General features: G+C 42.2%; 1 protein-coding gene across 1 annotated transcript; it reads right to left on the bottom strand.

Annotated features, from left to right (window-relative positions):
• Positions 1 to 35,231: 35,231 nt before the first annotated feature.
• EGLN3 (egl-9 family hypoxia inducible factor 3) lies at positions 35,232 to 62,982 on the bottom strand. Its single transcript, XM_068546277.1, has 5 exons — positions 62,345 to 62,982; positions 41,488 to 41,607; positions 39,759 to 39,895; positions 37,899 to 37,972; positions 35,232 to 37,032 (listed from the first exon to the last, which is right to left on the bottom strand). The coding sequence occupies exons 1-5, from the start codon at positions 62,699 to 62,701 to the stop codon at positions 37,001 to 37,003; spliced, it is 720 nt and encodes a 239-aa protein (XP_068402378.1). The 5' UTR covers positions 62,702 to 62,982; the 3' UTR covers positions 35,232 to 37,000.
• Positions 62,983 to 72,089: the final 9,107 nt, after the last annotated feature.

Raw genomic sequence — 72,089 nt, 5'->3', positions numbered from 1 at the left:
AGTATGGGGGGACTCTTCCATGACACAAGACTTAACATCCTGATAAGGCCCCAGGGCTTTTCCTAATTCCCTGTTAGGATAGCTCTTAGAAGCCTGACCCACTTAAATGAAGAAAAGATACAAAATCTACTGTGGCAGAGTATGGAGGGAGGATTAAAAGGCTCAGAGGAATGACCAAGCTGGAATGGATTTATTATAATCCATATATCAGAAAACCCACTATATTCCTTGGGAGAGCCCAGAGGTCATTCTGGTTATCACAACAATATGAAGTATGCTGGGGAAGGAGTGTCACTGGCATCATTAAGAAGCTTCATAATTGCTGTCCTCTGTAAACTGTCCTCTATAGGTAGAAGGTGCTGCTTCAATACTGGACTCCTTACAAGCTATGGGGATCATAGAACCCAAAAATAACAGAGGCCTGATAGCAGCACTTACTTGCCAGAAGCTAGGTGGTCATGATTACCACCATGGGCAGCAAAGTCAGAATGGTAGCCAGTGGTAGCTGACCTTCAGGGTGCTATAGGACATGGTGTCCACAGAAGCAAGGTATATAAATAGCCAAGAGATTATTGCTTAATAATATTCAGCAATACCAAGAATGTATTAGCAGAAGGTTGAGATCAGCTGTCCCAGTAGAAAGTCATGATCCTTTGCCCAATTTCCAAACCCAAGTCAGTTCTCAGATCCAGAATCCAATGATTGAAAGAGAGGAGACAGAAAAATTGGGGACAATTTGAGCATCCAAATAATGATAGTAAGGGATTATAACACTAAATAAAGTAAAAACCCATAGGGGCTACAATGATATAAATAAATAAGGGAGAAGGGAAAGCTCTTTTCTTGCAGTAGAAAGCCAATAGAAGGAATAATGAAATCAGAAACCACCATCAACAAGCACCTTGACTCAGGCAAGAATAACCAATGATAGCTAAAATAGTGCATGAAAATTTGGTAAGAAAATAGGAGATAATATTCACATACTCTCAAGTATCACCCCCACGAGATACTTATTAATCGCAGAATGTAAAACAGTAATAATGGTAACCTGGCAGGTACCATTTTAGCCAAATCATCAAACTTAACGTCGCCAGGATGTTCAGTAGTAGTTCTGCCAAAAATGTGTAATTTGAATCTGATCGTGAGGCAAACAAACCCACATTGAAGGACACGCTACAGTGTAATTGGGCTGTACTCTTCAAAAATGTCAATTTCATGAAAATACAAAGACAGACTTGGGAACTGTTGTAGATCAGTGGAGACCAAAGAAATACGACAGCTGAGAGCAATGCTTGACCCTGGATATTCTTTTAATATAAAGGATGTCATTGAGACAATTGGTAAAATCTGAGTAAGGTCTATAGTTTAGGTAATAGTATTATATCAATGTTAATTTGGGGGTTTTGATTATTATACTATGGCTATTTAAGAGAATTCCTTGTTTTTAGAAAATACGTACTGAAGTGTTTAGAAATAAAGGGGAATTATTCTGCAAATTAGTCTTAAACAGTTCGGAAAAAAAGTATGTATATGTATGTATATACATACATACTACACACGCACATCGAGCCACCAATCCATCCATCTACAGAGAAAAGGATATAGCAAATGTAGTAAAATGTTAACATATGGGGGATCTGGGTAAAAGATATCCAGGAATTCTTTGTACTGTTCTTGCAACTTTTAAGTTTTAAATAATGTAAAGATTAAATATAGAGAGAGGAAAGGAAGCTTCAATACCACAAGTGTATATAGCAATGATTCCCAGAGTAGTCCCTGCCTGTAGTCATTTACCCAAATAACCATATATTGGGGGGAAGTCCAAGGTGACACTGATAACCAGAAAACCATAGCACGACTCTGACCTCCTGTTAGAACAGAGGTACTTGATACCAGGTAATACTTGGATTTCTGAACCAATCCTACCCATCTCACAGTGGGTCTACTGGGTCCACGCAGCTTTCTAGTGGTCAATTTCTCCAGTTCCTGAATGCATAAATGGAACGGACATACTTAATCACTTATTAAACTCTTGCATTGGACATTGGTTCCTTAAACAGTAGAGTAAAAGAACTGTAGTAGGAAAGGTCACATGAGAGCCCATGAAACTACCCCTACCTTTAGTGTAAATAATAAAAACCAAATTGCTTCCCAAGGGAATGAGAGAGATTAGGCCCACTCTTGGACTTAAATAATGCAGTGGCAATGGTCTGTGTCCCCATTTATATTCTCATTTAATTTGCCTCCATGGCCCCTTACAAAAACGTGATGAATCATGGTGGATAACAATGGACTAGTAAAAACTTAATCAAGTAGTAGCCTCAGTTGTAGTTATTGTGCCAGATGTGGTTATCCTTACTAGAGAAGATTAACACAGGCTATAGAATGTGGTCTTTAGCTCTTGATCTGGCAAATGCATTCTCTCCCATGCCTATCAGGAGGGAAGAGCAGAAGCAGGTTGCATTGCCATGTGATGGACAAAAAGGTACATTCAAGATCTTGTCCCAGATTATTACTTCTCTGTCACACCATAGTCCCAAAAGCAACTAAGAGCATCCAGACATTCTGCAGAACATCACATTCATCTACTATACTGATGATATCATGTTACCAGGCATTCGTGATGTCTTTATACAGGCTCCACAGGGTGGGAAATAAATCCTACAAAGATTCAGAGTCCTTCTACCACAGTTTTTGGGTTCAATGCTCTGGAGCATTCCAGAATATTACGTCCAAAGTAAGGGCAATTTATTATACCTTGTACCTCCTACCACTAAAAGAAAAAAACACAGTGCTTGATGGGCCCCTTTGGACTTTGTGGGTAGTATCACAAAGTCCAGGGGAGTGGGACAAGTATTCTTGGGAATACTGCTCTGACTCATTTATCAAATGATTTTGAAGGCTTTCGTTTCTGAATTGGGCCTAGAGTAAGAAAGGGATCAGTGGCAGGTTTAAACCATAGTATAAGCAACCTGACACTTGGGCCATACTATTAAGGCAGATTCAATAGTACTAGAGGTAGGAAAAGGTGTCTTGTGAAATTTTAGGCAAGCTATGAGAGTCACAGCACAGATCATTAGGGTTCTGCATGTATAGGGCGTACAGGGAATTAATTATACACCATTTGAGAAATAGCTCCTGGCATGTTAGAGATAGAGCATCTTATCATGGGATAGTAAGTAACCGTGTACTATAAATGCCCATCATGACCCACATAGGCCGAGAAGCAATCCACCTATGAATAAAGTGGCACATCTGGGATCAGCCTCAAGCAGGTGCAGAGGTCGCAAATAAGCTGCAAGAACAGGTAGCCCAGATTCCCAGCACACCCATCCCTACTGCACTGAAGCCTTTCGCTTGGCTCACACCTGTGACCTTATGGGGCCATTCCCTATGATCAGCTGACAAACAAAAGAGAAGGAAAACCTGAGTTGATTCTTGGGCTCAGACCCCTCAGGGATGAGAATTTGGGTCATCCCATCAAACAAGTCACCTAGACAAGCAGAAATGATAGCTGAGGGCGAGAAGAATCTAGGATCAATGGTAAAGGTTGGAGATGAATATTAGTTGTGACTTCAGGACCAGCTTGCCACTAACTCTCCTCTTGTATGTTTTCCTAGCAACTGATCAACCAGAATCCTGGAGAATCTATGCTTCAGTTAAAAGTGAATCAGAACAGGGTAGATTGTATTGATAGTTGATGCTGTTGGTGTCCCATCCAAATCTTTTTCTTTTTGTTTACTGGGTTGTACATATTCTCTCAACTGCTATGAGTGTTGGCTAATAATAGCTCCCAGGCACCCTGCTATGGAAACTTGCTCTCAGCCAAGAGAAACCACCTTGCCCAGAAGTCTACAAAGCCAACCTCCATACTCATCAACATTGTCAAAGAAAAAGAGAGTATAGGATACAAAAGACAGTGTGATTTATACTCCAGACCATCTCTCTCACCATCCCCATGGCTGGGCTACACTTTACCGGAAACTACATTCCTTGCTTTGCCTCTTTCCCTACCTTGTCTCACTCCCCTGCTCTTCTACAGGTTTTTCTTCTGAAAACGACTCCTTAAATAAAATACATGCACCTGAATTCTTTTCTCAGGATCTGCTTCTAGGGTAGCCAACCTAAGACATCTGTGATACTGATATGACTCAAATTTGAAAACCTGTGGACAGAGGGAATTTTTTTTTCAAATTTTCTTTGTATCTCTATTTTTTTTTAATTTTTGAATTGTATTTTATTTATTTTTTATACAGCAGCTTCTTATTAGTTATCCATTTTATACATCTTAGTGTATATATGTCAATGCCAATCTCCCAATTCATCCCACCACCACCACCCCCCGCCACTTTCCCCCCTTGGTGTCCATATGTTTGTTCGGACAGAGGGAATTTTTGCTACCAATTTTTGCTCAGATTTTACCTTAGTTAAGAAGTTAGCTGTTCAACAGCATTAGTTCATGATTTCTCCCAGGGCTAGTGTATATTTTTAATGAGCTTAAAAACAAAAGAAGCCAAAGATGAGGTTGAATTCAACTAACATGCCAGGATCGTCATGAAAGTCACATTCTCGTGTGTATCTGTGAGGTGACAGTGAGGAAAGGATTGGAGAATAGTGTGGGGGAGATCGCATGCTCCCTCCACCCCATCCTCTCCATCACACCCCATCACTTCTGTCCTGAAGCTCCAATGAGTGTGTCCATCTCCTTATATTCAAGAGTTTCTAACAATATGACAAAAGCAGCACTTTAGATCAATATGGCAATGAACCAAAATGGACTGTAGCTGACCAAGATGAGAAGGAGACCTGTGGAGAGCCTGTGACAGACATAAGAGTTAGATATGAGATGGTGAACGCCTACATTTTTATGGTGTCAACATGAATGGAAAGGAAGGAATAGAAATGATATTTATTTTACCCTGAAGGTTCTCAGGCTCCACCGTCCTGTGGATTCAATTAACACTGAAGCAACATTAATACCCCAAGTTCCCTGGATCACCACTGCCACCTGCTGGTGTAAATCTCATCTTCCCCATTCATTCCTGGACCACCCAAAGGGACCTCTTACGTGCTCGCATCCTTCTGCCTCAGCCTCCTCCTGGATGTAGGCTTCCTACACACCGCAGGAGGATCCTGCCTCAACACCGTTGAACTGGGGCTCCCTGAGTGCTGACTGCTGTTCCCAAGGCTTCAAAACTCTTGAAGTGACAGGGTGCTCCTTGACTGCCAGCTGAAAGTACGCCAGAGCCACACTGTGCTTGAGCAGCGCTGAGGAGACGAACACTCTCCACCCATTTGTTCTTTGTGAAGACTTATGGCACACAGAGCCCCAGTGAAGAGTTTCTTTAGGGTAGTTGATAATGTTGATTATATGCCACCATCTCATTCACTGACTATTTCACATGCATATATGTTGACTAATCAACTAGACTGGACAGCCCTCCAGGGAATCTACTTTCTCTGTATATTCAGTAGTGTCTAGAGTGGTACAATGCATATTGGTCATGCTCAAAAAATCCTGGTTGAGTGATTAACCAATAAAGATGCGGCAAGATTCCCAAGTCATTGCTTAAAGAGAGGAAACTCCTTCATTCTCTACGTGATAAGAGTGAGTGTAAGTGAAAGTAGAATCTATTAATTTGATCATACTATCTTCTGTTGTTATTGGGGGCAATAGCCTGCTGGCACCCAAGACCTTTGACAGAGTTAAACTAGAAATAGAAACTATCTGAGACAGATGGTCGATGCCACAGAATGACCTTTGGACCTGTAAGATTGAGGTAGGAGATAGATGGGCCCCTGGGCCAGACAGCTGGTGTTTGTCACGTGGAGTAAAAGTGAAACTTTGTTCTCCCCCAGACACTCCAAGGACAAAGTTAGTGGCGGAAGATGAGCTCTGCTAAAGTAAAGAGATAAGGTGCCCGCTCCTGAGGTCAAGGAAAACTTCCCTGTCTGCACATGCGCAAGAAGGCTCCTTGGGGGTCAGAGTGGGAGGGGGCACCACCCCATAATGTGTGTGGACATGTACCCACAGGCCTCTACTGTGGGATCCACCTTAGCAAAAAGTTGCGCACGCATCTTGGGGAGCATTCTAGGACCAGTCAGGTGTGAAAAAAGAAACAAGATAATTGGCCAAATGTAAACAAAGACCCAGAAGGACTGTCCTATGCAAGTGATTTAAATCACCTCTTTACTGAGATCCTCATTCAGGATGCCTGCATTCCTCTCCGGGTGCGCACCTCTGCCTAGCTTCTAACTTACCGCACTCCGCATTAGACAGAACGCCAGTACCCTTTCTCTCTGGGTGTGTATTTCTGCCTTGCTTCTGTCTTTTTATTATTATTATTATTTATTTATTTATTTATTCATTCATTCATTCATTCATTCATTCAGGCTGCTTTGGGTCTCCGTTGCTGCGTGTGGACTTTCTCTAGTTGAGGCGAGCAGGGTCTACTCTTCGTTGCAGTGCACGGGCTTCTCATTGCGGTGGCTTCTCTTGTTGCGGAGCATGCGCTCTAGGCTCACAGGCTTCAGTAGTTGTGGAGCCTGGGCTTAGTTGCTCCGCGGCATGCGGGGTCTTCCCGGATCAGGGATCGAACCCGTGTCCCCTGCATTGGCAGGCACATTCTTAACCACTGTGCCACCAGGGAAGTCCCTTGCTTCTGTCTTAAATAAATAAACTGTTTCTCTGTGTGCTCTCCCATACATTGTGCTGTGTCTCTAACAATAACTTTTGTACCTGTTTTTATAGCTTTTGCCTCCTTGAAACATTCTTGCTTTCAAATGCAGGAGAGAGTCAGGGCCACTTTCCTTCTAGCCTCTAGCCCATGGTGGTCTAGCGGCTAGGACTCCTGGTTTCATCCAGGCTGCCCAGGTTTGATTCCTAGGCAGGGAACTAAGGTCTCTCTTTAGGGCTGCTCACTGCTGTCCCTCCGAGGTCAAGAGTATACACTGTGGTTAGATATTTGCAACCTAACATGAAAATGAAACTAAGTCCTCCCAAAACTGAGTTCCTCTGCCGAGTTTATGATTAACCTCTCTATCCAAAACATTATTCCCCAGAATGTTATTCCTCTTCTTGTCCAACACCTCTTCTCCTCAAGATGGAGGAGTATCAAAGAAAAGGGGGAATTGTAACCAAGCGGGACACTATGGGGCCTTCCCAGGACAGAGCCCTCCCCCATATCCTCTGCTTTAGCTCCTCTCTGGAGTACCAGATAACAGTATCTGATGCGCATTTCCTGAATTGCTTTACAGATGATAAAACTCTCACCAAAAGGGAGACTAACTACTTGATGACCCTGGGTATTAATACGTAGCCCCCAAGCCCCTCCCTCACCTGGCCTTCAAAAATGCTTTCCTGAAACCCATTGGGGAGTTGGGGCTTTTTGACCACTAGCTGTCCCAGACTCCTTGTGTGGTGCCTTACAGTAAATGCCGTGCTTTCATTCACCACAATCCAGTGTCAGTAGATTGGCTTTACTGTGTGCTCGAGCAGACCCAAGTTTGGTTCGGCAACAAAAATAATCCATCAAAAGAGAGTAGGCCAGGACTTCCCTGGTGGCGCAGTGGTTAAGAATCCGCCCACCAATGCAGGGGACACAGGTTCGAGCCCTGGTCCGGGAAGATCCCACATGCCGCAGAGCAACTAAGCCCGGGCGCCACAACTACTGAGCCCGCGCACCTAGAGCCCGTGCTCCACAACAAGAGAAGCCACCGCAATGAAGAGTAGCCCCCGCTCGCTGCAACTAGAGAGAGCCCGCGTGCAGCAAGGAACACCCAACACAGCCATAAATTAATTAATTAATTAATTAATAGAGTAGGCCATGGGAAATACAAAAGGGAAAGTTGCAGAGATGAATGTTGGCAGCACCTACTCCCAGCCCTCAGACACCAGGGAAAGGTACCCCAAATCATGTTTTAAAACAAAAGAAACTTTCTGTGTACACACAAGCCCTAAGAGGGAAGTTAATGGAAATACACTCTTTTTTTCCAGTGGCTGGTCCAGCAGCTCAGATGGTGACAGCACATTGTTGAACGGTAACAACACTTCAGATTCATCACGTTGATAACTGTGATTTATAAAAGGAAATTTCTATTTGTCTTCCTCCTGTTCCCGGCACAGAGTTCCTAAAACCTTTGGAATTTCCAGTGAGGAGAGCAATCAAGGTAGCTGTTGTTATGGTAATGAGGTGACTCTCGGAAAGCACCTAAGGACGAGGGCTGGTAGCCAATAGAAGCAACCAGGGGATTAGAGGGTTGAACTTTTAGTCCTACTGTCCTCACCGCCCATCCCCCAACTTCCTGGGAAGAGAGGGGCTAGAGATTGAGCTCAATCATCAATAGCCGATGATTTAATCACTTGTGCCTATGTAATGAAACCTCCATAAAAACCCAAAAGGAGAGGGTTCAGAGAGTTTCTCTGGTGGGCTCACACATGGAGATGCTGGGAGAGAACAGGGAAACTCAGTGCCCCTTTCCCCACACATTGCCCTGTGCACCTCTTCCATCTGGCTATTTCTGAGTTATATCTTTTCATAATAAACCAGTAATCTAATAAGTAAACTGTTTCTCTTCCATGAACTACTGAAGCCAATTAATCAAATCCAAGGAGAGGGTTGTTGGAACTTCCCATCTATAGCTGATGGGTCAGAAGCCCAAGTGACAGCCCAGACTTGCAACTGGTGACTGAATTGGAGGATGAGGGGAGAGAGTCTTGTAAGACCGAGCCCTTAACCTGTGGGATCTGATGCTACTTCCGAGTAGACAGTGTCAGAATTAAGCTATAAGACACCCAGCTGGTATCAGAGAATTGCTTGGCCATGTGTTTAAAAAACACACACACATTGGAATTGGTGGCAGAATCACAGCTGATGATGAAATTGAGCAGGACCCTGTGGGGCTCCTGGGTCCAAAGCCTTTCCGTGTCCCCCGTTTCTTGTTTGCAGGAAATAGGCTTCATTCAGCCTCTGTGACCTTCCCTGAATTCCAAAGGACAGGTTCAAACAGTTGCTAATCAGGGAAGCAAGGGGATGCAGAGACAAGGGAGGGGCAGCCAAGAAACAATAGTGCATCTTGGGGCAGGGTCCTGGGTCCTCCTCAAGGAATATACATAACAATATCTTTGAGCTCTTCTGCAGAACTAAGGCCCACACCCAGGTGGAGGGTGGCCACTTCCGGCTGAGCACAAGATTCCTGGAACACCGCCTTGTTACCTCACCACCAACCAATCAGAAGAAAGTCATACACCCTGCAGCCCTCACCCCAAATTTTGCCTATAAAAACTTTTTTCAGAAAACCAATGGGGGAGTTCAAGGTTTTTAAGCTCTCCTTTCTCCTTGCTTGGCCCTGCAATAAACCTTTCTCTGCTCCAAACTCCGACGATGTTTTAGTTTATTTGGCCTCACTCTTCAACAGGCACACAAACTTTGTTCCATAACAATGATCAGAAATGGAATCAGAATCAGAATCATAAGCACTCACTTATGCAACTGCTGTTAAGTGACTACTGGATAAAAGGTATTCAGCCAGGTTCTTTGTTTCCCCCAAAGATATATACAAAACCAAGCAAAATAAAACATGCTCACTAATAGCTACAAAGGCAGTTTGTGATGAATTCCTTGAAATTCATAACATAATGGGAAATTAAGGCAAAGGATAAAATTGAAGTAGCACTGAATTTTGTCTCGAACAGATGATGTTTTGGTAGGTAAAAGGACAGGAGAGTCAAGGTTTTTCCTCCTAAACCAGCTATATCTGTTTTTCAGATATACTGTAGCTGCTAGGTCAAGAGTCTGTAAAAGCAAACCCATCAGCCCTACAGGACTGACCATTCAAAAAGACAAATCCAGCTGATGGTGGACCAAAGATACCATTGTGATACAAAAAAGTTATACAAAAGAAAGCAGACCAAAAAACTGTGGGAATAAAAATTCAGAGCTGCGCAAGACAAAGTCTGGCAGCAAATCCACTCCTTCCACCGGTGCAGCACCAAACCCTGCATTGAGCCACCTTGGAAGTCCTTTGATAGAAGGGGAAGGCGTTCAAGGCAGGAGGTTCGCACAGGCAGTTAAATGCAGAGGTTGTGCTCCCTTGATTGTGCAGCCTTAGAAAAGTGGGCCATTCCATCACTACTAACAATGTAGGCAGAGCAGCAAAGACAAGAACGCTTTGCTTTTGAAGTTAAATCCCCACAGGAAAGCTGCTTTGCTCTATGTGGGTAGAAACAAAGAGTTGCAAGAAAATGGTCACATCCTCTAGCACTTTTATCTCCTTGCTGCCTAGACATTTTCATGTGGAGAGGGAAAATTCTCATGGAAGCCTGAGAATAAGCAGGCACCGTGTCTTAAGAGCTTGAATAACACTACCTCTGTGAGGTTTAGTAACATGACCTCTGCAGAGCTGCCCCCAACCAAGAAGTTCTGGTGAGTGTTCTTACCTCTTCATGTCTTTTCATGTAGAATCGTATATCCGGTTGGTTCTTGGGGCTTTCTCCTCAGGCTGCCAGGAGGAAGAGGAAAGTTGTATTATTTGAAGCCAAAGGAATATTGTGGTTTAAAAATAAGCATGAATAAGCTTAATAGCACCAGTTTCCATAGCCTTCTCACTCCAGCATCTCGACAGGACCGTCCCTGTTTCTGCTGGTGCCAATCCAGTCACAGGGAGCACAGCTGGCTCCCACCATCATGGGCTCCTCCAGCTCCCAGAAAGAGCTTCCTAATCTTAAGCCAAAATTTGACTCTCAGGGATTCTGAGAAAGCAGCAAGAAGAGAAAGGAGAGGAAAAGGGACAGTTGAATAGAAAAATATTTCACGGAGCAGAAATGAGAAGAATTCACTAACTACCTAACATCAGAGCAGTACTTAAAAAAAAAGGGGAGGGGGTCACAGGGAAGCCTAAATCCAAAATACATGTGTCTGGAGATACTGTGGAGAATTTCTGATTTTCAGATCTAGTAGACTTGAAACCAAGCAGGACCCTGTGGGGCTCCTGGACATGGAAGCCTTTCCATGTCCCCCGTTCCTTGTTCTAGGGAACAGCCTCCAGCCTCCATGACCTTCCCTGAGTCCCAAAGGGGAGATTCAAACAGTGGCTAATCAGGGAAGGGAGGGGATGCAGAGACAAGGGAGGAGCAGACAAGAAACAATAGCGCAGCATCGTGGCAGGGTCCTGGTTCTGCCTCAAGGGATGCACATAACAATGTCTTTGAGCTCTTTACAGAACTAAAACCCCCAACAAATGGAGTTAGCATTCTTCATTGCAGAGAAGACCACCAGAGGCCAGATTAAAGGAACCAGAGAAGCTCATTAAGAGATTACCTGAGACCAGAGTAAAGGAGTGAAGGCCCTGCTCACACCCTAATCTATCAGCAACCCTGCCCTTGAACTATTGCTATAAAAACTCCACCAAATCCTCCCAGGTGGAGACACACAGTTATCGAGGGCAGGAGCCTGCTGTGTCCCCTTTTGCCTGGCAAAGCAATAAAGCTATTCTTTTCTGCTTCACCCAAAACTCTGTCTCTGAGATGAGATTCGGCTCGGCACCTGTGCGTAGAGGCTGGGTTTTCAGCATCAGACTAAAAAGTATAGAAAATTAACATTAACAAATATGGTTTAATAGACATCTATAAGTACACAAATAACATTGTATTCTTTAGAAAATAGAAATTTTCAAATGCTTCTGGGACAAAATTTGTTTAGGCATTAGATTACTAAAATACTTTTAAGATTTACAATATCCAATAAAAACTGAAAATAAGTGAAAAAAACATAGTGTATATATATACACAAATAGTGTGTGTATATATATATTATATGTACACACACACACTCTAAAAACTTGAAAATTTTTACAAATTTTCTAAAAACAAACAACCTAAAGTTAGAGGTTATTCAGCAATAATGAAAAACTTACTAAGCATAAGCATTTAATTGTAACTTGTGTGTCAAACACTAACCACTTTACACTTAATCTTCATAATAACACTAAGAGGTAGATGCCCTGATCTCCATTTTCCAGGTGAGGAAACTGAGGCATATAGATGTCAAAAAGCTTGCCTAAGGGCTTCCCTGGTGGCGCAGTGGTTGAGAGTCTGCCTGCCAATGCAGAGGATACGGGTTCGAGCCCTGGTCTGGGAGGATCCCACGTGCCGCGGAGCAACTGGGCCCGTGAGCCACAATTGCTGAGCCTGCGCGTCTGGAGCCTGTGCTCCGCAGCAGGAGAGGCTGCGATGATGAGAGGCCCGCGCACCGCGATGAAGAGTGGCCCCCACTTGCCGCAAATGGGGAAAGACCTCACACAGAAACGAAGACCCAACACAGCCATAAAAATAAATAAATAAATAAACCCAAAGTTAAAAAAAAAAAAAAAAAAAAGCTTGCCTAAGATTATATAGATAGTTAGTGGCAGAAGCAGAATTTGAACCCAGGCAGCCTGGTTCTAAAGCATACATCCTTAACAACTATACTGTGTAATTTCACATAAAAACCCATGGGAACGGCCAAAGCCATAAAGAGGAAAATTCATACCTTAATAGCTTTTTTTTTGAATTTTTGATTTTTATTTTTTATACAGCAGGTTCTTATTAGCTATCTATTTTATACGTATTAGTGTATACATGTCAATCGCAATCTCCCAATTCATCCCACCACCACCACTTCCCCCACCACTTTCCCCCCTTGGTGTCCATACGTTTGTTCTCTACATCTGTGTTTCTATTTCTGCCCTGCAAACCTGGTTCATCTGCCCTGGTTCATCTGTACCATTTTTCTAGGTTCCACATATATGCATTAATATACGATATTTGTTTTTCTGTTTCTGACTTAACTTCACTCTGTATGACAGTCTCTAGATCCATCCATGTCTCTACAAATGACCCAGTTTCGTTCCTTTTTGTGGCTGAGTAATATTCCATTGTATATATGTACCACACCTTCTTTATCCATTTGTCTGTCGATGGGCATGTAGGTTGCTTCCATGACCTGGCTATTGTAAATAGTGCTGCAATGAACATTGTCATACCCTTAATTGCTTTTTATATTAAAAAAAATAGGTTATTTAACACAAGATTGCAACATGGTGGCAGACTTTAGTAAATGATCCTGTTGTCTCCTCCTGCGCTAAAAACTAGGGCACAGAGTGGGAGAAGGAAAAAAAAAATGGAAATGGTATTACGTTGGCCAAGGATTTACCAGTGTCTATGTGGATGATGTTTAGGTAAGACATGCAGACCCGTGTATATACATTGACACAAGCTAAGAATTGGTGTGAATCATGGCTCTGACTAGCAATGCCACAAGTATTACAGCATCTGTGCATATTGAGTCAAAATTGAGTTCTAAGTGATTACGTCTCTAATGACTTTGATTACAGTAACTTGCTAAATTGCTATAAATGGGGGCCTCTAGGATAAAGTGTTTAAGAGCCCAGGCTGTGGCATCAGATCTCAGCTTCAGGCTATGGCTTGGCCACCTGATAGCTTTATGACCTTGGTGGGAAAACAATAGCCACCACGGACTCTACCATTTCCTGGGGTTGCTGTAAGAACTAATTCTAAAACACCTGATATGGTGCCTGGCGCAGAATGGCTGGAAAACAAGAAACGTTTATTCACAGACCAAAAACTGACAAACACCCACCTTCCAAAAGTTAAAGTAGGCAGAAATACTTTGTCAGAAGAAATCATAAGACTTCAGATTCTCTGTAATAATGGGCTAGGATATTTGGACAAGCCCTCTTGAAAACAAAACACACACACACACACACACACACAAAACCACTAAGGGAATTACCTGGCGGTCCAGTGGTTAGGACTTGGTGCTTTCACTGCCCAGGGCCCCGGGTTCGATCCCTGGCTGGGGAACTAGGATCCCACAAGCCAAACCCCCCTCCCCCCAAACAACAAACAAACAAAATCAACAAACAAACACTAAAATCTCTGGGTACAGTGTTAAAAAATAAAAGAAAAGCAGACATATTTCTTAAAAGTAAGAGGAGCTAACACCACAGTTAGAAATAACCAGAACAAAAGGAACTCCAGAGATAAATGAGTGCAGAAGCCACTTTTGTCCTGAGGGGATCTGCTGCTCCCACTAGACTTGAACTTGCATGTGAATGACTTTTGGCTGCAAATGGGACACAAATCAAAGCTCAGACTCATACTAGGTGGGATGTCTAGTGGGAGACTCTCCCCTCAGTAAGCCTGGGGCCCAAAGGTGAGGATGAACCAAAGGAATGGAGGTTTTCTGTGAGATCTTGTATCCTAAATGGACCCAGACATAAAGTCTTAAACTAAGATTAGGGTGGTCCTGGATTAGAATTGCTTTCTGGTGCCAAGCAGAAGCAAACTCAAATGCTCTCTGGAGGACCTGTAGCTGTGTTCTAGTTCTCCACTTCTTCCTAGAGATAGTTCCAAGTACAATAGCCCAGAATCAATGATGAAGATGCACGCTAAAGATGTTGCCATGAAGGAGAAAAGCAGCATCAGGCATGTGTGCATGTGCACACACGGACACAAACAGATCTACAAAGGATTCAGACTGATGATAAAAGCATTCTGCTCATTATGCTTAGTGAAATATATAAGATATGCTCCATCTGCAGGGAACAGGAGACTTTTACCAAATGATCTTGCAAGTGACAAAGAGAACCAAATAGAGTTTCTAGAATTTAAAAATGTGATAACTAAAGTTAACTCAGTGGATAAGTTAATAGCAAATCAAGCACGTTCATGAATAGGGATAAAAATCAAAAGAAGTTATCCAGAATGTAGCCTGAAGAGACAAACAGAAAATGCAGAAAAGCTGGTAGGAAATAGGAAGTACAGATGTGAGATCAAGGGTATTCAGTTGGGATCCCCAAGGAAGAAGAGAGTGGGACAAACACATTTGAAGAGATGGTGGCTGAGAATTTACCAAACCAATCCAGATTCAAGAAGTTCAATGAACTCCAATCGGAATAAATAAAAATAAGTCCACACTTATACACATCATAGTAAAACTGCTGATAACCAAAGGCAAGGAAGATAACCCTTAAATGAAGTCCAAGAAAAAGCAACAGATTTTCTTAAAAGGAGAGTCGAACTAACAGTAACAAGAGAGAAAACAGTAGAATGATCTTTCCTTTTTGTATGTTGAAGATTGCTGTTAAGCTAGAATTCCATTTCCAGTTGAAATATTTCTAGAATGAAGGTGAAATAAAGATACTTTTAGAAAACAAGAACAGAATTTATCACCTAAATAAAGGAAAATCTAACAGATGCTCCTTAGTTAGCAAATATGACCCAAAGTGAAGATCAGAGATGCGAGAAGGATTTGTGAATTCATCTAAATAAACACTGAATGCATAAACTAGGTCATGCGGGTTTTAAGTATAGAAAGGTCATTGCATTTTCCAGAAGGAGGGTAGTTACCAATTAACTTTAAACATTGATACGTGTTGTAATTTTTAGGATAAGATCTAAAAGGAATTAAAAAAAGAATGTATAATGTCTAAGCTCGTAGAGGAAAAATGGAATTATAAAATAATTTAAGAGATGCATGAAAGAAAAGAGTGCAACAAGATAGGGTAAGTACAAAGCACAAAATAAGATGTCAGATTTAAGCCCAAATAAAACAATTAAATTCATATTTTAATCGATTTGAAATGTAAGAATAAAGAAAATCCCTATGAGTTGACATAGGGTGATTTTCAGGATATATTCTTAAGTGAAAAAGCAAGATGCAAAAATTATGTCACATTTTGTGTGAGAAAAAAATAAGAACACACACATTTATTATTGCAAAATTAAACAGAAAGGACAAATGAGAAATAAAATCAGTGGCCTACAAGGGTGTGGAGGTTGGTATCCACAGGGTGGGAGGGATAGAGAAGGGAATGAGACTTTTAAGCAGACCTTTTTATAGAATTTTGACTTTTGAACCTTGTTAATCTTTTATATATTCAAAAAATAAATTGAAACACGAAATGAGGAAAACTCTAACATTGAAGGCAGATAGAAACAAAACCATATCACATTGATACATAATTACCCAGGAGGAAAAAAATAATAATTTCTGACCACAGTACTCTGACAATACACACCCAATGTAATATAGTTCAGTCTTAGAACAAAAAGAAATCTTAAACTTAAGTTTGTTGTTGATGAATCAATTATGAAATATTTTGAGTTTACTGCATGACTGAGCAAATATACTGTTGGGAACCCAGGTTCTCATTGTGGGAGCAGAGAAGTACAAATAGTCAGTGTGGGCAGGACAGAAAAAACCCTGTGGTGTTAGGATGAAATTGGAGACATCGTCAGTACAAACTTGAGATTTCTTCTTAAGCTCTTTCCACGGAAAGGGCCTGGAAGCAATCACATCTCTGTACCAAGGAGCACACCTAGCATCCAGATCTTAGTTTTGAATACTATTCCCCACTACAAAGGAACAGCAGGACGTCTTGGAGAAATGCCTGACTTCAGGACGGAGACAGGGAAAATAAAAAGGAAGCCTGGAAGATCTGGTAGCAGAGAGTTAAAAAGTGCTCAAAACTTATGGGAACTATCAAAAACACACAGGATCCCGTGACTCAGAAACTTAAAGGAGCTCACAATGGCCAAATATGGGAGAATTTAAACTTCAAAACAAATAGTGACAGGAATAGATTGTAATGCTGAATAAAAATAATTCATAAATCCACACTGGTTCTAAAATCCCTTTCCTTTAAAAAGGAAATGGGGCGAGAGGAGCGAAGGGAAAGTTTTCCTTAGAGCAGGTACCAACTAACAGGTGTAGGAGGAATAAGAGAAATAGAAAATCATTATTTTACATTAGTAGAAATCACCAGTGGATGATAAAATATGGAGTAAGAGATTGTTAGGGAGCAGAATGTGGAGAAATTTGACAGACACCCGCCTTAACCAAGTGTTCAAACTTAGTATCAGTAATAATGGAACTGTGTCATGCACCCCTCACACACCACACTGAGGGGAACATGGCATGGGGCACCCCTGACAAAAAAAAATGTTTACCTGGGCCTGATTGTGTGGAGGGGAAGAGTCAGACAGATACAAATAGGCAGAAGGATGTCCTGCAAAATAACTGAGGTGGATCATTTAAAAAGGAGAAAAGAGAGAAGAAAAGGAAAAAGGAAAGAGAGAAAAAAAAAGAAAAAAACCAAAAGGCTGGGGACCTGTTCTACCTACAGAGAAAACTAAGTGTAGTTCATGACCCTTAACTGGGTCCTGGATGGAAAATTTTTAAATACTTTATTGGGACACCTGGGCATATCTGAATGTGGCCTGTATATTAAAGGATAATATTGCATTAATGTTAAATTTTGGAGAGGATAATTATACTGTAGTAGGAGAACGTCCATGTTCTTAAGAGATAAAGGCTCAACTCTCATCCAGTTAGAAGAAGTACAAGTGTGTGTATGTATACATACTTAAGTACATACATGTAAAAATGAATGATATACATATGCATTTGTATATACACATATTCACAGAGTGTAGCAAAGTGTTAATAATTGGTGAATCGAATTGATGTTTATTATTCTTGCGAGTTTTCTGTAGACTTGAACTTTTTTTTTAAAATTATTTATTTATTTATTTTTGGCTGTGTTGGGTCTTTGTTTCTGTGCAATGGCTTTCTCCAGTTGCGGCGAGTGGGGGCCACTCTTCATCGCGGTGCACGGGCCTCTCACTATCGCGGCCTCTCCCCTTGCAGAGCACAGGCTCCAGATGCGCAGGCTCAGTAGTTGTGGCTCACGGGCTTAGTTGCTCCGCGGCATGTGGGATCTTCCCAGACCAGGGTTCGAACCCGTGTCCCCTGCATTGGCAGGCAGATTCTTAACCACTGCGCCACCAGGGAAGCCCCAACTTGAACTTTTTAAAAATAAAGGTTGGGGAAAATTTAACTAAGATTTATTTATCTAAAAGACAAATATTGTTATACTAGTTAAGGGAGAAAATCCAAATAGTATATGCAGTGTAAAAGCTACATTTAAACCTAAAGATACTAAAAGATTGAAAATAAAGATGATTAAAAAAAGAAAGCTCAGGTGACTCTATAAATATCAGACAAAACCAATTTTAAACAAAAAGCATTATGAGAAAAAAAGAGTTGTCTCATAATGATTTTTCAAAAAGTTCAGTTCACAAAGGAGTGATTTAAAAATCCTTAAAATGTTTACATCGAATGAGGTCTTCAATATATAAACCAAAATTGATACAACTACAAGAAGAAATAGAAAAATCTACATTCATAGTGAAAGATTTTAACCTAAATCTCTGTTACTGATAGACTAAGCGGCCAAAGTAGAATTCAAACAAGAGAGGAAAAAAATCCAGACATGCAAGGACCCAAAGTTTAGCAGCCACAAACACCTTCTGAAATACTAAAGGATATCTCTTGCTAAAGAAAAAAAGAAAGAATCCAAAAGGAAGACATGGAGTACAAAAAACAATGGCAATCAAGAAAGCAATTAAACAGATTGGTTCAAGATGGCAGACTAGAAGGACATGCCCTCACTCCCTCTTGCAAGAGCACCAGAACCACAGCTAACTGCTGAACAATCATTGACAGGAAGACAATGGAACTCATGAAAAAGGATACCCCACATCCAAAGACAAAGGCGAAGCCTCAATGAGACGGTAGGAGGGGCGCAATCACAATAAAATCAAATCCCATAACTGCTGGGTGGGTGACTCACAAACTGGAGAACACTTATACCACAGAAGTCCACCCACTGGAGTGAAGGTTCTGAGCCCCACATCAGATTTTCCAACCTGGGGGGCCGGCAAACGGGACGAGGAATTCCTAGAGAATCAGACTTTGAAGCCTGGCGGGATTTGACTGCAGGACTTCGACAGGACTGGGAGAAACAGAGACTCCACTCTTGGAGGGTACACACCAAGTAGTGTGTGCATCAGGACCCAGGGGAAGGAGCACTGACCCCAGGGGAGACTGAACCAGACCTACCTGCTAGTGTTGGAGGGTCTCCTGCAGAGGCGGGGGGTGGCTGTGGCTCACCGTGAGGATAAGGACACTGGCAGCAGAAGTTCTGGGAAGTACTCCTTGGTGTGAGCCCTCCCAGAGTCCGCCATTAGCCCCACCAAAGAGCCCGGGTAGGCTCCAGTGTTGGGTCATCTCAGGCCAAACAACCAACAGGGAGGGAACCCAGCCCCACCCATCAGCAGACCAGTGGACAAAAGTTTTACTGAGCTCTGCCCACCAGAGCAACAGCCAGCTTTACCCACCACCAGTCCCTCCCATCAGGAAACTTGCTCAACCCTCTTAGATAGCCTCATCCACCAGAGGGCAGACAGCAGAAGCAAGAAAAACTACAATCCTGCAGCCTGTGGAACAAAAACCACATTCACAGAAAGATAGACAAGATGAAAAGGCAGAGGGTATGTACCAGATGAAGGAACAAGATAAAACCCCAAAAAACAACCAAACGAAGTGGAGATATACAACCTTCCAGAAAAAGAATTCAGAATAATGATAGTGAAGATGATCCAGGACCTTGGAAAAAGAATGGAGGCAAAGACTGAGAAGATGCAAGAAATGTTTAACAAAAACCTAGAAGAATTAAAGAACAAACAAACAGAGATGCAACACAATAACTGAAATGAAAAATACACTAGAAGGAATCAATAGCAGAATAACTGAGGCAGAAGAACGGATAAGTGACCTGGAAGACAGAATGGTGGAAATCACTGCCGCAGAACAGAATAAAAAGAAAAGAATGAAAAGAAATGAAGACAGCCTAAGAAACCTCTGGGACAACATTAAATGCAACAACATTCGCATTTTAGGGGTCCCAGAAGGAGAAGAGAGAGAGAAAGAACCCAAGAAAATATTTGAAGAGATCATAGTCGAAAACTTCCCTAACATGGAGAAGGAAATAGCCACCCAAGTCCAGGAAGTGCAGAGAGTCCCAGGCAGGATAAACCCAAGGAGAAACATGCCGAGACACATAGTAATCAAATTGGCAAAAATTAAAGGCAAAGAAAAATTATTGAAAGCAGCAATGGAAAAACGACAAATAACATACAAGGGAACTCCCATAAGGTTAACAGCTGATTTCTCAGCAGAAACTCCGCAAGCCAGAAGGGAGTGGCATGACATATTTAAAGTGATGAAAGGGAAGAACCTACAACCAAGATTACTCTCCCCAACAAGGATCTCATTCATATTCGATGGAGAAATCAAAAGCTTTACAGACAAGCAAAACCTAAGAGAATTCAGCACCACCAAACCGGCTTTACAGCAAATGCTAAAGGACCTTCTCTAAGTGGGAAACACAAGAGAAGAAGAGGACCTACAAAAACAAACCCAAAACAATTAAGAGAATGGTCATAGGAACATACATATTGATAATTACCTTAAACGTGAATGGATTAAATGCTTCAACCAAAAGACACAGGCTTGTTGAATGCATACAAAAACAAGACCCATATATATGCTGTCTACAAGAGACCCACTTCAGACCTAGGGACACATACAGACTGAAAGAGAGGGGATGGAAAAAGATATTCCATGCAAATGGAAATCAAAAGAAAGCTGGAGTAGCAATACTCATATCAGATAAAATAGACTTTAAAATAAAGAATGTTACAAGAGACAAGGAAGGACACTACATAATGATCCAGGGATCAATCCAAGAAGAACATATAACAACTGTAAATACTTATGCACCCAACATAGGAGCACCTCAATACATAAGGCAACTGCTAACAACTATAAGAGAGGAAATCAACAGTAACACAATAATAGTGGGGGACTTTAACACCTCACTTACATCAGTGCACAGATCATCCAAACAGAAAATTACTAAGGAAACACAAGCTTTAAATAACACAATAGACCAGATAGATTTAATTGATATTTATAGGACATTCCATCCAAAAAGAGCAGATTACACTTTCTTCTCAAGTGTGCACGGAACATTCTCCAGGATAGATCACATCCTGGGTCACAAATCAAGCCTCAGTAAATTTAAGAAAACTGAAACCATATCAAGCATCTTTTCCAACCACAATGCTATGAGATTAGAAATCAATTACAGGGAAAAAAACACAAAAAAACACAAACACATAGAGGCTAAACAATATGTTACTAAATAACCAAGAGCTCACTGTAGAAATCAAAGAGGAAATCAAAAAATACCTAGGGACAAATGACAATGAAAACACAACAATCCAGAACTTATGGGATGCAGCAAAAGCGGTTCTAAGAGGGAAGTTTATAACAATACAAGCCTACCTCAAGAAACAAGAAAAACCTCAAAAAAAAACAATCTAACCCTACACCAAAAGGAACTAGAGAAAGAAGAACAAGCAAAACCCAAAGTTAGTAGAAGGAAAAAAATCATAAAGATCAGAGCAGAAATAAATGAAATAGAAACAAAGAAAACGATAGCAAAGACCAATAAAACTAAAAGCTGGTTCTTTGAGAAGATAAACAAAATTGATAACCCTTTAGCCAGACTCATCAAGAAAAAGAGGGAGAGGACTCAAATCAATAAAATTAGAAATGAGAAAGGAGAAATTACAACAGACACCACAGAAATACAAAGCATCGTAAGAGACTACTACAAGCAACTCTATGCCAATAAAATGGACAACCTGGAAGAAATGGACAAATTCTTAGAAAGGTATAACCTTCCAAGACTGAACCAGGAAGAAACAGAAAATATGAACAGACCAATCACAAGTAATGAAATTGAAACTGTGATTAAAAATCTTCCAACAAATAAAAGTCCAGGACCAGATGGCTTCACAGGCGAATTCTATCAAACATGTAGAGAAGCGCTAACACCCATCCTTCTCAAACACTTCCAAAAACTGCAGAGGATGGAATACCCGCAAACTCATTCTATGAGGCCACCATCACCCTGATACCAAAACCAGACAAAGATACTACAAAAAAAGAAAATTACAGACCTATATCACTGATGAATATAGATGCAAAAATCCTCAACAAAATACTAGCAAACAGAATCCAACAACACATTAAAAGAATCATACACCATGATCAAGTGGGATTTATCCCAGGGATGCAAGTATTCTTCAATGTATGCAAATCAATCAATGTGATACACCATATTAACAAACTGAAGAAGAAAAACAATATGATCATCTCAATAGATGCAGAAAAAGCTTTTGACAAAATTCAACACCCATTTATGATAAAAACTCTCCAGAAAGTGGGCAAAGAGGGAACCTACCTCAACATAATAAAGGTCATATACGACAAACCCATAGCAAATATCATTCTCAATTGTGAAAAACTGAAAGCATTTCCTCTGAGATCAGAACAAGACAAGGATGTCCACTCTCACCATGATTATTCAACATAGTTTTGGATGTTTTAGCCACAGCAATCAGAGAAGAAAAAGAAATAAAAGGAATCCAAATTGGAAAAGAAGAAGTAAAACTGTCACTGTTTGCAGACACATGATACTATACATAGAGAATCCTAAAGATGCCACCAGAAAACTACTAGAGCTAATCAATGAATCTGGTAAAGTTGCAGGATACAAAATTAATGCACAGAAATCTCTTGCATTCCTATACACTAATGTTGAAAAATCTGAAAGAGAAATTAAGGAAACACTCCCATTTACCATTGCAACAAAAACAATAAAATACCTAGGAATTAACCTACCTAGGGAGACAAAAGACCTGTATGCAGAAAACTATAAGACACTGATGAAAGAAATTAAAGATGGTACCAACAGATGGAGAGATATACCATGTTCTTGGATTGGAAGAATCAACATTGTGAAAATGACTATACTACCCAAAGCAATCTACAGATTCAATGAAATCCCTATCAAATTATCAATAGCACTTTTTTACAGAACTAGAACAAAAAAATCTTAAAATTTGTATGGAGACGCAAAAGACCCCAAATAGCCAAAGCAGTCTTGAGGGACAAAAACGGAGCTGGAGGAATCAGACTCCTTGACTTCAGACTATACTACAAAGCTACAGGAATCAAGACAATATGGTACTGGCACAAAAACAGAGATATAGATCAATGGAACAGGACAGAAATCCCAGAGATAAACCCATGCACATATGGTCAACTAATCTATGACAAAGCAGGCAAGGATATATGATGGAAATAAGACAGTCTCTTCAATAAGTGGTGCTGGGAAAACTGGACAGCTACATGTAAAAGAATGAAATTAGAACACTCCCTAACACCATACACAAAAGTAAACTCAAAATGGATTAGAGACCTAGATGTAGGACTGGACACTATAAAACTCTTGAGGAAAACATAGGAAGAACACTCTTTGACATGAATCACAGCAAGATCTTTTTTGATCCACCTCCTAGAGTAATGGAAATAAAAACAAAAATAAACAAATGGGAGCTAATGAAACTTAAAAGCTTTTGCAAAGCAAAGGAAACTGCAAACAAGATGAAAAGACAACCCTCAGAATGGGAGAAAATATTTGCAAACGAATCAATGGACAAAGGATTAATCTCCAAAATATATAAACAGCTCATGCAGCTCAATATCAAAAAACCAAACAACCCAATCCAAAAATGGGCAGAAGACCTTAGACATTTCTCCAAAGAAGACATACAGATGGCCAAGAAGCACATGAAAAGCTGCTCAACATCACTAATTATTAGAGAAATGCAAATCAAAACTACAATGACGTATCACCTCACACCAGTTAGAATGGGCATCATCGGAAAATCTACAAACAACAAATGCTGGAGAGGGTGTGGAGAAAAGGGAACCCTCTTGCACTGTTGGTGGGAATGTAAATTGATACAGCCACTATGGAGAACAGTATGTAGGTTCCTTAAAAAACTAAAAATAGAATTACCATATGATCCAGCAATCACACTACTGGGCATATACCCAGAGAAAACCATAATTCAGAAAGACACATGCACCCCAATGTTCATTGCAGCACTATTTACAATAGCCAGGTCAGGGAAGCAACCTAAATGCCCATCGACAGACGAATGGATACAGAAGATGTGGTATATATATATACAATGGAATATTACTCAGCCATAAAAAGGAATGAAATTGGGTTATTTGTAGAGACATGGATGGATCTAGAGACTGTCGTACAGAGTGAAGTAAGTCAGAAAGAGAAAAACAAATACCGCATATTATCGCATATATGTGGAACCTAGAAAAATGGTACAGGTGAACTGGTTTGCAGGGCAGAAGTTGAGACACAGATGTAGAGAACAAACATACGGACACCAAGAGGGGAAAGTGCGGGGTGGGGTGGTGGTCGTGGGATGAACTGACAGGTTGGGATTGACATATATACACTAATATGTGTAAAATGGATAACTAAGAACCTGCTGTATAAAAAAATAAAATAAAATTCAAAAAAAATCAATTAAACAAAAATGAAAAAGAAATTCTCCAGAAACTCTTTATTACAGGGAAAAATAATAACCCTAGAAATATTATGAGATTATCTTAATATGAGAGATAGATGGAATAGAGGAAGGAGGAAGCGAAAGAATGGCAACATTATTTTGTGCAAGAGGAAGGTATAGATTCTGGTTAACTCTAGAACATAGACAAATATTTATATACACATCAAAAATTTAAGGTTAGCTAGTAGAAAAACAGTTTATTGTTTCTAAACCACCAGAGTAAAAAACAAGAACAAAAGCAAACAAGAAATTGATCAAAAACAAACAAAAAACAAGGAGCATGGTAAAACAACACGTCAATCCAACACGTGACAGTAACAGATGACTTGTGTGAGGGGAAGCAAAGCTATGGCTATGAGCTATTTACAAGAGATACTCCTAAAATAAAATGACAGCAAAAAGTTGAACATAAAGGGATGAAAAAAACATATCAGAAAATGCTAACTAAAAGAAAATGTGTAGCATAGTATTAATCTGACAAAATAGCATACAAGGAAACAATTGCTAAGAGACAACAATGAGGGATGTTTTTATTTTTAAAAAATTACAATCCACAGAAATCCTAAGAGTGACAAACAGTTGTCCATTATCCCCAGAATTTCAAAGTACATAAAGCAAAACGCCTTGTAAAAATATAAGAAGAGGAAAATCCATAACCACAGTAGGTCTAACACCCTTAAAATCCACTCCTATATATTCTGCAGGTTTCTCCTGATAGATTAGCGAAGTCTTACAGTGTGTGTAGTGTGTAAGTTGTTTCTTCCCAGATGTTAGTATATCCCTATCCCTGGAGCATGAAGAGAATTGACCCTAGTTACAGGGCTAATGGTAACAAGGGCTGGTTTTGGTGGGTCTTGAGGAGAACAAGCATCCCCTTTCAAAGCATCTGCCCCAGATGAGGTTAGCATGGGGTTTTCAAGCAAAGGAAGGCTAGTCTCTTCAGATACCAGAAGGCAAGATAGTGCCACTGGCAAGGGAATCCTGGGGTGACTTGGGGTTTCAAGATTGTTAGTTTTATCATAATCTAACAAGATGTTTCTCTTCCAAGTTTCAGAATCCCATTCTTTCCCAGTCAATGCCCTAAACTTTAACATAAGAAACTTGGCATCACTGTGAATTTAGCAATCAGAATTCAACAACTCACACAATTAAATTTTGTATAACATTTCAGCGATTATCAGCCCTGTGGCTATAAGAAAGAATCCTTGTAAGGGCTTAAGAGAAGCTCTGTGACATTCTATAGCCAGACCATGACTTGAGCTGAGAGTTAAAGGACCTGACCTTGTCATTTTCTCTCCGTAAATACTCTAGTACCCTCAGGACAAGCCACCCCACATTGCAGTCCTCATTATCATGACTGCCATTAACAAGTCAGTCCAGCAGCTGCTTGGGATTCCACGGCATTTGCTTCCAATGATATTGCATCATAACGAACCACAGGTGATAGTTTGATTAACTGTGGGGCCGCTACATTACCAGCATCCCATTTCCCACTGGCAAGGAGCTGAGCACTGCACTTAAGCCCAGACAAATCCCCAAATACTATTTGTGTGTGTGGTTGGAGGGGGGAGGGGGACATCTATCTACTGGGACCACTTCCGCTATCAATTCCTTGATAGTCAGGGTCCAGACAGAGCCAGAAACTACATAGGAATTTGAACATTTGCAACCATATGGGGATGGTTAATATAAAGAACTATTTACAGGGAGTACACACTAATAAAGAAAGAATGCCCTAGGACTGAGGAAGAATAGCCAAGGAAAGAACAAACTTTCCTAGGCTGAGATTCAGATCTCCTTCCAGAGACAAGGCTGCAGCCCACTGCATGGTGGAGAAGGTCTAGATGCCCGGGGCCAAAGCTGGTCCAAAATGAGTGAGCTGAGGCTGGCGGTCAGGTGTTGCAGGCAGAGCACACGGGCTGGGGACCAGCATTACAACTTGCTAGAGGGCGAGCACCACTCGGTGTCCTACACTTAACGCTGGCAACCATGGGGCACACTGAAAACTGGAAGGCACTCCTTTCCTCCTACAATGTCCCTCCAGCACCCTCTACTGACAAATTTAGCATTGTTCTGGATGGCAGAGAGTCTGGCTCCATTATCAAGGCAATGAAGGGTGGGATGGAGCCGAGAGGCAGGAAGTTGGTAACCATCTAACTTACTTGCTGTCCATTGCACCTCCTTTTCCTTCAACCAGTCCCACAGCTGCGGGGGCTCTTTACCTGGCACAGCGCCCTGAACCTTCATTCCCAAGGGGGCTGACAGCATTCCCTGCCCATTTGTGCTGGTTTTTTCACCCCAAATGCAACACCATTGACCCAAGAATGTCAAACCCGAGTGACTCACCTTTGTAGCTAGTCTCCTTCCCTGATCTCAGAGCGGTACATTTTTCGAGCTTGGAAACACTACAGCAAGAAGTAGTCGTGGGTCCAGACCTTGGGCGAGTGTATAACCACACTTCCTACCCTGTGGGCAGTTGACACTGAGTCTGGCTCAAGCGTGGTGACAGTGGTTTTGCAGGAAGAAAAAGGCAGAGCTGGTGATGAGCGGGGAGAAATCCAAGCTTCTGAGGCAGGATCAGCTGATCTTTAAGGATGCCTCCAACCCCTAGCTTGGCTGTTTGTTTAGAAAAGGAACAGCAGCTGTGAAGGAACTCAGCCCTTACGGGTGGTTAAAGGTCAGGAACGCTGCTCCTTCAAGAGATGGCGGGGCGTGGCTAACGCAGCCTCCAAATACCTGTTTATGGCTCCCTCACCTGCACGTACACTAATGAGAGCAGGAGAAACACGTGGCTGAGGTCCAGGGCAAATAGTCCTGGGACCCACAGTAAACGCAGAGTCTTTTTTTTTTAAGAAGCAGCTAGACGTAATCTAATAGGGAAAGAAATGACCGCGCTGTGGTTGTTCTCCGTGAGGATGAAACTTCAGAATATTGTGACTTTCATTTGTCTAGGTCACCCCCCCCACCAAGACCAGGCTCCTTTGTGGGTTTAGAGCTGTGATCTAACTTGTCCAGCTCTAAGTGCTCAGGCAGGGTCAGCCATTACTCACCCACCGCTTCCCTCTTACCAATGAGTCAAGTGAAGCAGGAGGCAGAGCCCCCCTTGGGGGAAGGAGGAGTGCCACCAGTTGCTGCCACCCAGCAGACGCCACACCTGCACCCCTCTTCCACGCTCCCCGAGCCCGGCCTCTCCTCCTTGGCCTGTGCTTTCGCCTGACTAAACCCTAGTTCCTGCAGTCCTGGCTCTCAGAGCCTGGATGGCAAAAGGCAAATCTGCTTCACAAGTCAGTGCACATGTGAAGAGGCCAATCAACAGCCTTCCACCATTTTGGTATATTTTTAGTAAAACATAGCTTTCACCTTTTGTTTAAGTGTCAGCTGGAATTACTTCACTTGTTTTTCACAAAACCCGAAAGAGCCCACAAGGCTCTGTGTGATCTGGAGGGGCCTGCCCTGCCCAGTGCCCTTCTGAGAGAAACAGCCCTAAGCAGCCCTATAGGGATTCTACCCCATCCCCTCCATCCGTAACCCTAGTGAACACCTGCCCCCAGGGCAGTCAGTCCAGATTTCTGGTCTGGCCCCAAAAGATGAGCTTTGCAAATCATATTCTTTCCTTGGGAATTGGAAAACTGAAAGCAGCTGGAATGTTCCGTAAGTGGAAGGTCACAGAGCAGGAAAGTTGTATAGCTAGGGTGTCAGGAAACTCTTCAGCTGAGAGAGAGTGGAAGAGGGAAACAGAGAGAGAGAGAGTTTCCTCACTCCTGACTGCTCTCACGGCTCCTGCGCTAGTGCAGTGAGCCTTGCCCTGTTTGTGGGCTGTTCTTGGACGCCCACGACATTTCCTCTGGAATCTAGACCCCACCAGAGCACTTCCTGGAGGATGAGCATGGGGGCCCTCAATTAGCAGCAGACCTTGGAGCAAAATCCCGGCCTCCAGACCAAACTGATGAGTCTGACCTCAAAAGCAGGGGTGGCCCTGAAAATGCTTGACAGTTGTGTGGCCGAGGTCCCACTCGTCAGAAGGGAGGTCTGCCCCTTCAGACGCCAGCAGGTGTGTGCCGGTTGCCAGCCGAAGTCGGGCGAGTCATGGGAGTTGGAGGGAGGCCATCGAGAATGGCTTCACGCCCTTCCCTAAATGAAATAATGTCTTAAAAGCTCACTGTAAATTATCAGGGTAGCACAGTCTTCCAATTGCTCCCATCCAGGCTTGGCTCTGCAAGCCTCACTCCCTGTTCGATGGGGCCAGAAAGGAGTGGACTGGGGCCCTTAGGAAAGACAAGGGAATCGCCCCTGGTCTGGCATGCAAACCAAATCCGCAGGCGGAGCTAAAAAAGTCACTTCAAATTTTGGTTGCTCTGCATGCACATGAGTTAGCATGAGTAAGGATGTGGCCATCAGAGAAGGGAGAGAATCTCTCTCTGAAGCTCTTGGGGGAGATTTTGTTAGGTCCCTGTAAATAAAGAAATATAGTGCTGGTGGCCATGGTAAAAAGCACAAGCACACAGCCTTCCAGTAGAGGAGGAGGACCACTCACTCCTTCAAACTGCCCTTGGGGAGCACTCAGGCTTTCTCAGTGATGTCCAAACATTTTTACACCCCCCCCCAGTGAAATTCATAAAAATAAGTACCCCCTGCATATTTGAGAGCTGATATCCGGTTTTCATCTTAAGCTTAAACAGTTGCAAAGAATACAACTTCCAGTAAAGACTGACATTTTAACATAAAACTGTTCCGTTACTCTTAAGTGTAAAAATAAAACTAGACCATGAGATGGAATGACTGGACGGTGAGGCGGAGGAACACTAAGAGTGGAGATCCTCTTTAGGGAACCGGGATCTAAATGACCCATCATCATCCACACAAAACGGTGGGAGCAGACAGAAGGAACAAGTGCAAAGGCCCTGAGGCAGAGACAAACTTGATTTGTTTGACAAACAGAAAAATGCTAGTGTAGTGAGAGATAGGCTGTGAGGGGGAGGTGGGGCTGGATCCTGTAGAACTCCAGATACTATTGTGTTGATCTCTTCGTTTTGCCCCTCCACACTCTCCACTGTTATGGCCCTGTTCTGAGCCATAGAAGCCTGACCTGACCTGTGTCTCTGTCAGTGGGCAGTTGACTGGTGACTTCTAGATGTGCTTAGCCAAGAGTGCCCTCCAGCAGTTCTGACGAGGGAAAAGCAAGAGGGTGGGATGTTTACTACCCCGGCTCCCTTCTTGCAGGGTCCCATGGGCCGGCTGGGTTCCTTCAGCAAAGGTCCCAACTCCTGTCAGGGAGCCTCTCTGTTTCTGGTTACTGTTTCCTTCCCTTTCCTTCCTGCAAGCCTTGGTGCCTGGGGTGGTACCACCTGCTTTGGAACGTTGGGTACTGCGTTGTCTCTTATGGTTTCCCTACCTGCTCCCCACCTTGGTGAAAAGTCCTTTTATTTAACTCTCCTCCAATTATCCTAATTTGTAGGTGTCATCCATATCTTCCTGGGACCCTGGTTGGTATTCCATGATTACGTGGTCACATTTTATTAGTAGTATTCTTAAGTCCTTTGATAATTGTCTTCCATCCTGTGAAGCTACATCACAGACCTTTTGGTTTTTTTTTTTTTTTTTTTTAGCTTTTGTTTCCACGCGCCTATTACAGTGTTATAGGAAAAGCATAGTGACCGTATACATAATGCACAACAGAGCCAAGAGATACTTGAGAGACAACTGGTCCATGGAGAACAAAATGCAGTTGGAGGCCATGAAGTTCAAGTCTGGAACAGCATTCCCATGCACAACCCTCTCTGGGGAACGCAAACTCCACTGCCCTCCCCAGGTTCAAAATTTTCACTTCCCCCTAGTGTTAGTTGGAAAACTTTTAGCCATAACCATATTTAGTCATATCTGGGGAGGGGGGTCAAAAGTCAAAAAGAAGAAAAAGAATGTATATATGCTTACGTAGCTAAGGTCACAGTCACTGCTAACACACTTGTCTGGGAAAGCCTCAGTCAGAGGGCTCAGGACAAAAAAACAAACCAAGCCAAATAAAACCTTTCCCTTCAAGTGGGTGGACACTAGCTGCTTTCATTCATCTCAATCCAAGAATCACCCTGTCAAGTCATGGCTTTATCACACTGTGGAAGCCTTAGGTGGCTGCAAGGCCACTGCTGATGGGAGACTCCACGCTAATCACTGCAAGCCACAGCTGTCTTGTTTTTTTTTTTTTCTTTTTTATAAATTTATTTATTTTATTATTTATTTTTGGCTGCGTTGGGTCTTCGCTGCTGCGCGCGGGCTTTCTCTAGTTGCGGTGAGCGGGGGCTACTCTTCGTTGTGGTGCGCAGGCTTCTCATTGCGGTGGCCTCTCCTGTTGTGGAGCATGGGCTCTAGGCTCACAGGCCCCATCAGTTGTGGTACACGGGCTCTAGGCGCCCGGGCTTCAGTAGTTGTGGCACGTGGGCTTCAGTAGTTGTGGCATGCGGGCTTCAGAAGTTGTGGCACGCGAGCTCCAGTAGTTGTGGCACGCGAGCTCAGTAGTTGTCGCTCGCGGGCTCTAGAGCACAGGCTCAGTAGTTGTGGCGCATGGGCTTAGTTGCTCCACGGCATGTGGGATCCTCCCAGACCAGAGCTCGAACCCGTGTCCCTTGCATTGGCAGGCAGATTCTTAACCACTGCGCCGCCAGGGAAGCCCTGTCTTGTTTTTTAAAGCGTGTTTCCTTCGTCAAGATCATATTAATTTACTGACAAAAGGAAATCTACAGACAGACAGCCCAGAGAGGAAGCAGGAGGTAAAAGTGGATTGTCCAGTTGAAAACAGGACCCTGTGCAGAGGAAAAGTTTCCCTGACGTTGGTAGCTAAGCCAAAAAACTTTGATGCAATACATTGTACCCAGACACTTTGCTCCCACCTCCTGAGAAAGCCAGAAAAGGCCAAGAAGTACAGGGGGCCCATGAAAATAAGAAGCAAAGAAGAAAGGATGTAGAGGTTGGTTAAAAATAAAATTTATCAGATGAGAATTAAGTCCTGAGAATGTTATCTCTTCCCACAGGAGGATGGAAAAAAAAAATCTGCATGTCAAGGAGAACATAGGCCACAGGATGAATAAGCATAAAAATAGGAGGAAATGACCAAGCAGACGTGCCAATCCTGCGGGAGGAGGGCTTTTCAGGAGGTGCTGACCTTCCAGGACAGGCGTCACCCTCCAGGGATACAGAAGAAACTGGCCGAGGGGCTGATTCTGGTGGAGAGAGACATTTTTTTTCCCTCTATACCTTTTTCAAACTGTTTGCTTTCCGTCCCCACCCCCATGTGCATTTGTTACCTTTTCAGAAAAATAATAGGTCTTTGGAAAACACTCTAGGGGAATTCCTACTTCTCAGCATTTTTATGGCAGGTAACCTTGTCCCAGTGAATTTTTCAAAATCCAGAGAGTTAGCAAATGCTTAAATTGGGTTGAGGATGAAGGAAGCTGGCAGCAAGCAGCCAGCCCTTGGCCGCTAGGAACCCACCCCCATCCAAACCCCCTCACCCCGTCCCACCCTCAACAGCTTATCTTGAGATCTGCCATGAATTTGGGTTGCTCCCAAAGCTCTCTTCCAAACAGGTCTACAACACCCAGACCCCAGTCCCATTTAACTCCCATCGCAAATGATAAACGAAGTCCCAAATCTTCTACCTCTACATCCGCCGGCATCCCAGCATCCGTCATAAGGGATACGCCGTTTTTCCTTCAAGAAACAGGCACAAAACAAAGACTACCTGTTGAATTAATTTTTAATAACCCAATGTAAATAATGAATTTTGTTCCACAACTGATCTTAAATCTGTATGCAAAATTGTGACAATAAAACACAACTGCCATTCCCTATCTGAGATGTTCCTCTAACCTTAAAAAAAGAATTGCAGGACGGTCTTACGAAATTTCTGAAAAATCTCAGCACTTAGGAGCACGAGCAGCAACTACTTCCAAAAAAGCTGACTTTTCTAAGTACTAAGTTTATCAAAGGTCAAACAACAGAATTCAAGAAAGAAATCTGGTGCTTTTTCAACACTCATAGTCTTTCAAGGTATTTAAATAAGCAAAAGAGCTGTGTGTTTAAAGAAATTAAAATGGCATCCTTCTACAAGCCACCTTAAAAAGATTAGATAAGAGACTGTCCAAGTGCTTTGGAGAATTAAAAATGTTTCTAAATCTCCACTCAATGTCACTTAGAGGTGATGACAAGAATTCCCTAAGATGACAGAGCCTTGCCTCCTCTCTTGGTTTCCACATATCAGATGGAGAATTGTCAGTAATAGAACCACACCGACATCTCAGCCTTAAGCCCAAACTGGAATGTTAGGTGTATTAAAAAAAAAAAAAGTTTCCTTTCCTCCCCTCAGAGGGCATCAACATAGGGACATGAGGGCAGCAGCTTGGACGCTGTCCAAATGTCCCCATGCACTGTGGCCTGCTGGGAGGCCTCCAAACCGCACCCAGGAAGTCCCAATCTGTTTTTCTTCCAGATGGTCCACAATGCTTAACTCTGCTCTATGGGGAATGGCACGCTCCATACAGCTCATGCCCAGGGTTAGCCGGGAGGCCAATGTTGCCCATACTTCCTCCACGATCCTGGGAGGCATGCAGCAAAGATCCCATTGCAAAGACAAGGGAGAATTCAACTATGACATTGATGTTTTCTGCTCATGTGTTTTCTACTGAATAACTGACATTCCTTTAGGATGCTGGGCATGAGACCCTTGTTGATAACCCAAACCTCATGTAAAGATACCAGGCGGCAAGCACCTAAAGATTCCCCTCTTCCAACTCGACTCATTCCTGCTTTTGTCTGGCACCTCCTCTGCAGGAAGGAGACAGCAAATACTGAGGAGCTGGAAGTCTTGAGTGTGCTACTCCTTCACCATGTAACCTCTGACAAGCCATCTAATTGCTCTGAGTCCGTTTCCTCATCTGAAAAGAGGAAGAGCGGTCTCAAAGCTGCAAAGAATAAACATGTGAGGGCACGTAGCACAGGCCTGGCATAGAGCTATTCTCTGAGTATGCAGAGTCATCTTACCGACGGCACTACATCAGGACTCGAACCTCTGACCTTGGCCTTGCAAATGTAAAGAAGATAAGCCACAGTAAGTCCAGGATCTCAAAGGATCTAACCTATCAACAAGGAAAGACAGCAACATATTAAAAAATCACTTTTGGATGGGAGTAGATTCGATCTGAAGCCAGACTGGGTCTTAAACATAAACCAGCATATATTAGCCAAGAGTTCAACTATAACCAGCTTCATCTTGAAAAGAACTATTTAGTCCCATTCTGTTTTGAAAATAGTCTCTAACCACCTGGCTAACCAGTATTCTTTTCATGCCATTCAAAAGAGTCAAGACTGAAGCTAAGTCAATTTTGTATTACTTTTATTTAAAATAACTTTACCAAGTACATTCCTTGGGCTTGTCCTCATAGTTGATCAAATATAAAAGTACCTGACATGTCCAAACCCCTATTTTATACAAACTGCTGACCCAGCATGGCATTTCCCATCACTGCTTCCTAAATCACAGGAAATTTCAAGACCGTAGGGCCAAAAGAAATTAGGATGACCCAGCCTCTAAAAAACCTGGTTTAAAGAAGAAAAACAAAATCATATCTGAATGGATAATTCATGATCCAGACAGCCCAGCATTTAATTGGTATTAACTACTCTACTAAAGACCTATTTAATGCACTTAGGTAACACTTTTTATTTCCATGAAATTGGATCTTTGGTTCAAAATTTAATCTCCTGCCAAGGACTCTGCACTATGTAGGTGACGTAACACTGAGGTAGGCTCTTAACATGTCATTGCCAGGAATATAAAAGAAATTGATCCGATTATTTGCTAAATAATGTTTCTTCATCAGGGCTAAGTCCTCCCCTAAGTGTGCTGTCACAGAGAGGAGCAAAAAGCAGTCACTATTAGTTGTATTTTCCAGGACTCAAATTCAGCCATGAAAAAAATCAGTGCATTAAAAATTGATTTGATATAAAGTTTATTAGGTTATAGGACCTTTGTCTGGAAGGAATAAGCAAGGCCTACGAGGTCTGATCTTCTGGCAAGTTAAAATACTGACTAAAATGAAAGATACAAGACATACTATTGGAACGACATGATATTCCTTCAGAATATCATCATTATCATTCTCATGACATTAGTAATCATGAAAAAAACTTAGCTACCATTTTAGGGAATATAAAATCCCTAATAAATAACCTTCTTTCATTCTCTCTTGCTGAAGTTTTTCGAAATTGTTCTGAAGGAGGAATGTAGTCTGTCCTATCTGAAGCTACTCTTATGTTACTCTCACGGTCCCTGGACACAGAGGGCAGAATCCCCTTGGTTCAATCTTCAGATTCATTGCGGTCAATGACCTCTTCAAACAGGCAAACAGATAGGAGAGGACACTGTGACCAAAGCTTTCTAAAACTCTTAGCCTAAATTTACAAGTCAACAACAAGAGAAAGACGTATGTGCAAAAATTCTAGCGAGCCCTTCCTGCCTAAGATGGAGGAAATGAATCAAACCATTAAAATGCGATGACAGGGGCTTCCCTGGTGGCGCAGTGGTTGGGAGTCCGCCTGCCAATGCAGGGGACACGGGTTCGAGCTCTGGTCCGGGAAGATCCCATATGCCACAAAGCAACTAAGCCTATGCGCCACAACTACTGAACCTGCGCTCTAGAGCCCGTGAGCCACAACTACTGAGCCCATGTGCCACAACTACTGAAGCCCAGGCGCCCAGTGCCCGTGCTCCGCAACAAGAGAAGCCACCGCAATGAGAAGCCCTCGCACTGCAACGAAGAGCAGCCCCCGCTCGCCGCCACTAGAGAAAAGCCCGCGTGCAGCAACAGAGACCTAACTCAGCCAAAAATAAAATAAAATAAAATAAATAAATTAAAAAACAAAAAAATGCTACAGCAGGAGAGTGAGTTTATTCAACAAGTATTTACTGAGCCCTTACTATGTGCCAGGCACTATTTTAGGTGCTGGGAATACATTCCCTTGATTAAAAACGTACAAAAATCCCTGTCTTCATTGTGCTTACACTCTAGAGGAAGGATACCAGACAATGAACATAATAAATAAGTAAATTACATAGTAAGTTAGGAGGTGATGAGTACTACAGAAAAAAAAAACAGAGCAGTCGTGAGAATGAAGACAAGTCTTATCTGGAAATTTTCCAAAATCAGACACACTCACACAAAAATATGCTTCTTTCTTGGAAAGTCTATGTATCTGTCAGTGACCAAAGAAAATATTTCTGGCCCCTTAATGTTCATGGGATTTTCAAGCAAGAAATTACAGGGATTTTAAAAATATGAAAATGGAGTTGAAAACTAAGAAAAGTAACTTTCATAAAACAGGAGCTCAATACAAAGTTCTTGAGGCAGCGGAATCTGTGCTTACTGTAGGAGCAGAGCTTCCCACAGTTCTAGCAAATTCCATGATTCTGGCCACACTGCCAACCACAGTGGATCTGAAGAGTCAAATCTGTTGAAAAGAGGCTACTAGGGTCAGAAAATGTGGAAGAACTCAAGCAGCTTTTCAGGATTTTTTGGTTTATTTCCATTTCCTTTTTAAAATACAGTGCCCTAGTTTTTGTGATTTTCTTATTTTGTTAAAGAAGAAGGGTGAGCTCATTAGAAAGGAAAACTGAAAAACAGGAATGCCCACATTTCCAACTCCATTTCCAATCTCAAATCGTTCAAGATGCACACGTTTATTGTATATCAGTAGACCCAGGTCTTTTGACACCATTGTCAGAGGTTGTCAGCTCTAAACTACCAGGAAGATTTTTTCCCCTTTGATTTAAATTCAAATTTCATTTCAACAAAGCAACCAGAACAATTAATGAATTAGGTTCTCTGAGTCAGAAGTGAAAATAGAAAATAAATGGTGTTGTCATCTTTGATCAGAAAGTCATATTTTCAGCAAAATGGGGCAGAGGCGGCAAGTCCAGTTTGCAGGACCAGGAAAAAGGAGTGTCCACCCACAGGATACTTAGAAATTGATGACTATGACAGCAGCCCTTTCTAGAGGTAATAACGTCATTAGGTTGTGATAATCCTCCAGAAACCCCAACAGCCCTGGATTAAGAACATCTGGAAATTGTTCAGATGACACAGATTTCTGTTTCCTGCTGTTAAGGCTTCAGTGATGCCTCTCTGTGGCATCTGTCGCCATCTAACTTCTTTGCAAACCTCCTCCTTTCAAATCAGGAGGTGTACATAAAGTGCAAGTAAGATTCAGTCCCTCGCCTGTGCTTCCAGATTCTTGCTTTGATACCCAGGATTACCAAATCTGACAATTAAACCGCTGGCCAGCTAGGTCGTCTGCAGGTATTTCTGGAGTTAGCAAATGAGTTCATCTGGCAAAGAGAGTGTCTGAAGGTAGATGCAGTCTTGGCAAGAAAACACAAAGTACCGTACGCAAGACAGGGATGTGAATGATGCAAGCAGTAGGGGGGTTCTCATCACCGAGTCACTAAAGAAGTGGCCTTCTTTGGATCGCCACTCTTAAAAGTGAATTCAGGAACTGTTACTAAAATGAATGAGGCCAGCGGATTTCAGATCAGGGTCAGTCCTCAGTGAGGGCAGGTTCAGTTTTCCCTGGGTTGGGAAGAGAGAAAAGAAAATGAAGAGGGTAAGGAACCAGATCTGATGACTTTCATGTCACAAACGTCACCCCAAAAGCCTCCAGCAAATGCTTCCCATCTTACAGAACAAAGTTGAGCGGAGTGCCTCCTGACAGGGCTTAGCAAAATGTGTTTTCTTTGGGATTTGCCAGGTAGACAGTCCAAATGGATCATGGGTTAGGCAATGTTACATACATCTTTAAGATTTCTTAGATTAATTTTTCTTGATTAATATGCCCATAAGCACTGTGACTCTTCAAGAAAGAGATACAGTATGTAACATTTCCCACATTTGGGGACCAGGAATTTTACCTTCCCTCAAACTAACTCGGCTTTCAATACAATGTATTTTGGGAAACGCTGCCTTACAATACTGGTTGGAGGGGACAGGAATGACCTTACGTCATATTCAGTATATATTACATGAGCCCAGTTTTTTTAATGAGTCACATTCCCGTACCAATATAATAAATTAACCATTGTTGTTGGGATCCACCGTATTTCCTTTGCAATGCGCCAAAATCATGGGCAAAATTTAACGTTATGTTTGACGGACAAACATTAATGATCAAAAGTTAACTATTTGCTATCTATTATAAACTGTCACACAATCAGTGGACAGTCACAGGGGATGTCCTTTGCATTTTGTCTGATTTTTCCAGCACAGCTAAGGCCAAGGTTTCAGAATTAAGACCACAAGGCTGTCATCATATATATATGCAGTCTTGCATAGATATACGGCTGAGACTGAACAGAGTATATTAGAATATACATAAAAATCTGGAATAAAAGTCAAGGATTGACTTGATCAAAAGTCACAGAAAATTATCAAACACATACTAGTTAAATTCCTGAATTTCTTTTTGGCTTCTGCCCTTTCTTCAGCATCAAAGTACCAAACAGTCATGGCATATCTGTGAAAGATAAGTAGATATTAGAAAAGAGGTTTAAAAATACTACCAAAAAAAAAAATACTGTAAATTTCACATAACAGTCATTTGTAAAGCCAATATTTAAAATTTTTCCTATTATCAGAGGTCCATCCCAATTTTAATTTAAAATAAACTTCTCTGGTTTCAAGTCTATTTAAATGTAATAAAACATTTAAGGAATTCCAAGTATGCTCCAGGCATTATCCTGGGCGATGGGAATTCAAATGGTCATGTGAATACATCAGCCTCTTTCTCAAGGAGCTCAGGCTCTAGCAGGCAGGAAAGGCAATTTAACAAATAATGTAACAGGTCAAGATGATCTACACAGAAAGGGCTAGAAGGGAGTCATTCTGCTAAAGACTGAGAGACCCTAAGTTGATGGGGAGAGCACAAAGGAGTGAAGCTTTGAAGAATAACTTATCAAATGACAGGACACTTAAAACTCCTGGCTTTTTTCTTTAGTTTTGGACATTGAGGCAAAGATGCAATGGAATACTAATGCCCTCAAGCTTTCTACTGCGTCCTATCTATGGGATAGACTATAATAGGAGTAATTTCATGCATGAGTTTTCAAAAAGTTTCATTTTATTATTATTATTAGTTAATGGAATTTCTATAGCACTTGATTTTTTCCAAAGGCTTCCCATCAACATGTGCTAATGTTTCCCCTGTGACCCTGGTCATAGAGGAACTGGGGAAGAACGAGGGAATTCTGCACAAATGACAGGGTCCAATTATTGTACAACATTAAACAAGCCACAAGCAGGCTTTGGTGGTAGAATCAGTTACCTGCTCACCTAGGGCATATCCCAATTTGATATTTCATATGCAACTCTATGCGGGGCTCAGATCTGTGATTTCTGGAGGGGGCCACATAAACCTTAAGCTCTTAACACCTGTGACTTTAATTTAATCAGTCTTGTTAAGGTTTAGTCATTATCTTTCCACCCAACCTCTCTCCTCCTTGCCCCCAACTGCTATTCCCAATTCAGGCTGCACCCCACAGAGCTCCAATACCACCTGGTTTACAGCTTTGGCCATAAAACAAAGGCAAATGAGAGGCAGAATCTGAAATTAAGATTATATCAAGAGTTTCCAGATTAATACTAAACAATACTAAATTGTTCAGTTACTCTGAAAATCTCCCCATGCATGATCTAAAAAAAGAAGTCTGAAAAATCCAATTGTTGGGACATGATGGGTACAGTAAGCCCAATCCAATTTTAAGCTCAGGAAAGGGTAAAAAGGAAAAGAAATCAGAACAAATTCCTCTTTCTTTTTTTTTTTTTCTTTTAAGTTTTTATTGGAGTATAGTTGATTTACAATGTTGTATTACAAATTCCTCTTTCTTTTCTGGAGGTTCTTTCTCTGCTTGCAACTGGCAACTTGTAAACTCATCCAGAGCTAACCAGACAGAATTCCTGTTATGTGGCAGCCAACATTCTCTAGGGGTGGTTCAACATTAGGGTTTTTTTAAAGGGGGGTAGGGGGAAGAAAGGAGAGAAGAGAAAAATGCTCTGGGAAATTTGGAATCCAAGATGCTCACCTAATGGAAAACAATTTGTTAATAGTTCAAACTGATGTTAGGTTTGTGTACTAAAGAACCCAAAATTTCTCCTTTAATTTTTATTGACTTCATACAGGTTTGCTATCAGTTTTGGGGGGTGGTTGGTCCCTCATCTGCAGAGAACACAAGTTTAGAGAATTCTCTGGGAACTGGGGTTTGTACACGAAGCTTCTCAAGAGGAATCGTGGCCCTGGCTGTTACCTGGTTGCATAGGAAGGCTGGACTTCATGTGGGTTCCTGCGGTCTGACCAGAAGAACAAGAGTCTGTCAAAAATGGGCTCCACATCCGCTATGAACGATTTCCCTTCTGGAAATATCCGCAGGACCCCACCATGTAGCTGAGGGCCACAAAGAAGGTAGATTATTTCCTCACACATAGTTCATTATCAATGATATTTCAGCCTCATCTAGAAACAAAGCCATCTTCCAACCACCACTCCAAGCGTATATTACTCCCAAATTTTTACTTCAGCCTCATCCTTTGTATTAAATGTTATTTCAAATTTGGCTAGACATATCTCCTTATTCACCTCCCACCAAATGAAGCCTTCCCACCCTCACAATCACGGAGTCCATGGATACAACATGGAGTACTACTAGGTCAGATCACACAGAATTGCCAATATTCGATTGTTTCTGACCTATAACCCCCTCCCGCCCCTCCCCCTGGCAATTTCATATAGTTCAGTCTAATACTAACAGCTCCCTAGGATAGTGACCACACATAACCTCCCCTTCAATTAGAATTTACAGCTTTCTTTTGAGCTCCCCTATCTCCTATCCGATTTCATCAGTTGGAAGTTACATGCTCTTTTTTCTGAACTCTCAGACCACCTTATCTTTCATGACATATATCACTCTCTTCCTTGAATTACTTTTTTTTACATGTACACCCAAGCTGTCCTACTGGAATAACCATGTCAAGGTAGAATTCAGACCTCATACGTCGATGTTTCCTCACAGCACAATGCCCGGCACTAGCAGGCACTCAAATATTTTTTGAATGATTTCATACTTTGCAATTTATCATCACTGATCTGGCAACTTTACCCTCTCGCCTATAACACTACCTTTCAAGATTTTAAAGGACAACTAAGGGATATACTTCAGTCACGTTACCAATAGGGAGCTGACACAAACCTTGTCACTAATGCACTGGTTTCCCAGGTTTAGTTTTTCTGACCCCAGATAAAATATCCTTGCTTTATGACAGCAAGTATCTGGCCTAATGAATAGCGAAAGGAGATGCAGAAGGTTCAAAAGCCAAATAAGCCTGAAAAGTTCTCCAACGTCTCAGACTCCTAAATCATCCCTAACTTTCAGAAAGCATACAAATTCCAGACAAATGTTTGTCAGTGTGGAACCAGACTTCATATCTCTATCTATATATATGTTCAAAAATATAAAAATAAGCCATAAAACCTTTGGCATTCACAAACCATAGTAAACCATGGCAAGAGGCCACCAGGGAGACATTTTACCCCAAGAGGGAGGACTGTGTGGGAAACCTCACTTGGGGATAGTTTAATATCCTACAGTTCTATTTTTGTGAAATTCTCTCAGTGTTGGTCCTGGCAGGGAAAAGTATATATCTTATTCCACATTGAGAATCGAGAATCCTATCAGCTCTGGATTAGACTAAAGAAACAGATCCCCATTCCTAAAATTATAAATTATTTTCTCTTCATCAACCATCAAATTATAACCTATAACCTAATAATGGCCCTACCCACCCATCCCCATCAAATTAACTTCGTATCTATTATTTTCATCTCATCAACTTTAGTACTAACACCGTAAGAGGAAAAAAGAAAAAATATGAAATAGGATTCATCAGTGGGGATTATGAACTGCAAACTTTCCTCTAAGTCATCTGAATTCTTTTCCTATAGTTCCTAACCCCTCACTCTACTCCCATTATTCCAAATACCTTGGCATCCCAGTTCTTGTTCAGATAGTAGATGCAGGTGATGCAGCGGCCGTCACCGCTGGGGTTGTCCACATGTCGAACATAACCTGTTCCATTTCCTGGGTAGCAAGCCACCATCGCCTATGGAGAAATCCCAAGGAAGCTGGTTAACAAAGCTGAACCAATCTTCTCCCACCAGTGAACAGCTGAGTAACACAGTCTCCTTGGGTGCCACGTGACATAGGTGACTGTTGGCTTCTTAACTTCACGTACAGTACATGAATTTGGACTCTTCAGCATATATGATTAACGGCCAAGTTATACCTTATGGCTCAGCCCAGTGGAAAGTAGTTCAACAATATTCCCACAATTCTAGAACAGTTTGGACAGTATCTATGGTTGTCATTAGGATGCCCCGCCTTTCTTCAATCTTTCTTTTTGAAAAAGCAGGTTCTGGGTTCCCACCCTAGAGCCACAAAATCATAATCACTAGGTTTGGAGTTTAGGGATTATGCATTATTGACAAGTGCCCCTGAATCACCGAATCACCCACTGTCTCAATCAATGGCTAAAGATACTTGCACTTACAAAGAGACAGGAACCAATGACGAAGGAGAAAAAGGTTAGGCTTGCTCAATAAAATGCTTAGGACAGAAAGAAGAGGGGAGGGTCAATGGAAGCTGTGCCCCAACTTGTCAGCATAGATGACAGTCAGATCCAATTCATAGAAAAAGCCACAGACACATCTTAATGCATTTTTCAATGCTTGTCTTCTTCCTACTGACAATTATCAAATTAAATGATAACCTGAAATTCTCTTCCTTTTGCCCAAGCGCTACCTGTATCAGTCAGGTGGAGAAATAAAGCAGGAAGCCAAACTAAAAATCCTACTAAAAATTACTATTAGGGAATTACTATGAAGAGGGTAACAAATCTCTACTTGTTCCCTGGAAAATTTATAGCAAAGAGTAGGAAAAAATAGACAAAGTGTAAAAAGCCAGTTCTTTTCACAGGACACTGCCTTATTTCTAAAATATCTTTGTAGGGATGAGAAACATGCAGGGAAGATCTCGGCAACAAAAGATGAGAAAAGGGATATTTTTTCTGTTTTGTTTGCTGATGTATTCTTAGTGTCTAGAACAGTTCCTGACGCACAGAAGGTATCTGTTTAAATTTGATTTTTTTCTTGAGGGGGGGAGGGGGGCACCGCGGGGCTTGTGGGATCTTAATTCCCCAACCAGGGATTGAACCCAGGCCCTCAGCAGCGACAGCACGGAGTCCTAACCACTGGACCGCCAGGGAATTCTCTTTTTTGTTTTGTTTTGTTTTAAAATTTGATAAATAAATGAATGAATAGCAAACAGCTCTTTCCTCTAAACAGTAAGTTTACTTTCTACCTAGATCAATAGAGACTTTTGTCATTTTAAAGCATATCTTCAAACATACATGTAGCGATCCAGTTCACATTTTCCTTCATAAATGGCAAGACTGTTTCATTGGTAAAATAACCAGTCAGGTAGAGCCCAAACTAATAACACTAGTGGCTCAATGAATCAGCTTCAAAACCATGGGTGCCAAGTCACTCCCAGTGGTAACAGGAAGACATGAACTAGGCATGTACTTGAAAGGCTTCTTGCATACTAGAACAAAAATAAGGTTGAATAGTAACTTGGCTTTACACTGATCTTAAGGCTTAAATCACCATATCTCTCAAACGTTATATCCCTAGGAGGCTAGCAATCCCCATATCCTGCCTTTGAATGTCTAAAATGTCAGTGCAATGTCATCTTAGAGCTGAAGTTAGGCTGTTAGCTTGAACATCTTTCAGAGGTGGAATTCTGAGGCTACTGCAATCGAGATTTAACAAATGATGGTACCACCAAGCAAAGGATGGCTTGGGGAAAGGTGATTGGTAGCAGACAGAAATGATGGGTCTAGCTGGGGAAGAAGAGATAAATGAAGTCGCCTATAATGACTAGGGAATTACCCATCCCTGGAAGCAGCTATTAGGATTATAAGAGCCACCACTGAGCCAATAATGAAAGTCACTTAAGCCACAAACAATTATAGGCTGAATTCCCTACCAACTCAGCCTCTCCCCACTGTGAAGCTCTGAAAAGAAGAAAAAGTACTCCATCAATGCTACATAATCGGGCAGAAACAGAGACACAGATGTAGAGAACAAACGTATGGGCACCAAGGGGGGAAAGTGGCGGGGGGAGGTGGTGGTGGTGGGATGAATTGGGAGATTGGGATTGACATATATACACTAAAATGCATAAAATAGATAACTAATAAGAACCTGCTGTATAAAAAAATAAATAAAATAAAATTCAAAAAAAAAAACGCTACATAATCTTATATTCTTAAACAGCTCTACTCTAAGGAAAAGGTCAGTGGTCTGGATGTCCGCCATCTAATTTACTCTGCAACTAATCATGTGATCCCAGGCTTGGTTTCTTTCCTGTAAAAAATGGCTTGGGTTACCCAGCCTCTGATGGTTCAAGAAGATCTCAGAGTCTACCTAAGCATCAACCCCAGAAGCAGCAACAGAGTTCTTCAGGGCATTAGGAAATGCTTAACTGCCTCAGGACTCAGCTTAGATTAAATACTGATAGAAAGAGATACAAACTCACAAAAGTACATCCTTTTGTATGTACTGCTGCATCTATAAAACGCACGCATAGAGAAGGAACTAGCACATTCCAGGGGACTTATCATTAGGACAAGACTCCTAAGTGTCAGCAAAGTATCTGATTGCTTAAGGGAGAGAAATATAGAGAATTTTTCTGGCCAGAGTGAATCTTCACCTTCTCTCCTGGTTCCTGAAACCATAGCATCAAGTTCAAAACAATGCAAGCAAATCATTGTGAGCCTCAGTGGGCCTGCTGAAACTACACAGGCCAATTTTATCAGTGTTTTCTGGACAAGAGCCACAGGAGATGGGTCTTGGCTTGGGCACATTCCCAGTATCTGTTGGGTTTTGACACAGTCTAAAACCAGGAGGCTAAGGATGCGCTGAGAAGCAAGGCTCACTTCAATGACATCACGCGTTTCTGTGCCAAACTGTGCACGGGGCAGAAACAAACCCCGGAAACTGATCAGTTAGTTCAACAGAGCTGCTATCCAAACCTCATCAAGCCAGGAAGGGATTTAGAGTGTACAGAGGAGGAGAACGCTCCAGGACAATAAGAACATCACCAGAGTACTTCAATGATCACATGACAAACACGCTGCGCAATAGCACTGACACCCATCAGGAGGAAGTCTCACTTATCGCCGACTTTTTATTTGCCAGAACTTGAGGACTAGATTAATATTTGAAATTTATACAAGTTTAATAACGTGTTAGTGTGACCTGCAATAGCACATACAATTTAGTCCTATACTTCTATGCTTGGATGGGCAGACAAATCCACATGTCCCCTTATGTGTTCACCATCCTTTCCTATGGCCCCATCGTGGACACCCCCCACCCCCTGCACCATCCCCAGAGGCTTCTCCATAGCTCTGTAGCAAAAGGAAATGAGTGGAGAGGGGTGAACCCCTCCCAGGCTCCCAAACTGGCTCTAGACCAGAGACATGTGCTCTGGATACCTACACGGCCACGTTCAGGCAGTAAATGTGTAAGGATTCTTTGAAAATGTACACAGACATATAGAACTTTGACAGCCAAACCCAAGTAACAAAATCTGCTCCCCAAATGCCACAGGTGGAAAAGAAAACAGTTTCTGTTAAGGGGTATTACTGAGTTGGCTTCATAAAAAGCCATATCTCATCAATGCCAAAGGTAAAGTTGAAAAAGGAAAGTCCAGGATTTCCATCCCAATGCCTAAACAGAATGTTCTTAATTGAAACCAGTTTGATCGCATATATACACCATTTCAAAAAACTGGCATCATTGACCTCCACTGTCCATTCATGGGTGGGAAGGGGATACATCTGTCCCATCCCAGCCTCCACTCAGATTCACCACTTCTCTAAAAACAATCAACAACATAGATGTTTTATAGAAACGTATTTTACATCACTCATGACTTCAGCGTCAGTCACTAGTATGACTTGATCTTAAAAAAGAGAGTGACGTTTTACATAAAGTTTAACTCAGCAAATTAAAATAGTAATCAAGCCTCATTTTATTTACCAAATTTGCAATAAATATGAATCCATTTTTAAAAATTTATCAAGAATAGCACAACTTCAAAGCTGCCAGGTTGAGTGACCTTTAAACTGGTATTTTGGTCCACGGCCAAATGCTAGGTCCCTCTAACTGTGAAGCAGAAATACCAGCCAATCTTGGTAAGGATTTGTTTTGAATTACGAACGGTCCCTAGCAGAGCATATTTTAATAAAATGCCACCTAAACACAGAATAACCTGTACTTAACCTCTTCACACCTCAGTTTTCTCATCTGAAAAATGGGTTTATGAGGATTGAAGGTGATAATCCATGTAAAACAGCGCAAGGCCTGGCACACACTAAATGCTGCTTAGTGTCAGCTATTTTTAAAACTGATGATGTGCATGTTTCTGTGTTCCCCTCCACTGGGGCTTCAGAATGTCTCCCCTTCAGGGATCCGATCCTACCTAAGTGCTTTGTAGCTTCGAACCCAGGGCTGGCAAACTCATATAGCCTGTGGCACTTGCAAGTAACATAAAAAATTGAAGCTAACCAGGTATATATGTATCAAAACTCTAGAGTGTGTACTATGCTACCTACAACTAGGAAATTTTCTAAGCTTGGCAATGAGGGGCCGGTGTTCCAAAATCTTCAGATTTTAGGACAGTAGCAGGGAACTGAACCGGATTTGGATGTAAACTCTCCTGTATATTTTTTATCCCGATTGTTAAATCTGGGCCACAAAAAAACATATCAGGCTGGATTTTGAGATCACTGTCTGAGGCTCTCCTAAGAGATCAAGCTACTCTCTGTTACTTCCTGAGCTACAAGGAGGCACCTTCCCCATTTCTCTTTACTAGGCTCAGCTGTATCCTTCATCCTTCAGTGCCATCCACATTGCACAGGCCTCCACCAAACCTCTCTCCCCTCAAGTCCTTCCCCCGTGTCCGCTCTGGATATAGCAATGGCGGCCCAGGATCCCTCCTCTCTTTACCATAAGACACTAACCACATAGAGTATTAGACGTGTAAAGACTTGAGAAGAAATACACAAGACCATGCACCTTGGTTAGCTTGGAAAAACAGCTAAGCAAATGTAATAGCTGAAGTTTTCCGGCCAGAAATGGGTCCAATTTATACTACCTAAATCGGACAAAAATCATATGATATCACTTACATGTGGAATCTTAAAAAATGATACAAATGAACTTATTTACCAAACAGAGATAGACTCATAGACATAGAAAACAAACTTATGGTTACCAAAGGGTAAGGGGTAGGGGATAAATTAGGACTTCGGGATTAAAATATACACATGACTATATATAAAATAGATAACCATCAAGGACGTACTGCATAGCACAGGGAACTATATACTCAATATCTTGTAAGAACCTATAATGGAAAAGAATCTAAAAAAGAACACGTGTGTGTGTGTGTGTGTGTGTGTGTGTGTGTGTGTGTATAACTGAATCACTTTGCTGTACACCTGAAACTAACATAATATTGTAAATCAACTACACTTCAATAAAAATTTAAAAAAAATATATATTACCTAAACCACTTAAATTCCTACAATACAATATTTACAACGCATCTTTACAACATAGTTGCAACTATGCAAAGCTTTCTCCAACAGTTTCAAGAAAATGTCACTAAACAAGAGTTCACATTGTGGCCAGTCTCTTACAAAAAAGCAAGCTCTCAGTGTGATGATGAACAGCTCATAAGCAGAAAAAGTGCTTTAGAGTCTTTATATTTATTCTCATGTCATCTAGATTGGCATAAAGAAATTAGTTGGAGATAATGTAGGCACTTTAAGGAAACAAGTGTGCAAACTGTCACTAGTTATCTTGGCATCTTGCTTGTTATCTGTCTTGTTAGTTAAGAGCAAGCCTAGCTAGTTCCTTCCTCCTAGTGCCCTAGTTAAAGACTGATGTAACGAAATGAGAGAGAAATGGGAAATATGCTTTTGGTGGGCAATAGCAAGAGCTGTGTCCAGCTCCCACGTTCCCCTTCCCAAAGTTTCAGCATCTGACCATACAATTCAGAAGATTCAGAACATCAGACAGTCAATGTCCATCAGGTAAGTAATCTTGAAAACGAACCCCAAGTTATTCACTAAAATGTCTTCTATTATTCTATTTCTATCCTGGGAACTTCTGCCTTCCTCATGTGTCCTAAATCCACACTAAAAATTCCCCTCCCTGAACCCACGTACCCAGAACTCTGCTACATATAACCTCACCTCCAATTTAGAACAATAATCATTATGCCCCCATACCTGAACTTTGTTGAAATGCAGGAGCTTCAGTAATTCTGAAAATGAAAAATCAGAAGTTATTGATATAAGCAACTCTCAGTTGCTCTGGTGAAGTAGGCCTGCTGGTTCCTCCTGATCAGGCAAGAGCATCCTGCCTAGAAGGGCAGGGAATTTACCATATTCACTTGAAAACCTGTCCTCAGGGAGACCTTTTTCATCAATGCCCCTCTTTACTATGAACTTGGTCCTAACTTTGGGATCATTCAACCAACTATCAACAACTATCAAGACTCTGAAATCTTCTACTCAGTTCTCTTAGCTCCTTGAGATTCTTACATTAAAGAGCTGGGCTCCCACACTCACCCTCAGAAATATGCATAGATGCACACACACACACACACACACACACACAGAAGCACGCATAAGATCACAAAGGGTTCACGGGCTTGTAAGTTCTAACTGAACTAGATCAAGATTCTATTTCAGGGGATCCTGTACTTCGTGCATGAACCTGAGTAAATCACCCTGAACTTGAGTGAATCACCCTTCCCCAGAAGCCACTGAAACTCTCCGAGGCCAGGAATTTAAGAGACTATTGTCACTCCTTTTCGAATTCTGCGTAATTCCTCTCCTTGGAGGGGATTCAAGCAGAGCCCTGCAATTAAGCACAGTAAACAGGCCCCGGAACATCGACACAGCAATACAGGCTGTTTGGGTTTGGGAAGGCGGCCCTTCCCGCAGAGGCCTGGCTCCCGGCCAGCGGGGTGACGGCTGAGTGACAGGGCTACGTGCGCTGCGTGAGGGTGGCAGCGAGCCCACACCCGAGCACACAGCCCGGCAGCCCGCGGAGGGAACCGGCACGGGAAAGCCCTCCCCCATCACTACCCCAGTCACCAGAGAAATGTACTCAGTAAGGGCTTCCTTGCAATTATGAAATCTGCGCAAGTCAGCCAGGCCCTGGGTTAAGGACATTAACACAGGCATTTAACCGTATCCATTCCGCTACCCCTCCTCAAATCGTTAACAACTGCCATTTCCTGAAGACCCATGAAGCCAGGGAGCACTTTAGGGTGGCAATTTACACGTATTCTCTCATTTAATTTCCAGGTTAAGGGGAAGGTGGGCAGCGGTCACCTGCCCTGAGTCACCCTGCCCACAAGTTTTCGGTAGAAGACATTAACCCTGGGAGCTATCATATTGACCTAGAAGTTATCTTATTCCTATAGAAAAACAAATTCATGAGTAATCCTTAAGGCAATATGGGGGTAGGGACGTTTAACTTCCTTTGATGTGAGAAACAGACTTATCAGTAAATAAAACTTTACACGTAGCTCTCTAAAGGCTTTGAGCCGAATAGAAAAAAAAAAGAATGTCTGTGACCGCAGGATTGTCAGAGAATTAAATATGGTTGGCTTTAAATTCTCATCTGGAATGAATCCTAAAATACTTGAGGGAAGCCATGATAACTTAAATACAGTTGGTAAGACAAGATTTTATTGAGTAATATACAAAAATATATAGTTACCAATCAAAACATGTCAAGAAAAATGCCTTGAAGCAATGTTCTTCAGAGAAACCAGGAAGCACTTTACTTGCAATTCCCAGTGACTCTGAGGAGTCTTAATGTGGGGCAATGTAACTATGTTGGAAAAAGAAAAAGTTAAAGAACTTTCTAGGAAACCAGATCTTACATTCACATTCGGATTTCAGCACTTGGAAAAATACATCTGCTGAATGAAAGGAATGACACACAGCAAGTCAGAACTAGAACTCATGAAACTCGGGAGGCCCATTTATTTACTGAACAAACATGTGTACGTGCCTGACACTGTTCTATGTGCCTCCCAAATATTACCTCATTCAATATTCGTAACAGCTCCATGAGGCAGGAACCATTATTATCTCCATTTTACAAATGAGGAAACCGAGGCACGAGGAGTTTAGGTAACCGGCCTTTTCGAACCCAGTTAGTCTGGCCTCAGAGAGTGAGCGCACGCTTTACGGGCGCAGCTTATCCTTTGTCTAACATTAATCGGTTCACCTCTTTTTTGAGAGAACTAAGATCTTCGGTTCTTCTTGAAGTATTTGACTTCTTCTCACCCTCGCCTATCGCCCTTGCCATAATGATAGAAAATCACAAAATGCAAAAAGAAAGAAAAAAAAAAAAAGAGTGTCCTTGGTATTGAGTCTGTGAACTAAAAGCTCCAGGGCAGTGAAGGGGGTAGGGGGTAGGGTGCAGGTAGGGTTGTATTTCCACAAAAGCCGAGAGCAAAGGAAACTGACTCAGTCCCGCAGCAAAACACTAGTTGTCCAAGTTGCCTTTGATTGGTTATTCCCACTGCAGGACAAACTCAATCCCACTCTAAACTCTGTAGCCCCATATCTGACTGGGATGCAGTTGGTCAGCAATCAGTCTTCTCCCCAGGCTGCTCTTCCCCTTACCTCGGGGTCTGTGGAAGGAAGTCAGCCTCTCCAGGACCTTTCCTTTTAGCTCAGGTGAACACCAGCCAAGGTTTTCAGACTTTTTCAAAGTCAGAAAGCAAATGAACAATTAAGAAAAAACTTTAAAGGAAATACAGAAGTGTATTTCCCTTGGGAAGGCACCTGGTAAACTCCAAGGAATCCCAGGGATGAGACAAATTTTCCTTACTCAGGTGCAAAGCTTATTCAGGAGACTCTTAACTCCACTACTACCACATTAATTAGAATTCACTGAGTACAGAACTTTCTAATATCAAGTGAATTAGAATACGCTGGATACAGACCCACTATGGCTTACAGGAGGGGTGAGATCTAGAGGACCACTCAGACACGTGAAAAGTGAAAGGCTCTTCTGAGAGAAATGTATAAACTACTTTGGGGAGCAGCAAGGGGACTAGAAATAAAGGAGTTGCCTGGCCCTGAGTCTAGGGGGCAGCGATGGTGAACATAATTGTACCTATGTCCCTTCAAGATGGGGCTCCAAGAGAAGCCCCATTTTACAAACGTGGAAACTGAGAGAGACAAAAAGTGACTTACGGGACATTATAGAACTAAGCACGGTCTTCCCACTGCTAAACACTGCCTCTAAAATATCAGGAAAAAGTTGTTCACTGAAAACAGGTGCAATTATTTCCAGAGTGACCATGAATGAAATTGTCTTCCTTCAAGATAACACAACAAAGGATTCTCAGATGATTATCATGGCTTATCAAATAGAGGCTCAAACTATATTAACTGGGAAATCAAAGCCCTCCATGCAGAAGTAGGAAAAGGCAAGTGCCAGCTACTCTCCAATCTCTACCTAGTAAAACCTTTGATTACAGTCAAGCTGGATTCGTTTTTCGGCTTTGCTTCCCCAAAGAGTCCCACACCTCAGCCATCTTACCCTAGAGGGTCAGAAACAACCCTAGGCTTCTGTGTGGTGTTCAGTTAGCGCATAATCGATACTCAATACTGACAGAATCATCTGCTCTTTTCCAGTTTGTTCTCACCCCAAATCACTACGATGCTTTCTTGTTCTCCCTGGTGCCTTGAGCTTGCACTCCTTGCCAGGCTGTAGGATACAGGGGAGCAATACTGTGCAGATATTAACAAAGAGTGCTCCCCTCCATTCAACGCAACAGGAGAGAATCAGTTCCAAATTATACTCCAATTCTGATTCTGGAAAATTAACTTTTATTGGAAAAAATAATAGAAAAATTGTGTGCGTTTTGTGTGTGTGTGTGTGTGTGTGTGTGTGTACTTAACACGTTAATGTGTTTTTCTCAAAAATTTCCCAAATGAAACAAGAACACTTGCATTTTTTAGTTTTAGCAATGAATAAGCTCAGATCTGATCAACTGATTGAATGCCGATTTTCTCACTGATAGAGAAACTCCAGGAAGACAGAGCACCATCCCCATTTAGCCTCCTCATATTCATTTTATTCAGTGGTTCTCAAACTTCAGCCTGTATGAGAATTGCCTGGAGGACTTGTGAGCTTCTGATTCACTAGGTTTGGGGAGAAGCTCAAGAACATGCATTTGCAGCACGTTCCCAGGTGATGCTCATCACGACCACGCGGAGAATCCATGGCTATTTTGTGGCAAAGCACGAGTTTCTGTGCAATGCCTCACCCTAAATAATAAAAAGTCAAGGGGAATTAGAATTAGTCACCTGCACTAGTTAACTTGGAGAACAGGAGATGGTGGGTAAAGCAGGAAGTGAGAGGAATTCCTATAGGGCAGTTTCTGGCACAGCCCTGGCATCACGATTCCTGAAGCTGGCAGGAAACATTCCAATTGCAACTCTGTAGCATTGCTGAGGATTACTGTCCTGTCAGCGCTGGGGTGTGACTGTGGATAGAGTCAGATCTCTTCTTCAGGAATCCAATCAGAGGCACTGAAAGCACCTATTTGCCCTCTCAAATAAAATTTTAGTCTCAATTTTCATTGAATTCCTTGTCATCTGGAGGTAGATTTATATTATTGTACCCATGTTATAGATGAGGAGAGTGAGGCTCCAAGAACTGACTTGCCAAAGATCACAGTGAGACAAAATAAAATATAAAATGTCCATCCCAGTGCCTAATAAGGTACTGACCAAATTAAGTTCAAATATAAAAATAAAAATCGACCTTGTTCCTAAAGAAGTGGAGATTAAGGTCCTGAGATGCTGCCTGCCAGGGTCTGAGCGAGGACCAGAAGCCAGGGTCCTAGCCTCGTGGTCCCAGGCTTCTCTGAGGCAGACCTCTAAGTATGAGCTGCCAGGATCTGATGTGACTTGGTACTTTCTAGGGCCAAGCATAGAGTACCAGAACTAAGAAAAAAAAAAACCTTACAAAGCCAAAGTCCCTCCTTTGAGATGGTCCCTCACAGCCTGTTAATGTAATAAAATAGTTAAACCCTTTAGCATCAAATTAGGGACCAGGTTGTAAAACCTTTCTTTTTTCTTTTTCTTTTTGGCCTAACAAAATATTTACAGCACGAATGGATAAACAAGTTGTGGTACATATATACAATGGAATGTGGTACATATATACTCAGCCATAAAAAGGAACGAAACTGAGTCATTTGTTGAGACGTGGATGGATCTAGAGACTGTCATACAGAGTGAAGTAAGTCAGAAAGAGAAAAACAAATATTGTATATTAACGCGTGTATGTGGAACCTAGAAAAATGGTACAGACGAACCGGTTTGCAGGGCAGAAGTTGAGACACAGATGTAGAGAACAAACGTGTGGACACCAAGGGGGGAAAACCGCGGTGGGGTGGGGATGGTGGGGTGATGAATTGGGCGATTGGGATTGACATGTGTATACTGATGTGTATAAAATTGATGACTAATAAGAACCTGCAGTATAAACAAACAAACAAAACAACTAATACTAAACTTTCTTTGAGTTATTTGTATGGAAATATGTTAATATAAATGTTTCAGACATTACATGAAATTTCTAAAAAATATATATATATATTTATAGCTTTTTTTTTTTTGACACCCTGACATCCTTAAAATCGAAGTTCCTTTTAAAGATGAAATTAAGTCAACAATAAAGGACTATTGGAGGCACTAAAAATATATATCAAGCTTAATAGTCTCTGCCTTTAAAGAATTTATAGGTAAATGAGGCAGGCAGGGTAAGCAGCAAAGAAATAAATGTACTGGGGTGGCCCGGGTTGAGCCACCCACAGAGTTCTAGGAAGCAGAAGGGAATTTCACGGAGAAGGCAGGAGGATGGATTTTTGAGGAGAAGACAATGGGGAAGCTTGGTTTGCCTGGCAAATCCGTTTCTAGCACTTCAGGGATCCGGAGGGCAGGAAGGCTGTCAGTGGGAGATTAAATGTAGAAAGGTCAGATGGGGTCAGACGTGGAGGGCCTTAAATGGCACGCTAAATTCACAGCATATACGGTGGACAATGGGGAGAGAGCACGGTTGGGTGTGTTTTTGTTTGTGTTTTTTTTTTGTAAGCATGGAGACGGCATGACTAGCGTTGGGTTTTACACTGCTTAACACTGGCAAAGCTCATTAAAATGGATCACAAGGAGAACAAGAACCAAAGGCAGGTGATTTCTGATTAAAGTAGGTATCTTTAAAATACTTCCCTCCTCAAGGATTTCTACTGTGAAAGAGAAACAACATTTAGTTTTTTTAAAAAAGACAAAACTTAAGGTTCCACAGGGAGCCGAAAAAAAAACCCTCAAAAAGCCAAAACAGCACAAAATAGCCAAATTTTGACCAATAATATTGCACGTTCCTGAATGAACCTTCAAAGTTTAAAACAGTTTTGTTTACCTACTCCAAACAATCAAATTAAACTGCAAAACAATATAAATAGGAAAGAAGCCATCCAAAAAAAAAAAGACTCACTGCCAGCTTTGTGTGGGGTATTGAGATTTCTAAGGAATAGTCCCTCAGGTTTGACTAGACAGATAAGTAGAACTGGGAGGGGATGTGGAGGGAGGGGCACAGGCAGAATCTGTGATCTATTTGCCTGGAGAACGCAGAGCAAGCTCCCCCAAAATGTTCAGACTGTTTAAAACAGTTTATCTTTACTTCCAAGCCATGCTCAGAAAGAAGAGTATTGTCCTGAATACTTCAAAACAACTTCAAGTTGCCCTAAGAGAACCAAAAGTAGATGTCACTGACACCTGGAATTGTATTTTTCCATTTGTCTTCTTCCCACTGGCAAATAATCAAGACTACTATCATATTCTTTGAATCTCTGTATTTTGGAATTATTTTTATATGCTGTTATTACTTTGGCTTCATTTTGGAAACAAAAATAAGAGTTAATATGAGATAGGTACATTTACTCCAGAACTTGAGAAACAGTGATCATTGCATCTCCTAAAGCATGAAAAATTGGTTTGACTAAAAACAGAACTACCATATGACCCAGCAATTCCACTCCTGGGTATATGCCCAAAGAAAATGAAAACACTACTTTGAAAAGATACATGAACCTCAATGTTCATAGCAGCATTCTTTACAACAGCCAATATATGGAAGCAACCCAACTGTCCACAGATGAATGGATAAAGAAGATGTGGTATATATACAACGGAATACTACTCAGCCATAACAATGAACGAAATTTTGCCATTTGCAGCAACATGGATGGACTTGGAGGGGATTATGCTAAGTGAGATAAGTCAGATGGAAAAAGACAAATACTGTATGAATCACTTGTATGTGAAATCTAAAAAATACAACAAATGGACAAATATAACAAAACAGAAGCAGACTCACAGATACAGAGAACAAACTAGTGGTCACCAGTGGGGAGGGGGGCAGGGCCAAAATGGGAGTTGGGGAGTAGGAGGTACAAACTATTGGGTGTAAGACAGGTTCAAGGACATATTGTACAACACGGGGAATATAGCCAATATTTCGTAGTAACTGTAAATGGAAACTAACTTTTAAAAATTGCATAAAAATAAAAAATTAAAATAAAATTGGTTTGACTTAAGGAGGTATTAACATTGTACTGAACATGGAGGACACTCAGTAAGTAGGAACCAAATGAATCCAACACAAGATGTGAAAGCCTACATTACACAACTGCAAACCCATGGGTCTGTAAGGCTGGGACTGGGTAGAGGCAGGGGGTAAAAAATATGACACTCAGTCACTACCAGCTCACCAAAAACAAGAATAGGAACTCACCTACAAATCAATATCAAAAGAAGATACAAAATTAAGGTAAGAGCCATATTGGTTTAAGATTGAAATTATCAAGGGAAACAGGGCACAAATTTCTATGTATAAAGAACCAAGCTAACTAATCTTGCTTGGCAAACAGACACATAGTTCTGAATCTGAGCCAAAGCCAAATTCCTTGGTCTGGCATCATAAAATGATTTGCCTGTCGAATTTACAATTCCAGTGTCTCTGGATTCAGCTACCCACTGGGCACCCCTGGCAGTTGCCCAGCAGAATACATCTGAACTATCATTACTGTCAGAACATGTGCATTTGACAAACACTGGAGAAAAATGACACTCATTTCTTAGAGCAATATTAGTTAACAGCTACAAAATGCTGCTACAAAGGAATTATCAAAGTCTGTAGCTATAATAATTAACGAAGAGTTAATAACCTTCTCCGTAGTGCTTACCTGCAAGCTGCTCCTTGGTGTTCAGTAGACATGGGTCAAACTGTCATTTAATTTACTGGAGGCCACAAAGGTGAGTCAAAATCAGAGGTCTTGCCAAACTGAGCAAACATGGTCCAAAGGCGAGATGCCCTCTGAACTTTATCCTCAAGTGCTAGGATGCTTCTCAGATGCGCTCTGCTTATCATGGGTTAAACTCCACCCCCAATTTTAAGCTCATCAGAGAAGTCTCCCAGACACGGTGCATTTTCAGGACAGAGTTGTAACATGCAACTCCAAGACTGCTTGTTATTTATCAAATCTGAAATTTTTCTAGCCAGAGTTGGGAATCAGGGAAGGATTTACAAATTTTGCTTGAGCTGAGTAAGGTCAGAAAGGGAAATAATTCATGACACCCACAAGTCGAATGCACAGACTGGCTACTTAATTCCCACCAAAGGATGGGTGCTAATCAATTTTAAGTCAGAATTATATTCAAAAATTATAAACCACTGGCCATCTGAATTTTAACGCCTATTTTCCACATAAATAATTCTGAAAACGGTGAACGTATTCTAATTCCTTCAAAAAAAGAGCCAGATGGACAAAGGAGATAAGCAAGTGTTTTAAGATATTCCTGGTAAATTAAAGACCATGATTGATTTTAAGAGGCTACATCCTAGCCCTAGTTTTCTTGAGCTTAAAATAGTTAATAAAGTAGAGCAACTTTTTTCTTTTCCTTAAAAAAAAAAAAAAAATTCCCACATAAGACACTGACGCAGCTGACTTCACCTACCGACCGGGTCTCCCAGCCCACCTGACTTAGGAAGCAACCGCAACCGGGGTAGCCCCCTTCTCTATTAAAGCACTTTGCTCAAGCCCAAGACCTACGCCAATCTCTTCTCAAGGGCCTATGCAAGACCTCATTTCTCCAAACACAAAAACCACCTAATTGTTGAATGATTGAGCAATTGGACAAATGTAATTTCTGATACCTCCCTAGCTCCAAAAACCTTTATTATTAAAGTCCTAATAGTTTTGGTCACTTATTTTAGTCACTTCATGTTAAGTAAGTAGAGAAACTGGACAAAGCCCAAAGAAGAGAAACAAAAATGACTAATCAGTGTAAAACTGGTCTGTTTAACCAGAAAAAGAGAAAACAAAGTTGGTGACAACCATCTCACACCACTCAACTTTCAGCTTACTTCTTTAGGTGCTTTTATCATCCCTTTCCTTTCCACCTCCTTTCTCCCATCCATGTACAGATCTACCGCAGTGCAAGGCATTTAATGATTTGTGAATGAATAAATTAAATTGATACCCCCTGATTTCCCGCTTCACTGCAAGCAGACAAGGTCGTGGTGGAGTGGCCAGTGGCCCAAAATTGAACAAAAGAAATTATAAAGGAAACACACATACGCACCTTCTTTTCTTTGTTCCCAAGTGTCATTCAACAAAATAGACAAAGAACACTATGAAAACTCACACTATGGAGAAACTTGCTTCACTGTCACTGAGGCTGTATTCTGTAAATTATTTCCTTCCTCCAAGAGCTAAAATACAAAACCTTTTATTAAGAATCCTCACCTTATAGAAAGATGTTCCCGTGCTTCAAACTCAGTGCCTCCTCCCCCTAAAATACCTTATTTTTTTTTAAATTAATTAATTAATTTTTGGCTGCGTTGGGTCTTCGTTGCTGTGCGCGGGCTTTCTCTAGTTGCAGTGAGCGGGGGCTACTCTTTGTTGCGGTACGCAGGCTTCTCATTGCGGTGGCTTCTCTTGTTGCAGAGCACGGACTCTTGAGCACGCGGGCTTCAGTAGATGCGGTGCGTGGGCTTCAGTAGATGCGGCGCGTGGGCTTAGTTGCTACGCGGCATGTGGGATCTTCCCGGACCAGGGCTCGAACCCGTGTTGCCTGCATTGGCAGGTGGATTCTTAACCACTGCACCACCAGGGAAGCCCTAAAATACCTTATTCACAGATAAATTTTTAAGATTTCAATTGCAGAGACACCATGTATGATGCCTAGTCCCCAAACCTCATGCTCTAAGAACTGCACCTCTCATGGGCCCTGGCAACTGTATTTGTGACGTATGATTCCACATGCCCTCCCAAACCATCCCCACCCAAGGTTGACAGGTCCTCTCTCAGGGGATGAAAACAGGGATTCTAGAATGTTAGTCAAGTCTCTGTTGAACTCAAACTGAGGCTGAGATGGCCACTGTGGGGTAGCCATTTTGAGCCGTGTGCATGGAAAAGCAGCAAAAGCTGGACGGAAGGTAGAGAGGGCTAGAAATAAAGAGTACAAGCAGAGAAGCAAAGATGGAGGCCATAGAGCACCAGAGAAACGAACTAACACACCAGCTCCCCTGGATGTTAAGGACTTTCTAGTTCCTAGTTCATGGCTTCAGGCTTCTGTGAACCCCAGTTGCATTTCCTGCACTTGGGTCCTGAGAGAGATCCTGATCTTTGAAATTCATTATCCCAGGTTTGTCTAAAGTAGTTTACAGCCATGCTAAGCTCCATCGAGTCATGAATATTCCTGATATCACAGGAGAAGGAAGGGCCAAAACTGTTCTTGCTCTAGCAGCAAAGGAACAAATCCACCATTTGTAACATATTTTTTGTTATCTACAACTTACTGCTGTTTCATCATTTCTCTGTACAGTTTCCAGGAGAGGACTGACCTGTTGATTCATAATACAACCCCCATAACCCTATCATCCACAGCTACTCCAGTTGGGGATCCTAAAAACCAAGCTGGTTAACAAATGCTTTTCCTGCAAATAACAGTAGGAAAACATTAGCACAGCATTCCATTCTCTTCTTCAAATGTACTTAACTGACCCACTTCAATGTTTGGGTTTTGTCTTTTTTCTTTTTTAAGCTTGAGAATAATCAAGTGTGAGCTAGAGGATCCTACAGTTCAAAAGTACACGTGAATGTAAGCTCTAGGGGGCAGGGATGATGCCTGTCTACCTTTGTATCCCCACCCCTGCACAGTACCCCACGCTGAGTGAACATTTGCTGAGGGAATGAAAGGAGGGTAAGTAGGACCCTAAGAGTCAAAAACACAAACTCTGGGCTCAGACAGACCTGGGTTAGACTCCCAAATCTCCCCTTAGAACATTTATGAAGGCTCAGAATTCTGCTAAGAATTTTATGTACACTGTCTTATTTCATGCTCCTTCCCCCCGCCAAAGCTTTAAGGTATTCCCTCTCATTTCACACTTGGTGAAAACTGTGCAACTTACCTGTGGCCACAAGGTTAGTCACCCCAAGTCCAAGACCCTAACCCCTATGACAAACTGCATTTACTGCTGACTTTGTGTCCTTGGGCAAATGATTTAATTACTCAATTTGCCAAAGATTATGGTTCTGAAGACTGTCAGACAGTGTCTGAAAAGTGCTTAGCACAGTACCAGACGGAGCCAACAGCTCATTAAAAGGTAGTTATTATTATTAGAGTTACTAACTTCTGCTGCAAGCAGAAGCACTCTGGGTTCTATAAATTACACATTCTCTGGAAAACAGCCATGTCCAAGATCTAGGCAGCCAAAGCAAAAGGAGCAAATTAGGACCAATATTTATCTTGGATATGATCTAAGTTCTCCAATAGGGAGTAACAGATACGAAATCTTTTCGTAGCCTGAAAGCAATGATTGTGCTTGAAGTTAGGGGGCACCATACTGCTGTGTATCATAGAAACATCTGCCCCAGAGTCTTCAGCACCCTTGGATTTTTCTCCAACAAAGCGGAGGTAGATAAATTCTGATCAGTTAACACCTTTTGTGGCAGGAAGGGGAACACTTTAATATTTCTTTCCATACCCTTCCACAATTTCAATTTTAGGCCCACTATATTCCTATTCTATTTCCAATGCCTCTACCATTGTTTCATTGAGATAAAGAGCATTATTACCTTCTTCAATGACCTTTGAAAGTTCAGGGAAAAAAGTATTTCATTAGGATTAACAAGCATAACACCAAGAAATCTAAAGCACCTAAAAAAAAACTGGTCTAAAATATGTAAACGTATATATTGGCAATTGTTGAAAATGGGTGATAGGAGCTCATTATACTAGCCTCTCTACATTTATATATGTTTGAAATTTTCCATAATAAAAAGTTACAAATAAATGTTTAAAATAAATGTACAGATTCTACCTTTTAATAATTTAGATTTTACTGAATACCTGCTTCGAGGATGGAGCAGGAAACTGGGTCTGTATCACTACTCTGGGAAACAGCACAGAGTATGGCACTCAGTTGAGGGAAGAGAAGGAAATAAGGTTAAATTAAGGTGGAACTAATATAAATCATATAGAAATGGAATGTGTTTCTACAATGCTTTAACAATGAACTTCAAGTAAGAGACCCAGGGCTACAAGACATTACTAAGGAGACTTCTTTATACAAACAAACCAAACTTTTTTTTTTTTTTTGAGTACATATAATAATTGTTTGCTCAAGCCTGGTTTACATTTGGTTTTAGCTGGCCAAGGAATATCCCAATTTAGAGATGATTTTTCTAAAGGGCAGAAATAAAGAACTTTGTGCCAAACCGCTAAAGGAAAGCTGGAAATCAAGGTACGGGCTGATGTCTCTTCAGCGGACAAAAGATGAATTTTCTCTTTTCAATTCACAGTCACCTTCTGAAAGGGTTAACTGAAAAGTTATTTGTTCTACCCAGATGATAATCCATAACTGAAAAATCATATCTAGAGATCTTTTATTTTTCCTTACCCAGATGTACACAGTGCTTTTCATTCAATTTGTGGAGTTAAATTCTAGCCTAAAACCCTACCATTGTCCATTAAGTCAAAGCTAAAATAAGAACAAAACCCCAAAAAACTTAACTTTCAAATATGTTAGTGACCTCTTTCCATCAACGAATTCTGATCTGCCTCCCGCAGAGCAAATTCTGTTCCTAGAATGCTAGGGGTGAATTTCCTAACACCAAAATTTAAAAGAAACTCTAAAAAACTGATAAGAAGCCACCTGCTGTTCTAGGTTGAAGTTATGTACACCTCTTCAACACTGAGGATAGCTGGTCCCCTCCTGACCCCATCCCAAAGGCCCGGTCATTTACAAAACAAGTGCAAAAACGAAACTAATCAAGACAAATGGCTTTCTACTCCATCACCAAAACGATGCAACAAGAGTAAAGAAACACTTTACCATCAATCTTCTACAGAGTCCGGCTAACTGAATTTTCCCCTAATCAAAGTAAAATTTAGGAAGCAGCATTTTCTTCTAAGATTTACTTTATTTGCATTCTATTAAAAACAGTGCTTTCAGATATTCTAACCATGTCCTCCTGGCTTGAAAGGTATACAGCAATCTCTTCTCTATTCCACTCGCCCAATCCAACCCCTTCATTTCTATACACTTCCAGTCTTTACCACTTGCCCTTTATGAAAAGTATTCCTCTTAGTTTATGGGACAAATGAGACAACAATGGTATGTTTTATCACAGGATCCATCTTAAATTGAGGAATACTACATACAGTGTGACAGAGTAGTACATAGGTGAATGTTCACCTTCCTTCTCATGCTAGTATGTTTTGCCTCACTGTGTTAAAGTAAAACTTGTCTACAGTTCTGAGTGCCCCTTGACCAGTCCACAATAAAAGAGGTACAAAATCACTCTCAGAACTGCCCTGGAAAACTGGCTGGATTATCATTGGTAGAAAAGACTGAGTAGCTCGACTATCCCAACGTAACGTACACGCACCTACATCATGGTACTCCACGTTCCCATATTTCTGCCAATCTACCTGTAAATGTTTCCAAGAAAAATTACCACCCAGGGAGTGACTGCTGGCCATTTGAACAAAAACATGGTTTCTTTCCAGAGGTACTTGACTATCCTCTTCTGATCACTTAACTGGTTGTTCTCAGTGGATTTCCCCAGCAATTGATAGTTAGGAAAGGGGGCTGGGGCTCAGCACCAGGAGAGAATTTTCAACTCAAGCGGATGATCAAATAATGTCCTGGGCGCAGAAAGCCAAGGGCAGCACTAGAGAGTGACGATGATGAGCCTTACTCCTTCACAGGTCAAACTTCCCACACCTGCCAAACTCCACAAACCAAATGCCACACTGTGAAGTCACACTGTCTCTAGAATTCTCTAAAAGTGCTTTCGTTGGAATCCCCTCTGAACACAATGAAGGGCTGACGGGCAATATTAGGTGACTTGAAAGTAGACATTTAAGATCATGAGTTCGCGTGTCTCGGACCATACATAATGTTTCTAATAACCTGTCCCAACGTGGGGCGGGGGAGTGGGGGGTGTAGGGGGGAACCAGGCGGACTTCTTGCTTCTTGTTTAAAAACTAAAGTTCGCTTGCAGCCCTGCGAAGGCGACAGACAACGGACTCCGAACGTCCCCAGTCCCCGCGGGCTGCAGCAGCGGCCGGGCACCCGCGCGCGTCCTACCTTGGACCTTTCCTTGACGTAGTATTTGCCCAGCCGGCTCCCGCAATACAGGACCAGCCTGTCGATGAGGGACAAGAGGAAGCTGATGGCCTCGCAGCCTTCCTCGTTGCCCCCGATCCACGTGATCTGGTCGCCCCGCAGGTGCCGCTTGGAGACGCCGGCTCGGGGCCCGGCCAGCTGGCCGTCCCGCAGGGCCCCGTTGCAGTGCAGCTGCTTGACTCGCTCCAGGACACAGTCGCCCACCACCTCGCCCAGGAAGTTGTCCAGGTAGCAGAAGCCGACCTCGTGCAGACAGGGCACGATGTACTCCAGGGCGATCTTCTCCAGATCCAGCCTCATGATATGTCCTAGGGGCATCTCGCCCGCAGAGCCGAGCTCGGGGACCCCCAGCGTGCACCCGGAGAGAGAGCGACCTGCGAGCGCGCTGAGCCGAGGCGCAGGGAGCGTGGCCCGGAGTTCAGCTACCTGCGGCGGCCACGGTCCCCGAGCCACCGAAAGTTGCTCTCAACTCTGGGGAGGAGGGATCCCGTTCAGGGACCAGCGGGAGTTGTGCGGGGCTCCACGACTCAGCGCCGGACTGGCCCAGCGAGGAGTCGGAGGGCCCCTTTTGGAAACGCGGAGCCACCACTGGCGCGGCGGCGGCCCCAGGCGGGGAGAGGCTGAGGTCCAGCCCCTGAGCAGGCCGACTCGGCGCGTCACGGGCCCCGCCCAGGCTCCGCCCCAGGACCGCCTCCGGGTCAGCCCTCCCCCCCCCCCGGCCCGTCACCCCGCCGGGTTTACCCCTTGCCCAAGGAGCCCGGCGAGCCCGGCGCCAGCCTCCCTTGTTTGTGACCAGGAGAGGGGCCGGAGAACAGACGGCATTTTTAGAATGCTATCGATTTGCATATTGTTTTGCATAAAATCCCATAACAAACTTGAAAACCTGGATCCCAGCTCTGAAAATGCAAATGGATTAACAGCACAGTTTACTGCCACATTCTAGGCTGGTCACCTCCCAGGCTTTTGAATAAAATAATAAACCCAGGAACAAACAAATATTTTAGCAATGATCTCGTTTTAGCTTTACCTGGTACCTTATTCCCCTTTCCTCTGCTGTTTGACCCAGGTCGGGAGGTACAAAGACACTGAGAGACTGGGAGGAATCCAATTTTAAATAAAATTAACAAGCATCTCCCTGACCCCTACTATGTTCAAGGCCCCATGAGCTCAATGAAGGGGGGTGTGAACAATGAAGAAATACTGGGTCATATCTCACTGAATCCTAAAAATACTGTATTTTGCTTTGCTGAATATTTTCATCCACTTATCTTTCAAGCTTCTTACTCAAATATGATGTTCTGAAAGTCTGCCTTCAGAATTCACCACATGCTCATGTAACAGCTAACACAGGCATGTCCCGCAAGACTTTTTAGTTATCCAAAGGTAAGCTGATTGCTTAATGAATTTTTTTTTTATTCCCTTTCCTACCGAACACCAGAGAACAGACTCTGGAGAAAAAGATTCAGAAATTGCGTGCAAAGCCCTTTCTACATTTTTAATCTTACATTAGTTTGCACTTGGGTTCTTCATGTAGGTTGAACAAAAGAATGTACAGTTCTCACATTAAGTTGTAAGTTACAATGCGTTAGGTCTTATATAAAGTTGAACAACAAAAAAATGGCTGACCTGTTTCTGTTTTTTAGTTTAAATAAACTGAGTAAAAGGTAAAAGTACAATTAACATTTGTGAAGAAGAAGAAGAAGAAGAAGGAGAATGTACGGGTTTTTCAGGTATCATTTTGTACACAATCCCCTACAGCGTTTACACTTTTATTCTCCTGCCCGTAGCCCTCTCTTTTCTTCATCTGAGAGGAGAAATGGAGTGAAGTCTGGGCCAAGAACAAAGAGCAGAACAGGAAAGGCATGCTGCTGCTACGGATGGAAAGAAGCAGACAGAGGTGCATGGTCATCAAGTAAGAACCTGAAGAAGTGGTCCACGAGAAACTTGGTGAAACTCCTAGTTATACAGGGAGGAGGACCTCTGCCGAGATGGCGATAGTGGACACCCTTGGTATGACCTTTCGGCAGGAGGTGCACCAAATGGGGTAACGGCTTGATTGGTCAGCCTCGAGGAGCTGCCGTCTAAATTCCCACAGCAGCTCCTGGATGACAGGAGCCCATCATCCTTGGACCCCCAGCACGTAGCACATAGTAAGTGCCTAATAAATAGGTACCGGGAACCTGGTGTCTGACCCTGAGGCATGGCAACCTCCACGTGGGATTGGGGCATGTCTGGGCTTGTACAAAGCCTGCCCAAGGGTCTATCAGCCTGGCTCAGAGCAAAACCTCAGGGGCCAGTGAAGGGGGCAGTCAGGCATTCTGTAGGATACCTGTCTCCTGGCTTTGCCTCCCTATCCAGACATGGTGGATGTTCAGGGACTGGGGACTGGGTTCGAAACCTGGGGACTGTTCATTTGCTGCAAGGAGTAAAATGGAGCTGCAATACCAAAAGAGAGGAAGGCCCTTCCCCGACTTGGGCTGGAACCCTGCATAGCCACAATACCTTGGTCCATCCAGTGATCTCCTTCAGGGGCATCGTGGATAACATGTAACCAGGAGAAGAGCCGTCTGAGGCCGCCTGAATGTGGGCCCTGGTAGGCAGTGGCTTGTGTTTTTTGCAGCTTCGGGGTTTGTTGTAGACCTCAGAAGTAGATATCCTTGAATTTAAAAGGGGGGAAATGACAGACTTGGTAGCTGGCTGAAAATTTTCTGAAGGTTCTTTGGAAATACACCTGACACTCCTAGGAATAATTAGGGGATTTACAGAGGACCAGAAATCCGCAGTAGAAGGTGGAGGAGGTAGTGGTCAATAAAATACACAAAATTACATCCCCACCTCCCAGAATGAACATGTGGACCCAGGACTTTAAATCCCGGGACTGGTAAATTTGGCTCACTATTCAAATAATATTTCCATAATTTTAGAATAAAGTTACAACTAGTTTAGGTGTAACCAGAGCAACAGTCTATGAGCAAGTTTTAGTGACTGTAATCTTTAAATTGTTCTAGATTACTTTGGTTGCAAAGCATGGGCAGCTTAGAAAGGTATTCTAAGTAAGAACCATCCCTTAGAAGAACCAGGGACCGGTTCTTGCCTACTTGACAAGGGCACCTATTAATCAATCAAGGGCCTTCTAATCAACTCGGGGCCGCCAGCACTGCATTTGGCAGAGCAGCCTGAGATACAGTGACTGGCAAAAAGCACAGTGTGTGATTACACCGAGGGGTGCAGACAGGCTGGAGCCATGCACGGGCTCAGAGGAGTCTGAACATCAGAGTGGCAAACACCAAGATAATGGTTCAAGTGCATTTGTTCTAGTTATTTGCCCGTTAATTTGCATCATTATCACAATAAATATTAAAATACTTTTCCTGTTAATAACTAAAATTAATTTCCCTGTAATTTAATTTCAATAAATTGTCTTCCAGTGTATATCTGCAGTACAGACGCAGTCATTTTTCAAGCATGTGGATGAGAGAGGGTAAAAGAAGGAAACTGAATTTCTTTGCCTTGGAATTCGAGTCGGAAGGGATCCTGGTAGTCCAACTTCATTTTCCTACTGATGAGGAAACCAGGGCCCAGAGGGGCTGGACATTAGGTAACTTCCCTAAGAAAGGAATCTCTGGTCAGTGGAAGAGGAAGCCTGGAATGCTTTTGTGTTCTCAACCACAACAAGAGAGCACTCAACTCTTGTCCTGTTTATGTACGTATGTGGGTTTTTTTGGTTTTGTTTTTGTTTTGGATGAGGTAAAATTCACCAAAAATAGTGTGCAATTCAGTGGCATTTAGTACATTCACAATATTGTGCAACCACCGCCTCTCTCCAGTTCCAAAACATTTTCACCATTCCAAAAGAAAACCCTGTATCCAGTAAGCAGTTACTCCTCACTTCCCCAGCCCCTGGCAACCACCAATCTGCTTTTACTATCTATGGATTCACCTTTTCTGGATATTCCCTTTAAGGGGAATCATAGGATATGTAACCTTGTATGTCTGGCTTATTTCACTTAGTATAATGTTTTCCAGGTCCATTCATGTTGTACCATGTATCATTCCTTTTTATGGCTAATATTCCATTGCATGGATATATGACATTTATCTATCCATCATAAGCCAATGGACATTTGGGTTGTTTCCACCTTTAGGTTATTGTGAGTAATGCTGTTATGAGCATGTATGTGTAAGTACCTGAGTGCCTGCTTTCAGTTCTCTTGGGTATAAACCTAGGAGTGGAATTGCTGGGTCATATAGTAATTTTACATTTAATTTTTTGAGGAACTGCCACACTGTTTTACACAGCAGCTGCACCATTTTACATTTTTTACTGGTAATTTGGGAGAGTTCCATCACATCCTTTTTTATTTCTGATGAAAACCATCTACATTTCTTTCACCCCTTCAACATCTTTCTGTGCCAGAGCTTCCCTCCCTCCAAGCTGGCATCTGAATATTCTTTTCTGTGTTTTTGCCATGCCATATTATCAAGAGGTTTATCATTACATTGAATGGCTTTAATGTGGGCAAGGATGATCTTATTTTTTGATTTATCCAACACTTTTTTTAACACCATATATTCCAGGCACCGTGCTAAAAGTATTACAAACATTATTTCTATGAATTCTTCTAACACCACCAAGGGATTATTATTTTCACTATTGTGAAGAGGACAAAAATGAGGGGTAGAGAGGCTAAGGAACTTGTCCAAGTTCACACAGTGAGAGAATAGAACAATGCTGGACAAAATCTAAGAGATTCCAAATGAGATAAGATTGGGGGTGGGGTGGGGATCATTCTGAGCCACTTGCTTGACATAGCAACGTTTTTGCCCTTAAGTACTCTTTTTTATTATAACCCTTAATTATAGCACGTTCACCTGCAATGACAATTTTAACTCTTGGTTTCCTTACTGATACTTAGTGTAGAAGGACAATAAGCAAAATTTACCACGAATTATTTAGTTGACTACATTGCAAGTAACCTTCCAAGCTACAAATTAGGATTTGCTCTTTGCTCCGTTCCAATTATGGCCTAGTGTGTCCAGGAATCCCACATAAATTCAGTGATGTACAGTCTGTTGAGAGTAGTCGTCAGTAATGAGCCACACCTCAGTCCACCAGATCGGATTGCCAGACTCACCCCTCAGGACACAAGATGTCCATTTCATTTAAATGGAGCTGGTGAAACAAGAGAAGAGTGCCTGAAGGGAATTTACGCTTGAGCTCCCCGCTATGAATTGGGTTGAGAGAGAGATGCATCGGATTATGTCCCATTCCCTGTGGAGTCCAGCCATCCTACTCCTTTCCAAGTCTAAGGGGATGGCAAAGAATGTGACTTGATTGGTTCTTAATTATTTCTAAGCATATGAACAAGTTTAAGCCTCTCTCAATTGCTCTTTGATAATTCTGCTGTGTGCAGGTTCTAGGAAGTGTTACATATCAGGAATATTCATTAGTGTTTTCCAATTCAACTTTTGTTTAAGCTGAAAATGTCTAAAAAGCATTCTCTCTGGCTAAAAACATGGCACGGATCATAAAAATACAGCAGTGTCAAATTTATATTAATATGGAATATTTTAAAGAACTTTTTTTGCTTAATTTTACAAAGCTTTTTCCAAAGGTGTTTTCATTCATTGGAATTTCACATCTTAATGTGCTGTATTTAAAATACCCTTATTTTAGAATAGTTTTAGATTTACAGGAAAGTTGTGAAGATTTATACATAGTCCCCACACGCCACACACCCAGTCTCCCCTACTGACATCAGATATTAGTATGGTTACATTTGTCACAATTTATGAACCAATATTGTGACGTTATTGTTAACTAAAGTCCTTACCGTGTTCAGATTTCTTTTGTTTTTACTGAATGGCCTTTTTTTTTTCCCCCAGGATCCTGTTGAAATTGTACAGTAGTTGAAATTAGTTCAAAGGGTTTTCAGGAAAGTATATACCAGGCCTGTCTTTTCAGCCCTTTAGCACCTACAGAAACTTCCAGGTTCCCCAGGGTAGGAAGGAATGGATACCTACAGCACGTGCTTTCTTCCCATCTTAGCTGGGCCCACTGCTAAGCCCGTTGCCGTGGCTGAGGCTTGGTGGCACAGTTGGGAGGCCTCTCTGTACAGCTACGGGTCTGGGGGTTCAGGTGGTGGATCCCCCGCCCTGTTCTGGCCTGTCGGTGGGAGGAGGGAACGTTAAAAGGCTCAGGGTCCTGGGGTTCACCGTTCTAACAGACCTCGATTTTGTTCTCGTATTTATCTCCTCCCAAGCTCCAGAGAGGAGCCTGATTGATCTCAGGCCGTGGGTCTCAAACGTTAGTATCCGTCAGAATCACGTGGCAAGCTTGTTAAAACGCAAACTTCTGGGTCCCACCCCTGGAGCTTCTGAGTTCATAGTCCTGGGTGAGGCCCGAGAATCTGCATCTCTGACAGGGTCCTGGGAGCTGTTTCTGCTGGTCGAGACCAGGGCCGGGGGTTGGGGGGTCACACTTGGAGGTCCACTTTCCTAAGCCAATCAGTTCATGGCACTACCCTGGTGACTGTTAGTCTAGGGGTGGGCAGGTGACCTAAACCACCCTAAACCAGTGGTTCTCTGCCCTGGCTGTACATGAGAATCAGCTGGGAGCTTCTAAAAATGACCTCCAGCTGGGCCCTACCCAGACTAATACTTCTAGAGAAAAGGCCTAGGTATTGCAGTTAAAAAAATAAAATAGCAAATAAATATCATCATCATCAATTAATAAATAATAAAGTACAAATGAAATAATAAAGTAGAAATGAAATAATCACAATAAATAAATAAATGATACTGCACTCCTGGTGATTTTAATATGCAGCAGTACTGGGAACCACTGGTCTGCTTGAAAAGAATTTGTATTGAAGGGAAGGATCTAATTTTCTTGCTGAACATGGAGAAGGGCAGGGAGCTCTGTGGCCTCTGGCAGCCATCTAGTCACCATGAAGGGAGCCAGTCTCAGGAGGAAGGCAGAACAGAGTGTGGCAAGAACTTGGGACCTTGGTGACATCACTGAGCGGCTCATCTTACTATTCCAGTAGCCTGTCCTACCTCTGGACTTCCAGTTATGTGAGATAATGCATTTCCTCATTTTTAAAGCCAATTTAAGTCACGGTTTTCTGCTACTAGTTGTCAAAAGGATTCTAACAGGTAACACCAGAGAAATGGTCACCCTGTAGCCATAATAATTAGCACCCACTCTTAAAGCCACCTTGTCTCCATGTCACCCCTTCTGCACACTTCAGAGGACCAGCTTCCTCAAGAAGTCTGACTCTACGGAGACCAGGCAGATGGGCAGCAGGAGAGTTCTAGTGTACTCTGTAGCTAAAGCTCCTCTCCATTTCCAGCTCTGAAATTCTACTGTGTTTTCTTCTTCCCAAAAAAGGAAATGAACAGGATAAAGAAAGACCTGACATTCTACCTTATATTTAAAAGAATGTTTTCTCTTTCTACCTAAGCAAATAATCACCTAATAGTCAAATTAGAGTTTACGACTGTATTCTTCATGAACTGTTTTCTTAAACTGCAAATTTGTTTTCAGGCAATAATTCCTTTTTTACATTTATAATCGGAAAATGTTTATAGAACATAAATATTCAACCTGGGAGCTAGTTGTAATGAAGTAAATGTCCAGCAAATGTTGGATTGCATAAATTTAGTGCAGTGGGTTACAAAACTGAATGTAGAATTAGAGTCCCTTTTTAAGAGAGATTGAGATCAAGCGTTATTAATGATTGTTTTTGGGTAGGTGGGATTATGGAAGTTTTTACGTTCTATTGTTTTCCTTATTTATTTATTTATTTATTTATTTATTTAATGGCTGCACTGGGTCTTCGTTGCTGTGTGCGGTCTTTAGTCGCGGAGAGCGGGGGTTACTCTTCATCGCGGTGTGTGGCCTTCTCATTGCAGTGGCTTCTCTTGTTGTGGAGCACGGGCTCTAGGCGCGTGGGCTTCAGTAGTTGTGGCGTGCGGGCTTCAGTAGTTGTGGCACGTGGGCTCAGTAGTTGTGGCTCGCGGGCTCTACAGTGCAGGCTCAGTAGTTGCGGCACACAGGCTTAGGTGCTCCACGGCATGTGGGATCTTCCCGGACCAGGGCTTGAACCCATGTCCCCTGCAGTGGCAGGTGGATTCTTAACCACTGTGCCACCAGGGAAGTCCCTCCTGTATTTTCTAATGGGCACATATTGCTTTTGTTAAAAAAAAAAGAAATATAATATATATTTTTTATAAAATATAGATTGTTTTCCCTACTTAAAACAAACCTTTAGTTCTTCCATGTGCTGGCCGTTGGCTTGCTCGTGCTAAGTACAGGCCCTGCCATTCTGTGCGCCGCTCTGTTGGAGGTGGCTGGGATCCTGTGAACTGCATCTCCCAGACTCCCTTGCCAGCCGGCCGAGTTAAATGCTGCCAGTGGGAAGCACTGGTAGGAAACTGGATAAAATGAGGGAGGGAGAGACACCTGCCTTTAAAAACAAGCTTCTGACAGTGGCTGTGGCAGTGGCCTTCAGCAGCTCCAGCAAACAGCATCCATGGTTGGGGCGGTGGCCAGTGCCAACAGCATTGGCAGCTTCCCGCAGTGTCAGATGCCAGGCACTCCTGGGCTCTGAAAACATCAGCACTTCTCTATTTTATCTCCAGCCTTAGGAGTGGTCCAAAACTTCTTGCAGTTACTTATCTCTAGGTCACTGCATCCTCCCCTTTTGGTTCCTCCAACCTTTCCCACACTTTTGTAACTGATTCCTTAGGTTAAATTCCCTCCACTTGAAATACCTGGAATGATTTCTGTTCTCCCAGCTGGACACTGACTGATATGCCTACTCTCAGTTCCTACGCTGGACTCACCAACAACGCCTCTCAATTCGACTGCCAAGTTGTACCTCCAACTTCTCCTCCTTCCCAGTCTCACTGCCACAACCATTCCAGACTGCCATCATCTCCCGAGTGGATTACTGCAACAGCCTTCTCTCGGGGCTCCCCACTTTTACACTTGCCCCACATCAATCTGTTCTCTACACGGAAGCCAGAGCAATCGTCCTTGGACTTAAATAAGCTGGCATCACTCTGCTTTGTGAAACCTCTGCACTTAAAATCCAAACTCATTACCGTGGCCCGGGAAGCCCCAGTGACCAGTTCATTGTGCCTCATCTTCTTTACCCACCGTGATCCAGTCACACCCCTTTTTTTTGTTGTTCTTGAAATAAGCCAAGCTCTCTTTCCTACCGTAGTAACGCTGCATAATGTGGTATCTTCACCTTGCAATACACTTTTCCCTACCCTCCATAAAGGCAGCTTCTCATCATTTCCTCCATGTTACTTCTTCCATAAGGCCTTCCTTATCACCCGAACAAGAGGAGGCATCGCCCATCTCAGCTCCCTGTTTATTTCCTTTTTAGTGCCTATCAAAACTTGACTTTTTTTTGGTTTGAATCTGTTTTACATCTATTCCTCCCAGGAGTCTGAAGGCAGAATGGGTTCACCACAGCAATCCTAGTGCCCAAAACAATGCCTGACACAAGTCAGATGTTCACCATACACTCAATATTTAACTGTTATATATGCACTGCATATTTAACTGTTTCTATATTCATGCACAGAACTCAAGGAAATCTGATTTTCTCAATAAAATTTTTATTGTTGGATGTTTAAATTATGTTTTCCTAGAGGATAAGCCAAAAGTTCATTAAAATCTAAGAAGCAG

This window comes from Eschrichtius robustus, chromosome 1 (assembly GCF_028021215.1).
Source record: "Eschrichtius robustus isolate mEscRob2 chromosome 1, mEscRob2.pri, whole genome shotgun sequence".
In the NCBI taxonomy this organism is placed as follows: domain Eukaryota; kingdom Metazoa; phylum Chordata; class Mammalia; order Artiodactyla; family Eschrichtiidae; genus Eschrichtius; species Eschrichtius robustus.
This window is presented reverse-complemented; position numbering and strand designations above follow the sequence as displayed.

Excerpts from the sequence above, each read along its gene's own strand:
- EGLN3 (XM_068546277.1), bottom strand. The coding sequence starts at position 62,701 with ATGCCCCTAGGACATATCATGAGGCTGGATCTGGAGAAGATCGCCCTG. Across the intron at positions 41,608-62,344 it reads ACGTCAAGGAAAGGTCCAAG|GCGATGGTGGCTTGCTACCC; the intron begins GTAGGACGCGCG and ends ATTTCTCCATAG. Across the intron at positions 37,973-39,758 it reads CAGCCTTCCTATGCAACCAG|ATATGCCATGACTGTTTGGT; the intron begins GTAACAGCCAGG and ends TATCTTTCACAG.